Here is a 62,363-nt window from a genome sequence, read left to right on the forward strand (position 1 = left end):
ATCATAACATAATTACTTGCCTTGGTAAGCAAAACAAAACAAAAACAAGTGTATGACATCTATATATAAATATGATCGTAAAACATCTGTTGATAAATCTCTTTCTTGTTTTCATGAACAGAACGGAGCCTGCAACATTTTCTTTTATGTCTTGTTCGGTGACCTTTGATTTTCCATTTCTTCCTATTCATAGTTACTAGTTAATATTTATTCTTCAATACAAAAAATATCCATAATCTCCTAGTGATTCCATATAATTAAATCATTTCAATATGCCATGTCTAACTAGAATATCTTGCGTACTAGGATACTGAGGTTGAAACCTAGAATCACACCAAGTCATAATCGGTAATGCACGGTAACGCAAGCAAATACACCATTATGTAAAGTAAATATCAATAAGAATGTATGCTTACATGTTTGCCGGTTCTTCCATGAAAGCCAACAAAGGGACTATAGCAAAATGCATTGTTCTTGAAGCTAGTTTTTCCTGTAAATAATTTAAAATAAGACTACAAAATTTGAAACCGCAATGGTTAAACCTACAAATCATTCGGTATGTTTTCCATGAGGATAACTTCAACTCACAAGACAAAATCTGATTTCTAATACTATTCAAGAGGAGCAATCTGCATGACACTTTAGTGCCACCGATTGTAAAATTAAAAAATGTATAAAAAATGAGCGGCCTATTATCTATCTGTCTATATAATTAAATTCAATGATTATGCAGCCTATTTGCAGCTTATATCTATGTTGTTGTTTTTTCTTGTAGAAATTAAACATTAAAATAAAGAATAACTGATCCTCGGAAATTAGAACAAACATACACCAGCTACGATTATGAAAAATGGTTGTATATGTTTTGGATATTAAGTAATAATTACTGAACAAATCTGTAAATATAGAACGGAAATTGATACATTTAATTGCTCTTTAATTTATTTATTGCTAGTCTAAGTAATTTTTCGTAAATGAACATTTCTGCATTACGGAAGATTGTAATTGGTTTTATATATACATGCAGTCGTATATTTCTGGCGAACAGATCTTTTTGTGTATTATATTGTTTATATTGTTACTGTTATGCAGGTGCATGAAAAAGGTATTTATAAACGTATTTTTAGGTATTTGCGAAAAGTTCTTAAACAGTTTAAATGTAAGAAATTTTGATTTAAAAAAAAGTAAATTTGTCTGTTTTTTTCTGTACAAAAACACGTTTTTACTATTAAAATAAAGCTGATCACTGACAATTGTCAGTAACATATTCAAAAACTATAAAAAATATAAAAGGTTTTGCAACTTTTTCACGAAACCATGAAACATACGGAAAATGTAAGCAGAATAATTTAGATATTTATATTCTTGCGAATGTGCAATTATTTCACAAAACTTCGTCTTAGTATTTTTTTCTCTTGACGCATATCTGTTAGTTTTTTCTTTTCATTCCTATTCGTTCTGGTTTTTTTGTTGTTGTTGTTTTTTTTTGTTTTTCGTTATAAAAAGACGCAGTTTGATGATTGCATTAATGCTTTTCTGCTGATACTGTATGAGAGACGTGGTTGCTTACTGTCCACTATTGGCTTATTTTTTTTTTGAAAGCTCTTTGCATAGGAAGGCTTTTGCAACTTGTCTTTTATTTGGCAAGTGATTCTTAAACTCCATAACCGTCAATTAAATACATTACCAATATTATTTTCATAAAATTGTATTCGTTAATACCAAGAAATGTAAGAATTTGTTATAACTTTAATTTAACAAGTTATTAACTATAAAAAGTTGTCATTCTAATTCAAGCATAGTGTATCTTCTCTAGGAAATAACACTGAAAATGATCTAACCCTTCTCCCCTAAAAAATAAACATAGATGCTAACTTTTCAAAAGTATAAAAGCTAATTGTATTCCGTAATAACATAAAACATGATTAACTTTCATATGATTGCGAAAATCTAATCTTTATATACATGTCGTGTACTTATAGCGTAATGATGTTTATTGGTTGTTGTTGTTGTTTTTTGTTCTTTTTATTTTTTTGTTCTTTTTCGTGGCTGCCATATTTTTGTTATGAAAATAAAATATATGACTGTCGTGTTAAATAAAATTTTCGGTCATTCTTTTCTCATTTATTCATTAGGCCTTGAACAAAAATTGTTTGTTTCCGGTATCCAAACCTACCCTAAATTGTGAGCCCGACCCTAAATATTTTTATGGCTTTGGAGGTTTTTTTTTCAACTTTTGAACAAACATTTGAAAACTGCACTTTGTGTGCTATAAACATTGATGCTAGATATCAACTTACTGATGCTCCTAATGCAAAATATTATTTGTATTAATTTTATGACACAAAAATAATTTCCGAAAAGTCCCCCTTAATAAAAAAATAAATACAAAATACCGACCTACCTACCCTATATTTGTAGCATGTTACCGGAAACAAACAGTTCTTTTCTTTAGACTTTATATGTTTGAATATTTGATTAATGTCATAGAAAATATTATTGAATTCCTTGTTCCGATTACATTATATAAATAAATTCAAAGTATTATTTTTTTACTAAAATAAACTTATATAGAGTACTTACACTAGTGACTGACTTCATCTTCATTTCATCTGCTTCATTTTTTAACATCACCCTCTTAATGACAATCTTCATGTCCAGTCCTGCAATCTCTTCCTTTGCTGCAAATTGTAACTACATACAATAAGGACCTCAAGGCTTTGTATCTCTCTCCTTATATATTTTGACCGCAAACGATCATGTTTTAATCTTAACATAGATTTCAAACGCTCTTACCATTTTTTATATTTTGCATGTAGATTATGTAGAAATTGTTTGAACGTTTTCGTTAAAGTTTGACCCAATGACTTCCTTTTTGATCCAATATTTTATAGTTTCAATTTGCCTTTGATGTAATTCAGACAAACATTTCGATCACGTGTTATGTAGATCAGGTAGACAATTTCCTCTTGAGTGCAACTAATGTTTCCCTATGATGTTACATTAAGAACTAGTTTTTGACTCAAGAGTATTAAGTCTAGAACATGAAATAAAATTTATAAAGACATATATTCTGCCCTGAATTCGTGAATATGAAATGTGACAAGTAAACGATTGCCTTATAAATCAAATAGGTATTGTTGTAATTATAATTCACAGCGTCTGTTTGTAGAAGAGTCTGTACCCACGAGGTTACTTATTATGATAAAAATTTGATGACCAACATACTTATCACGTTTTCTTTTTAACATTTTGCAAGTGTACTGGGGTAGAAAAGCATTTTTTTACATGAAATAATTGACTAGTCATAACCAGCCTAAACAATACAATTTGTGTAGTATGCAATTATTATCCAATATTCCACATGCTGAATATGAATTGTGTCATATTAATTTTCTTCTACAAAATGAAACGTTTACCTTTTTGGCGCTGCATGTATAACTGAGTTTGTTTAACTAATATAATTGTCAGTGTATTCTGCCTACTTTAGTTTCGATACTTGACACATCGAGTTGCTCGATAAGTATCAAGAATAAACGAGTTACAGGCTGTTTTTAGTTATTTTGGACATTATTCTGGTAAACAATGTTTTATTGAGGTAAATATACACGTTGACTAACAAATGAGTACATATCAAATGTCTATGAATCTTTTGTGAAAGCTGAACGAGTATCAAACTTTTGTGAAAGTTGAAAGAGTATCAACAACGTATGTTTAAGAATTATGTCCATGTAGCAGAAAATGCGTACTTCGGTTAAGTTTTATAGGGAGCCATATTGTAGCTGATTGAGTACGCTTTTATCGCCTGTTGACTTTTTCTGGAACTATGGCGCAGAAACCCAAATATATATGAGTTAATTTTATTTTCACTAACAGCAACAGTAAGTTGAATAAAGTATTCTTATTTTAGCTGTTTATATATTAGTTCAACAATTGAGAACACAGAAACGAAAATAATAATATATTAATAATATGAAAATATAATCAAAATTGAATGTCCCCTTGAATAGCATGCACACTTTTCCGTGCAGAAGATTTTTTTCCTCCAGCGATCACATTTTTCGAACGACCGAAGCAACGCAGTTTTGAATAGAACACAATGCAACCGATTTGTTTGCGAATGGACATAGGCATGTATTCTTTTAGATTTTCGTGTTTGCAGATTTTAAGTTCACCTGAGCACGAAATGCTCAAGGTGAGCTATTGTGACTGGTCACTGCCCGGATGTGTGCATCGTCCATAATCCGTTGTGCGTCGTCCGTCAACATTTGCCTTGTTAACACTCTAGTGGCCCAATCGTTATGAAATATGGTCAGAATGTTTGTCTTGACCACATGAGGTAAACAACTAGGTCACTGGGCCAGATCAAAGGAAAATCTTGTTAACACTCTAGAGGCCACATTTAAAATCCTATTTTCATGAAACTTGGTCAGAATGTTTAGCTTAAAGATCCCTAGGCCAGTTTTGAAACTGGATCATGTGGGGTAAACAAATGCGTCACCCGCTAAAATCAAAGAAAAAGCTTGTTATCACATAAAGGCCACATGCATGACTCTATCTTTATGAAACTTGGTCAGAATTTTTATCCTGATAATCTCTAAGCCATCGTTGAATCTTAGTAATGTGGAATCTAGAACTAGTTCAGTTATTCAAATCAAAGGAAAAGTTTGTTAATGTTTTAGAGGCCACATTTATCACCATATCTTCATACAACTCGGTCAGTATTTTTATCTTAATGATCCCTAGCTAGTCTGAAATTGGGTCAGAAACATGTTCACCAACTCGAATCAAAGGAACGCTTGTTAACATTCTACAGGTTAAATTTATGACCCTGTCTTCTCGAAAGTTGATCAGAATGTTTATCTTGATGATCCCTAGGTCAAGTTCGAATCTGGGTCATTTGGGATCAAAAACTATGTCACGCGCTCAAAAAACATGAAAAGCTTGTTAACACTGATTAGGCAACATTTATGGCCCTATCTTCATGAAACATGGTAAGAGTGTCTATCTTGATAATTTCAATGCCTTCTCTGAATATGGGTCATGTGGACATGTGGGGTCATAAACTAGGTCACCCGATCAAATCAAAGGAAAAGCCTGTTATCACTCTAGAGGCTGTAGGCCCAATTACTCAGGTGAGCGATCCAGGGTCATCACGGCCCTCTTATTATTTTGAAAAATAATATATGCTTATATGATGCTTGAAAATCATTAGATATATAACGATAACTGTTAAGGTCTCCGTCTTGGTAACGGGAGTCCCACTTGGACCTTTCTGTTTAGGTCGGAATGGTGGCCGCCAGCTAGTTGAATAACGGTGGCCGATTACCTTCCTACCTGGTGCCTGTATTTGAAGGAAACAATTTGTTAGGTACATATTTACAACGAATATTTGTCTCCAAAGTCAAACTGACTGGCCCTGTCAAAAAACGGGTGGCACTATAATAAAAGTGTTTTTCGTTTGATTTATACTTGATGTAAAAAGTTGTCACAGCTAATAGATAAACAAATTCCAGTATGCATCAAATGTAATGCTAATAAAACACATTACTTTTGGAAAAATAAGTAATGCCAATGCCGATTCAAAGCCAATGCGACAATCACAATTTATTGTTATGTTGTCTTTCACTTCTAATTTACCACAGGACTTTTTCAGGTAGTTCTGCACGTTTGATAAACCAGAGGTAATGGCGTAACGTCATTTATCCGGAATAAAGCCTGGATTCGGCGTACGGAAATAAAAGTCATTTTACGGAGTGTGGGCAATCCGTAAGTAAATTTATTACAACGGCACTGTTACTAATTTTATAAAGTTAAAATATGATATTAAACATCTGACACTTTAAAAAATTCAAAATAGTGCCTTAAAATTAGCTTGAAACGTGCGGTTCACTTTAATCGTGGTCAAATATCTCAAAATAGACACAGGGATCTATACATTTTATTTCATCACATTAAATACCATATGTTTATTTACGACTGTGAGAAGTTTCGTCAAAATGTACATTGTAGAAAAAATTTTATCCGCGAAATGTTACGAAAATTGTAATTTCCCCACAGACACTCATTAAAAAATCGTGCGTGATGTCCTAATTTTTCTAATCAGTATAGCAAAAAAATCATGCACATGACACTACCTCTTTTATTTGCTGAATTTTCTAATATATTCTAAAGTTTTAAAAAATCAGGGTTTAATAAATCTCTATGTTGTAGAATTTTTTATCCGAACGTGCAGAACTACCTTAACTAGGAACATGCTTGTGTAAACAAGGTTTTTTTATGATCTGACCTAGCGTTTGACTCCTCTAACCATGTATAATCTGTCAAAACAAGGATTTAGGCAGATCAGGTAGAAAGTGTGGTCATTTGACTGTTTAGAGATTTATTTAGAGTTTGGAAAGTCTATTCGTGACGTTCACCCAACTCTACAAGATTTGGCTGAAATACTTCCGTCAAATCGGTAAGTGGAATGCAATAGCGGCAAAATTTGAAATGAACCATCTATGAAATATTTTTTTTTTTTATTTAGCCTAGTGAACTAGATGTTACCTCAAATGATTACATAACAATTAAAAATATATACATTTATGCATAAATAAATAAATATTTATTTGAAAGACTTGATAAATCAATAAAATGAACAGTATCTTCGTTAAAAATAATTATGTATCAATTCGATATCAAATTATTTATAGGGAGACTCTCGTCGATAAATACCACGCGCTAAAAATAGATAAGTGAAAAGTGTACGCAGTTATCTTTAGGATAGTTTAGTCCATTATTAATACTCTGTTTACAACGCAATACCGAACAGTTTATCCATTTTGCTTATTTTTGCAAAGAAATGACAAAATATTATCTGATGGTACATTATAATCGTTCAATATTGTGGAAATGAAACTATTTACTTAGTATGCTGACAGTCTAGTTTAAATATTCATCCAAGTTACTACCTTCTCCTGAAAAATAGACCACAGACACTGGGGGTCAGGACAATCCCCAGCAACCCTATTCTCTTCCGCCTCTGTCTAAGCTGAGCGAATATTCTTTAGCATTGTAACCTGTATTGAGCATAAATGACGATAATAAAACGCAATTTGCAACATTTCAGCGTGTTATAAAAATGCATTTTACCATCAATTCTTTTAAAATAACAAGATTTGCAACGGTAACACTGACAATGGGAACACTAGCTTGCCGCCTGAACCCAGCACTTTGTACTGTGCGTATCAATAACCGGGTACAAAAATTAATACGATTATATTATACCGGATCATCACTTTCTATGATAAAAATCTAAGTTTGGTTCCCGCGTACGCTATGCGCAGTGCAAAGCGGGGATCTTTTCGTATGGAAGTGTTGAAAACAAGTAAGATTGATCGATTTTTGATAATTATTGATTTCTCGCCCGAACCCGAACGTCAGTTGTCAGGACCGTTGTCATTTGACAAAATGATTACAGAATCAACAATTGATACCAAAGATTCATAGGTAGGGGCTTATGTAAAAGCTAAATCGACTATTGTTTTCTACTTTCAGTTTCACTGTTTCAAATCTTCTTATTTAAAGACAATTCATGGTAAAAATGCATTTTTTAAAATAAGGTGAAATGTTTAAAAATGTGTTTTATGATCGTCATCTGTGCTCAATACATATAAAAATGCTAAAACACATTCGCTAAACTTAAGCAGGGGCGGAGGAGAGTGGGGTGGGTTGGGGTGATCCTGGCCCCAAGTGTCTGTGAAATAGACCATTCCTTTTAAAGCGACGAGTCGTTAACTGTTTCTAAATATTGCATAACATCATCATAACTGCGACACCGGAACTATATTTTAGCATCTATGATAAATACGTAAATGATCATTTCTTAAAGAGCTTTTCGTATGAGCTTTTTTAGTACGTACTAACGAAATAGGTTCGACAACTGGCATTAAGTCAAATGACCGCTCACTCCCTTTAGCAAAACAATTCCTAACTCCATTCAAGGTATAGACAAGTAAAAAGATTTCCTGAGGCCAGAAGTTAACAGACCAGACATTGTTATGGATGTGTGTGTGACCACTCAGTCTAAAATGTAACTTATGGGTGAATAGCCTGCTTGTTTTGTTTTTTTATCATACCATTACGCTTTAATGTAGGAAATAGTACTCTGTTCTACATATTTTACAAGTAGATCTATGAAACATGTATTTCTTAATTCTGAAAGTTATCTTTTTAGCAAAAATAACAATAGCTTTCAACTTTTCTCTCAACTGGTCACATTCATTGACTATTGAAATACTTTATTAGAGCTGTCACAAATGTGATTCATACCTTTACCTGGACTTCGTTGACATATAGAGCAAAACAACACAGGACCATAATCTAGGAAATTAAAGAGCATTTAAAAGAATTCCCTTATGCACGACTAGGTATCAATATTGATCGTTGCTGAAAGTTTGAATAAATTAATAGGAATTCAGGTCACAAGCATTTCTATATTTTATATATCATATATATTGCCAGCTGTATTGCAGCATTATAAATGCGATAAACAATCGCATATCGGTAAAATCACCCATTCCTACACTACTTGTTGCATGTCAATATACCTGCGGCAATAAAAACCAGGCATATCTGACTACTACTGTTTTCTATGTTATTTAATTGAGTGTGGTTGTGTGTTTGTTTTTGGTACATGAGTCTCTGCGCTTTTGTGCTTTACGTTGTAGTGTGACTGTTATTAAGGAACGTAGCATTCCCTTTGTATATTCATCCTTGTTCTTCTTTACCCTTCAAATTAATCCCGCAACCCCAACCCCACCATTTTACCACTTCCTCCTCCTCTATCTATATTTCACATAAATTAATATGCTCTTGTTAGATTTTTGTTGTGGGCCTGTTTTGCAAATGCGTGGCTCTAAGGCTGTGTTTTAGGTGCTCTGTGCTTTCGAGAAATCTACCCTTACCAATTATATTTTGTGTATGAGAGATAAATGAAATGTAACACCACACACGCAAATAAGCGCGGTCTAAGCGGAACTTTCTTGTTAATGCAAATACACTGGATGTCATTACCTTGACATAGATTCCCGTCTTTGGATGGCAGAGGGGGCAACTATATCTTAGGCTCTAAACTGCGACATTGCAACGCACACACAAATTACCTCATTGGTACTATTATAAGGTCCAACTTTGCTGGCTTAAATTCACAGGACCCGTGGATATTTGTTTTAGATGTAGGTGGTTCAAGCTAATAGTCTTTTCCGGTCTATGTTACCATAAACATTTGCTTGAAAACAACAAAAAAGACCAAAGAGCTTTCGAGTGCAAAAAACTACTGGCAAGCTGAGAACCAGCGAAACTTTCGCAGTAAGTCCCAAGAGACTCTTAATGAACATATTACATTGTACAAGTAAACTTTTTCAGCAAATCTACCGTTATTACAAATTGCGTAAATATTTTGCTCAATTTTACTATCGTAATTCTGATTTGGTTTTAAAATTCAATAGTAATTTAAAGACACTTCTGCGAGAAGGTATTTCTAAACCCGTTTTTTATGGGGATGTGGTTTACAAACTGAGAAAGATCTTTGGTCATGATAATTTTCCAACTGTATTTAGTAAAATTATAAAACGTTTTATTAGATTAGGTAACGACCAAACTGTTGTGAGACATACCGCGGTGCCCCACTGTGTTCCTTTATTTGTTCGTTTTGTCCTCGTGTGTCCTTTTGTGCGTGTGTGTGTGTGTGTGTGTGTGTGTGTGGTGTGCACGTCTGCGAGCTGTGGATTTCGTTTCGGGCACTGCCAGACTGCGATTTTTTGGTACGGGGCATTCCCTGTTTGATTTTTGTCTTTGCTTTTTGTTCTTTCTGGATGAAAAGTGTTTGCTAGTCTGCAGCGGTATAACGTACTATATTACGTGTTTCGACATGGATTACAGTTACAAGCCATTGACAGTTAAATCTAAATTTGGCTAGATCTATGAAAAATTTCGACCCAAAGTTTATTCACTTGGGTTGCACTATGTGTCATTTTCATTGTCTTTGATTCAATGTGGACACTATACAAAATGAAATCATAGCCCTTTTTTATGTCGGACAGAGACAAGGACCGCCTTTTAAAACATGCTTACCTTGTTTATAATTAAGTTCGACAAACAGGATGAATTATTAACCTTTAAGACCCATTTTTATGGTCCATTTTGAAGTAAGAATCATTTGTTGGTGTTACCGTATAATTCTACGGATTAGAATGATACGGAAGCGCAATGCTTACAAGTTATGCTGATGTAAACTCTCATCCTTTTCTCTAATAAACTTTTCGAACGCTCTTTAAATATGGGTATTGACTTGAGTAGATATCACACAATTGACGATTCCACAAAGTGGTTTCAATAATTTATCGCTGAAAAGTAATAATTTGTACCAATAACTGAGAATCTGTTTCCATTTGTCATAGCAAAGGTGTAGAATACATAATGATATACTAGTTAGGATCTGAATATATGGCTCTAGTGTCCGAGCGACCCAAGGTAGAATAATATGTACTGTAAACAGACTTTGTCTGACTTGACTACGAGCTCCTGCAAAGGGAGGAAATCGAGCGATCGTAATTCAAGAGAATAAATATCTATTTTGAACATGGGAATAATAAATGATTTTAATTTAATTTCTTATCATTTAAACTGGAAATGTCTCCATCCCTAAATCTATGTTTTGAATGATAGTACATTTAATGTTTCAGGAGAACAACACTAGGATGACCCACAGGTATCAAGGTTCATATATAAAATTACATGTAACTAATGCAGTCCTTATATTATATTCTGGAAACAATTATCAAAGCTTTTGAGTTATTAAAGGATAAGACAAAAAATGACTTACAAATAAATATATCTCCAAAGCCGCCAGCTTTACTACATCCACAACAGTTTAACAGATCAGTAATATCCTGTTTTCGAAGCACTTTGAGTCTTCCTTTTATATCATCTTCAGAGGTAAACAGCTTGCGCAACCTCTTGTCTCTCTCCTTTATCATTTTTTTCCTTAACTTCTCTTTCTCCCTCTCTCTGTTACCATCAACAATGTCGACTTTTTCTTGATAAGCAATTATGTGTGTTGACTGCTGCTCACTTCGCACAGGGACTGTTGCTTTCTCTATATTATCTATTTTTCTTTCGATGCTTTGAAGACTTTGTATAACATCTGGTGTTGCAACTGAAGATGGCATATTATTAAACTGGTCGAAGCTTGTTGGATTAGGTATGGGAGGGAACAATTGTTTACTTGATTGTTCTTTCCTAGCATCAACTGGATCGGTAGAGAATTTGTAATGTACCGTTTTGCCATGGCTTGTTTGAGGTTGTTTTTGCCCATCTGACCCTTCTCGTATAAATTGATTTGACAAATCAGGACCATATTCATTGCTTACATCTGGAGCATTTACGCGTGTATTGCCTACTGGTGTTCGCGCAACAGAATTTATAGAAAGATCACCAGGAACAGTTCTACCATATGTATGTCCTGTGGATGTTTCTTGTATCCCATTAGAATTCTGGGACTTCTCTAAGTCATCAACAGACTGTTTTCCTCCATTTTTGTTTGTTTTGCTTTGCAGAGGAAGTTGATCCGTTTTAGGCCTGGCGCCAAGGCTTTGATGCAAATCATCAGTTTTGCTAGAAATTAAGTTTCAAATTAATTCCTTCAGCAGTTGTTTTATTCTAACATTCATTTAGAACAATAAGGTAATGGAGAACCGTCGTTATGTTGAGATAATAATAAATTCAAGTTACTATCAGGTTACAAAAGCAATACTTTAAATGTTTGCAAAGATAAGTATTCACGTATAAAGCTGTAACAGATACATTTGTTAAAAAGAAACTTTACGCATCAAAACACTGCAAAACTTCAGCTTACATGTTTTCACAAATGGCATAAATAACAGGTACCAATTAGTGTATGATGGCTCTATGGAAAATCTAAAGTTAACAATAAGACAATAAGTATTTTAAGGGGAATCCATTAATTGATTTTGGGGATAACATTTGCCCCCTTTTTTCCTTTTTAGCCACCTCATCCTTACCCGCATCATAATATTTTTGTTCTCTTTAGGCAAGTTGATAAGGACACCGTGTAATAAACTAGAGCTGTTAGGCCATAATAAATAAATTCCTAGATTATCATCCCCGCCCGCCCCCTCTTTTTTATACCGCCCCGACCTTTTTTATCCTCCCCCCCCCCACCCCCAAAAAAAAAAGAAAAAAGAAAATGGAACCAAAAATGTACGAACAGCGGAAGGGTCCCATGTATTTGTTTTAATGCTGCTGCAAAATAAACATGATTAAGCGTGTCACAAATTAAACTCACGCTCCTCCGATTGAAGAACATTGTTGTAAAATACATTGTAACAACTTTCACTATGGTTTTCATAATCGTAGCGGTTTTTCAATGTAAAATAACTCTGTGTGACGTGTGTCTTGTTGACAAGAAACCTTTGGTACCAAAACGAGGTAAATTTGTTAAAAAATAAAATGTTGATAACACGTAATATGAGAGTAAAAAAGAAAGTCTACAAGTTTGTTTTTACTTAATTCTGTTTTTGCCGTTTGTTTGACTTGTACTCATGGTTTCGATTTATATATAAATAGCTGTCATTTTAAATATAAAAGGCTTGATTTTGCCAATTTAAACTCAAAAATATCTCATTCTGATAAAAGGACCCTTCAGCTGAAATCCTAGGAGTCTGTATGTACTCTTTTGCTAATTTCAAAGTCAAAATCCCTACTACTGGGTCAAGTGGAACCCCTGCGTAGAGTTGTTTCAAAAAATTAAAAAATAAAATTCTCCCCCGTCCCATTTTTAAACAAAATTTGTATGATAATCCAGGAATTAATTTATTATGGCCTTACCGATAGTGAAAAATAAGTTACGTAAAGGGAGATAGTTATACAGTTATGGTTCTTATATATACTCTTCACTTTTTCTCATTACACTTTATCATTGCATTAAGTTATTTTATCCTCACTTTATGAGTTGCAAAGTTATTATCTTAAATAAATCGTGACAAAATGAAGGACAGAGAGATGGGAATACGTGAAATAATCGTTTTGTTGGATAAGATAGGTAATGATTCACCTGTGTTTTACAGCTATCCTTGTGCAATGATTACAAGTTTTATAGGGAAACAAGAGATGTAACTAATGCATTTGTCTGTGACATTGACCTTAAAAATACACACTGACTTGGGTGCAACATACCTTCTAAATGCTTTCATTTGAATTCCTTGAATTGCTTAAAAAAGCACTGGAAGTTCTGCAAAAAGTCTCCCTTAAGAGGAGTACGGCACATTCTTCTAAAAAGAAGCATAGTTCAGAAAACAAACTCTTAAGTAAAAACGATATAACTAACCTGTCCATCGATGTAAAGCGTCCAATGGTTTCTGAAACGAGAATGTTTCAACAATATACATATAATAACGATTCTTAAAATTTTTATTCCTGTACAATTAGTGACAATCAAATTTATTTCAAGTCAGTGTTTTTGTTTGGCCTCGATTTACCACAGTTTGAAAACATTATGTCAATCAGTATTGTTGCGGTAAGTTAACCTAAACAACCAGTGTATCTATATCTGTAAAAGTATTGACTTGCTCTTGGAATTAGAGGACCGATGACTTTCATGAAAAACGACAGAGTGCATATTGTAAAAATACAAGAGGGTCATCGTGGACTTGTATCACTCAAAAGGGCAGATGTTAAAAGATTAAACAGGTATAAAAAGGAACAGGTCTGCCAAGCAACTTTACAAAATGGTTTGCTGATACAGAGGAGACTTTCATTTTTTTCTATGGAGTCGTATAGAGAAAACTAGGTCTGCCAACAGTTTCTAACAAATTAAGATGCCTTTAAATCATTTAAGTAGAGGATAATTTCTTTGGAATACTTCTAAAGTCGGGCCAGTATTTTAGGAGTGACGGATTTTGAAGACTTATCTCTTTTAGTTCTGGTGGCCATGTTTATAAACGAATCGGACTAGTGGACATTTGCGAACTGATACGAAGTGGAGTGTGAACACCTAGGACGATCGATTCGAAGGGACTATCTCAACATAATTTGATTATATTATGTGCCGTTTGAAAACATGCTCAAAACAGTGGTAAAGTCCACCACTATGAGGTGGGGATATAAATTTGGCTTTGTCTATTCGCCTGTACGTCTGTCTGTCAGTGCGTCAGATAATATTTGTGTTGCACATATCGCTAAAAGTATTGAACATTTTGGGACAGTCATAAAATTGTATAGGGATGTTATTGAATGTTAAGAGAGTTGAACAAAGTGCTCAAAGTGAGCTATTGTGGTAGCACTGTGTAAAATTTCATTGTTAACACTCAAGAGGTTACAACCCAATATCATGTATTCGTGGTATTGGTTTTTCAATAGTTATACCACTATTATAATAATTACGGAAACATACGAAATATTCGTGAGTACCCGGTAAATATATACGGACAATAGACTTAACTGTTTGTCTGATCTGTATGAAACGTAATCATAATGTTTGCCTTAATCAAGTCTGGGTAAAGACTGAAACTTTGTCATATGGTGTTAAAGATGTAGGTTGGCAAGTTAAATTATAGAAACAAAATCTTAACACCCTAGATGCAATAGTTGCTATATGAGACTAACTGCATTTAATAATACATCACGCTATCTGGATGATATTCTTAATATGAATAATCCGTTTTTTGGTCAATAGGTGGTTACTATTTATCCTAGGGAGCTTCAGTTAATTAAAACTAACAATTCGGATACTGATGCTTCATTTTTAGATTTACATCTCTCTATTTATGACAATAATATACATACCAAAATTTATGACAAAAGGGATGATTTTAATTTTAGTATTGTAAATTGTCCCCATTTGGATGAGGATGTTCCTCAGGCTACATCTTATGGGGTATATATTTCTCAATTAATTCGGTTTGCCAGAGCGTGTAGTCATGTCAAGGATTTCAATGAACGCAGTCAATATATTACAAGTAAACTTCTTCAGCAAGGCTACCGTTATTACAAATTGCGTAAATATCTTGCTAAATTCTACTATCGTGATTCTGATTTGGTTTTAAAATTCAATAGTAATTTAAAGACACTTCTGTGAGAAGGTATTTCAAAACCCGTTTTTATTGGAATGTGGTTTACAAACTTCGTAAGATCTTGGTTTCATGGTAATTTTCCAACTGTATTTGGTAAAATTATAAAATGTTTTATTAAAAGAGGTTACGACCCAATCGTTTTGAGACATACCGCATGTTTAATGTTCAACCCGTTTACAGTTGGACACTACGCTTCCCTCTTTGACTGTGTCTGACGGAAGAGGGGGAGGACTCTATGATAAGCAGTTTTTAAATCCCACCAGGACTAAACTGTTTTGATATCCGCCTTCTGGCCTGTTTCGTCAGGCCCTTAAGGGTGTTTCTCTTGTTGCTCTGTCTTCTGAAAAGGCATTGAGTACATATTACGTTTTTGGTTCTGAAGGTTTGTTTTTTTATATATTTATACACGAGCATTTTTGTGTTTTACATGCCATGCCTTTTTGTTTCCATTACGTATGTTAGAGATTCACCTGGAGGGGGTTACTTTTATTTACACTGTCCCGTGTCTTTGAAACATGGTGGGGATAAGAGTGAGGTTGGGTGCGCACCATAAGCCGGTTTAAGCTCCCCAGTGGTGATTTTGCCACTGACCGTTTCAAGGCGGTGCCCCACTGTGTTCCTTTGTTTGTTCGTTTTGTCCTCGTGTGTTGGCTTTTTGTGCGAGTGTATGTGTGTGTGTGTTTGTGGTGTGCACGTCTGCGTGCTGTGGGTTTCGTTTTGGGGAGGCTGCGTTTTTGGTACGTGGCGTTCCCTGTTTGATATTTGTCTTTGTTTTTTTTAGTCAGAACCGTTGGTCATTCAGTCATATCATAGAAAAATATTCTTAACATTCTTAATGCCTATTTTCTACCTGATCTACAAAATAAATTGTCAGTGAGTTTGTATTTTTATAAAATACGGGTCGTTTTTATCCGTCACTAAGTTAAATCATAGAAAAACCGTCTTAGCACTACAAAGACAATTATTTCTATTTGATTTAGTGGTTTTGTTAGCACATTTTTCTTTATGAAGTCTAGACGAATTTTAATATTGCGTTTTCTTGGATTAAAATTTAGGTCATTATGACAAATAATAGAAAAGTTTTGTTAACCAGCTAGACCCAGTTTCAAACTCATCCGACATTTTGTTAAGAGAAACATTCTGACAAAGTCGCAATACGATTGAGCGGCCAGAATTGTGATTTCTACAGTGTTCAAAGTGAAATTGTTTGTAAATGACGACTTCGGCGGAGTACGGACACTAGCTCACCTTCACCACTTTTTAGTAAAGTGTCATGACGGTAGGTCAAATACCTTTGGTAATATGTGTAACACAATATTTCTCTCACGGAAAGACGGACGGACAAACAACACAGAATATATATCCCCAATAACAAAGTGGTGGCATAATAAGCCATCATTCATCACAATAAAATAAAAATGTGGAAAACCACAAGTCGACCAACACGACTGATCCTGAAGGCATGTTCTTTTCTACCATGCATAATATGATTAAATTATGTTGAAACATCGATCGTCCAAGGTGTCCACAGTCCACTTCGTCTTAATTCGCAAATGTCTAATATGGATGATATTGAAAGACACATATCAGTGAAATAATTTCAAAATTGGTCCAACGGTTAAGGAAGCGATATTGTTTGGAAGTTCTTGTGGACATGTTTTGACGAATCATAATATTTGGAAAACAACTTGGTAGAAAGGTAGTCAAGAAACACCATTTAAGACACTAATTCATACATAATGACAGTAAGAAAAGGGGACGTTTACGTCTTCTGGCAGCCGCTATACTCTATTGCATAATTTAGTAATCTACTGAGGGGGCAGTATGAGAGTTCCAGGTTACTGACGATGGCAAAGTACAGGTATGACATCGTGGTTTTACCTTTATGTAAGTTTAATGCTTTATATAATAGCTAAAGGCGATCAATGAGTCAGGGCAAACATTCCGAATTGCAGCTTCGTTTAAGAAATTAAAGATTGAGTAACCATGCAACAGGACTCGTATGTTGTTAACTAAATGACCTCGTCTGACGGGAACTTCTACAAAAAAAGACCATTTAAGTATTGTATTCCCACCCTATAGAAGTTTAAGCTGACTATCATCAGTTATATGTTTTTAGTTTAAAACATTAATTTGCCTGAAATTCCTGAAATTATTGAGCTAACAATTCCAATCATTTAAGAAATAATTTATAGAAAAAGAGTGTTTTAACACTATTTATGCACGATGAGCGGTTATACGTCGGGCGCCCTCGTGAAATTATTTGGAGTGTATATATAGTGTTAAAAAACTCTTTCGCTATAAATTATTTCGATTCTAATATGCACTTAATATAGAACAGTAGATAACATATAGTAGCGCTCTTTCTTGGTTCAACGACTGATCATCACATGCGTCTGCCTAAAGTTAAATATATAACAATCTCCAAAAACTATGTTAACACTCTTTGTCACAGGTCATTAAAATGTAAACAGTGTAAAATTTACTGGTCGGGAAAAACAAAAAAACAAAATCGAAAACTTTGTTTCTTCATTAAAAATATTCTGATAAAAGTTTGAACATCAATAATTGTGGCTTGTCCGGGAATCATATCCAAGGAAGTACAGAAACACTTTTTTTTCGTTTTACTGGTGTACCCAAGGGCTATGTGACTAAACATATCCTAAGCTACATTAATTGTGTTCCAGACATAGTTCCAGCTGTAGGGCTCAAGATGAACTACGATAAATTGGTTGAGATAAGTGAACACATAGGTTTGTTAGGTACAGAGTTGATCGAATTTGTAGGAAAGAGAAAGAGTGCACTGAACGAAAGGAGCAATTGCTGAGATGAGATGAAGAAAGACACAGATTTTATGAAAAAAGATCGGCGGTGTTAGGCTCAGGAAGCAGAGAAGAAAATATTGTTTGAGCTTTAACAGGCCGAGACGTTCCAGTATTAAAAGTTACAACAGGAAAATAATATTTGGGATTGAACGCTTGAAACAAGAACGACTTATGAACGATCCGGGCTTGAAAAACGCTAACAAGAGAGGCCCAAATGGGTCTAAGTCGCTTACCTGAGGCAGACCTTGACCTTGACCTAATTAGATCTTGCTTCGGACAAAGTCTGAATAAAATTCATATAGCAGTGCATGAAAGGCTAATAACTGGTCCATGACTGATTTTGAAGACATTTGATTGACTGTTGTTGATGGTAAGCTAAAACATAGATCCCAACAAAACAAAAGAAAAACTTAAAAGAGATGTAAATTATCCTATATAGTTCTATGTAAAATAAGTGAGCCCCAGAGCGGGGCCAATCATGAGCCCAGGGGAATGATTTTAAAACAAAAATTGGTAAAGAGCATCTACATAATGCTACATGTCAACTATCTTAGCCCTGAACGTTACAGTTGTATAGAATATGTGATTTATGCTTAATCAATGGAATAAATTCTTACTAAGTAGAAGAGTACACTGTATAGCAGGTTTCTTCCTTGTTCAAGATGTTTTTGTAGTTTTTTCTATAATTTTATACTCTAGCGGCTCCTAAAAGGGGTCAAGTGCCCCAGTTTAAACAAATTTGGGAGAGGACCATATGATTATGCTACAGACAAAGTTTAATGCAGATCCATCAAGTTCGTGAGAAGAAGATTTTTAAATGTTTTTCTATTTTTAGCCCTAGCCCTTTGAACAAAAATGGGAGAGAACTATATAATGATGCTACATACTAAGTTTGATGAAAATCAAGCGGATCATGAGAAGTTGTTTTTAATGTATTTCTATTTTTAGCTCTAGCGGCCCCTAAAAGTGGCCAAGAGCCATCATTTGAACAAACTTGGGAGAAAACTATGTAATAATGCTACAGACCAAATTTGATGAAGATCCAGCAAGCGGTTCATGAGAGGAAGTGGTTTAAAGATCATTCTATTTTCAGCTCTAGCAGCACCTAAAGGAGGCCAACTGCTCCCATGGAGCAAGCTCGATAGAGGACCTCGCCAGAATGCTACAGACTAAATTTGGTGTTATTCTGACCAGTAATTTCAGAGAAGATGTTTAAGTGTAAATGTGGACGACGGACGACTGACGCCGGACCATCCACCTATACTAATAGCTTCGGTTAAAAATAAAGGCTGCAGCCGCAGCTTTGGAAGCTGATTGATGCATACCTCGAACAATTATGTGCGGTTTGCAAAAGGCCAGGGATTGAAAGAAATGATATGGGACGTTAGTCTCAGCTTATTATTCACACGAAAAGGCTTGGATGTATATACACCAGCATGCCTCCAGACCAAGCCAATCACTATCCTGCATTAGAGAAAGCTGTTCTGAAGCTTTATCAGCAAATAAAAATGTTATAGATTGAAATTCAGGGAACGCAAACCAGAGCGTGGCGAAACTGCTCTGGATTGACAGAGAAAGTTGAGGTTTACATTACGTTTGAAATGCTGAAGTACCTTGTTATAAGAGAACAGTTTATCCAAACATGTTTCATAAATCTTGCCTTGTTTCTGAAACACGAATTTGTAAAGGCTAGAGCTGAGATCACCTATTTGGCCGAAAAATACATTGAAGCACATGGTGGGACTATAGCCTCAAACAGGGTATTTAAACATAATGCCTCATCAACTAGGCAGCCGCAACGACCAAGTATGACACTTTCATCTCAACTAAAGCAAAGATCATGGCCAGCTTTTAAAGAGCTTACAAGTTTCATATGTCATAAGAAAGGTCATACAGTAAGAGAATGCAGAGATCGATCCAGGGGGATCATAGGCGGCACTGCCTTAGCCAGGAAAAGATCATCTGAGGACAGACATAGCGGCCAGCCACAGTAAGAGGATTCGACATCAATAGATCAGAGAAAGAAATACAATGAACGAAGATATGGGTAATCTTGTAAAAGGAAGGAAAGTTTCAGTCAGCAGTAAATGACCTACATTACGAGCATTAAAGATGGTCGCATAAAGTTGGAAGATGGGAGATCAATTCCTGTTTTAACAAACATCTGTATTATAAACTTAATGTTAGGTGAAAGGAACTTTGATTTGAGAAAAGGATATAAAAGGAAAATAGAGGTACAGGTTTTAAGAGACTTATGATGTGAGTAGGCGGCAGTCAAGAAAGATCAGGCCCCAATTTACAAAAAAATAAAAATAAAAAAGATGAGTAATTAATTAGTTACGTCTCTATTTTAAAATCATACTGTTGCTTAAGTGATTGTTATTTAATGTTGCTTTTTTTTCTAAAGCAATGTATTAATAGCTAAACTATACTATGGTTAGCAGTTATTGTCAGCAGTACTTATCTCTGTCACGCAAATATAATAATTTTATTTAAGCATGATATAACGTACTTAAGTGTTTGCTAAAGTATATTTCTTATTTCTATACTTAGTTTTCAGTAAAGTTCAGAATTGTTGTGTTTTGATCTATGAAATAGTCATTTACGGTCAAGCAGGATAACATTGATGACGGGCGATTGGAAAGTGGTCAGAAGGAAGAAATACTTTAAGTTAAAAATGTCCGACTAGGAGATATGTCAATAATGGAGACACCATTTTTTCGTGTGGCTGTGGATTAAATAGGACCTATTGCTCCTGTTTCAGGAAGGAAAAAGAAATCGTGGTCGAGTATGCCACAAGAGGCTGTTGCATTACCTAGGACTAAGATAGAACTAGTTGCCTTGGCTCTGACAGATATATCTTTAGAGCTGCATTTTAGTGTTAGAGGTAGCCAGTTTACCTCACAGTTGATGGATGAAGTGTTTAGGCTTACATGTCCACAACTTTGTATAATCCGACGTGCAATGGATTTTGTGAGGGAATATTGAAGAACATCTTGAAAAAGATGTGTCAGGAGAATCCAAAATACTGGGATAATATTTTGCCGGCAGTGTAATTTGCATAGTGAGAAGTTTCACCAGCAAGTACTGGATTCTCGCCATTTGAACTATTTTATGGCAAGACAGTTAGAGGACTTATGCAAGTACTTAAAGAACTTTTGACTGAAGCTGAAACATCACAAACACGAAATATCTATAAATAGGTATAGGACTTACGTAATCGACCAGGAAAAACATGTAAGCTTGCTAGAGAAAGTTTGCATGCGTCATAGAATACATACAAGCACCATTATGACAAGCGTGCCAGAAAGAGGAATTTGAAGGTCGGTGATGAAGTATTGTTTCTTTTGACAACTTACCACAAGTAATGCTACAGTGGAAAGGACTTAACGAAGTAGTTGATGTAAATTGGCTTGACTTTATCAGAATAGGAGGATCGCAAACATATTAAGCCTTCTGAAAAGAAGAGAACTCAAACAAAGTAACTTATAAAACAGTATCAAAATATTTTCACAGAATGTCCTTGAGCGATCCATCTGGCAAAATAGGTCGAACAAACATCTAAAGAACCTTTTAGTGTCAGACAATATCCATACCATATGCAAACGTAAAGAGGTTAATCAAGAAGTGGACACATGTTAAAGGCTGATGTTAACAAACTTGCAACCTTGGCATACAACGCCCTACCGTGATGATGAAAACGAAAGATAACACAAACACATTTTCCAATGATTTCAAGCGACTAAAATGCTGTTACGAAATCTGATTCGAGATCCATTGGAAATGATGAAGGTATTCCATCAAAACTTCATGAGGATAAATTATTCACAAAATTAGAACTCTGTGTAGTATACTGGCAGATTCCTGTCGAGATGTGTTTGTTTGTTTTGGGGTTAACGCCGTTTTCAACAGTATTTCAGTTATGTAACGGCGGGCAGATAATCTAACCAGTTTTCCTGGATTCTTTACTATACCAGTGCAAACCTGTTCTCCGCAGTAATTGCGAACTTCCCCACATGTATTGAATAAGAGGTTGTGGACAAATGATTTCAGACACGATGTCTTTTATCAAATCAAAACGGATAACATACGCCTCGCCCGAGAATCGAACTCACGACCCTGCGATCCATAGATCTGCGCTCTCCCTACTGAACTACGCGGGCGGGCTGATTACAATCTAGGCACTTGACAGCATCTACAACATTTGAGGGAAGTTTTCAGTTCGGAAAATGTCATTGGTAAGATACATTAAGAGGCTACATTTAACAAAATGATGAAGAAGTTATTGACAGGGTGCCAAAATGCTGACAATTACGTGGACGATATTTGATGTCACACAAGAACATGGAACACACATATGATAATGCTACAAGATGTTTTCGGAGGGTAGGGTGATTAACGCTTACGATAAAACCTCCGAAGTGTCTCATTGGATATGATATGATATCATTTCAGTTACTGACGGAAACGGCATTTTTGAAAAGGAAAATGATAAATTAGATAGGATAAATGATGCAGAAGAACCAATGACAAAGTGTCAAGTACGGAGTTTCCTCGGTCTAACTTGGTAAAACAGAACATTCTTAGCATGGTATTCAGAAGTTGCAACCCCATAGATAGACTTAATTAAAACAGAAACACCAAATAACGTGGTATGGGAAGAACAACATGAAAAAGCTTTTAATACTTTGAAAAATCTGCTCACATAAGCGACTAATCTAAAGTTACCAGACTTTTTATGACCTTTTATATAACAATTTTTGCACTTTCTCAGAGGTATGAAGATAGCCTATGCCAAGAAGAAATTACTCCAGAGAGAAAAACTATTTGGCAATTGAAAAGGAATGTTTATTCATAGTAATTGGGATTAACAAATTTCAAAAGTATTTATACGGTGGCGAATTTATACTTCCAAACAGATCAAACCCCAGTGAGTTATATACAGAAATGTAGAAAAAGTTGAAAGCTCAAGAATTATGAAATATTTGCAGTGTTTCAGATTCAAGGTACTGTCTATTCATTTAAGTAGACAATACTTGACTCTAAGAAAAACCGTGAGGTTTAACAGATTCTTTAAAAAATCAATCAAGAAATAGTAAAAAGAAATGGAGACTTTGTACAAACATTTTTCTTGAAGTTATTGGAAAACTGAGAGTATTTTCTTGAGAATTGGTGTATTTGTGAGAATAATTTTATATAACGTAACACATAAGCACAGATAGTGCTTGACTCCCTTTTATTTCTGTCATTGCTATTATTATACTTACTAGATGAATTGTTGTTTATAAAAAGATATGGATTATTTATTGTTGAACTGGGTTATTTAATGTCATAACTGGATCCCAGAATCGCGTTTTATATAAAATACAACAGTTAAAGGGAACCAGCCAATAGCACCAATCACAGCGTAGATAGCACAGTAGTGCTAGGGTATAAATAGGTAGACAGAGGATATTGAGGTCATTCTATATTTAGCAATTTATGTAGACACATAGAGGATTCAACGAATTTGAACGTTTGACTAAAGAAGAGTTGCAGTATTGACCAGCGCATAGAAGTTACAGGTAGTCGAATGGTAAAGACGATAGCATATATAGACTGACCATGGGAAAACTGAGACAAGGAATTCTATCTTAGTAATCTGCTGAGACAGTAGGAGAGTTCCAGTTTACCGACGAAGTTTAGCGTTATTGGCGAAGATTTGCCAAGCAATCTTGGTTTTACCTATATGGTAGCTGAATTCTATATATGAAATCTTACAGGCTCTGAGCAGGAAGGAGTCAAGACAAACATACCGTGTTGCAGCTTCAGTTAAAAAGATATAGGCAGAACATTTATCCGACAGGACTCGTATGTTGTTGATTCAAAGACATCTTTTGACGTGAACTTCATTTAAAAGACCAGTCAAGTATAGTACCTCAAGCCTAAAGGAGTTTAAGCTGATTGTCATTAGTTGTATGCAATTAGTTTAAAACATTAAGTGATGTTTTATGCATGGAATTACTGAGCTTACAATTCATATGATTAACAAATCATTAGTACCCGAATCATTTAGGTGAAGTAGTCAGGGGAAAACTTTATATAGGATACATAAATATATAAGTCTCAACAGGTATATGATTTAACAAAGGATATTCAACATGATTTGTCAGCTAGTCTAAAACACAGTCATCTTAGCGACTGCACCAATTTCATTGCTCAACATACAAAATGCATAACCACTTCCCTTGTTACATCTTGACACAGCAGGCCATCCTAAAAAGATTGTTTCATCATATTCCACCTAATATATTAAAAGTAGATGTCGTTAGAAGAAAATATTGATTACGGACAAACGATGGACGAACAAACAGACAGATAAAAGTACGGAAAGAAATCACAATTGATTATATTAAGCACGTTTTATTCTGGTGAGCTATAATATAAAAAGGTAAAAGTACGCCTTAGCTATAAAGGAAGACAGAAAACCAATTCTACATGCAGTACGTTTTAGTTACCTCTTAGGGCCTCCCAGTCAATACGGACAGATGGACACCTTTCCATTGCCGAAACAAGATTTTCTACAGTAGCAGTTAAAGGATTTCTGCTTCGCCAGGCCTCGAGCATTTTGTATATTTTCACTTGTGTTGTAGAGTTATCTAACTTTATCTGGTCAATAGTAACTGTTGGTACTCCGAGAAAAGGTCCAAGCAACTCCCAATTCATTCCAATATGTGCAGAAATGGACGTTAACTCCTGCTCATCAGGAATTCTCTGATTTCCTTTAAAAAGATGAATAATGTTATTTCCTATTACAGGTATCATTTATGGTGTTGGATCTCATACTAAAACGGCTTATTTGTTTAGAAAAGGATTTTTTTTCTCCACTGAGAAATTTTAATCCAATTTGTTAAGGACTTTATGCATCAATTATATTCCCTGTAGCTTAAGACCTCAGCTTGAACTAACTTGATGTCAGAGCGCAATCAGCCAATTGAAGCTTTCAAGTTAAGATGGTGCATAATTGTATCAAAATAATGTCTTTTGTCTATTTGTTTTTAATTCATCTAAGTATTTTTTTGTGTAAATGTTAACAATTTGGTGTAGTGTTTTGTTTTAAAGGAAGTACTATTGTAGCAGAATGATAAATATGAAGACATATTTGTGGTTTCTGTATTCTAGAAACGTACGCATTTTAAGGTGTAGTCACTGAAAAAGAGGGCCGTGAAGACCCAGAATTGGTCAGCTGACCTTACACTAGAGTTTAAATTGAGCAAGCAGCTTCTGTCGAGACGATTTTATTTCCATCTCACTTATATGCATAGAAAATACCTTTAAAGACAAATTTATCTATAGAAAGTAAAGTTTCCTTCCTAAGCATGAGCCAGAACATCTGGTTGTAATTTAGTGTCCGTTATATATATTGAACAGCAAAAGTAACTATCCTGATGTATAACAGTTACTGGTGTATTTTCTAATAAAAAGCTTAAATTTATAAATTTGACTTGTTTTCTTCTTACCACATTGAACTTCACGTGTTGAATTAAAAAAAAAGACCAACCATGAAGCTAGTAGTCCCACAATATTCTGGCTATATCTTCTGCGCGTCAGTTGCATGTTAACATCCCAATAATATTTTTTTAACTTTTTGCTGATTTTCGAGTGAGTCAATCATCAATGTTTTAAATGACAATATCATTTCACAAAGAAAATTGTTAATTACATGTGCACGTGAAATTTGTGTAAAACGGCTATTGTGGGACTACTTACTTCACGTTTGGTCGATTTTTTAAATTTAACACGTGAAGTTTTTCAAGTGTAATGTAATGTGGTATAAAAAAACAAGTCAAATTTATAAAAAAAATTATTGAAAGATACCCCAGTTATACATCTGGATAGTTTCTTTTGCAGTTAAGTATACATAAGGGAAAATGTAACCAAGCTTCTTCGTGGCCATGTTTTGTAAAAACAATAGCTCCGCAAAGGGGTCAGTATACGTCCTAAATTCTAGATTAGAGGAGGAAGATGAAACATTTACAGAAAACAGATTTATTGGCTAGGTGTCGGACCAAGTGCATGCACCGTGAACATTGTCTTATCGCTACCTACCAATATGCCAAGTTTGAAATCAATTCCTTGAATGGTTATCAAGTTGTACTCTGAACACGAAATATGAATGATAAACATTTGGCCTTCAAGCTCCATTTATGACTTTGACCTTTGACTTAACGACTTGGTTCATATGCTCTGCACGTTGTCTCATTGCCACATACCTGTATGCCAAGTTTAAAGTCAAAACCTTGAATGGTTATTGAGTAATGCTCCGAACACGAAGAATGACGGACAGATAGACGGACGGACGAACGCACACACGCACGTGCCATCACATAATATGCCCATTTTTTCAATAAGACGTATACAAGTAAACACTTCGAACAATCTTAGTGTTGGTCCAAGTAATGAACATTTCCACTGCGGAAAAAGAAAAGGATCTTTTTTACAGATTTTATTAACAATACTTGGATTCATGGTTTTTTTTTATATTTTCTGATCCTTTGGGATCATGGAGTCCATTCAATTGATGTGAAATAGAGTTCCGCTTAAGCCGGTGCTAGGAGGCATAAGAGTTGATGCATATTTCATTGCCTCTTATGAACAAACTCAGTCAAACCGAGTCTGCTATTATTCTGCTTGGTTGAATTCTTTGCTTCGAAGGATCTTTTTACAGATTTTGTTCTCATGAAATCCAACCGAGATCGTAATTGGGTCCAGAGAACAAGAGTGCTATGAAATGAAACAGGAATCAAGTGGAAAAAACAATACTTTAACACTTAATATAGCAAACTTCGAGTCTTTCATAAGAAAAAAATTCATGTAAATAGGAAAAACATTTTCTGAGGGATGCAGCTTCAAAGGTGATTATTTTATATATCAAATACTGTTAGATCTAGTAACTTTATGAAAACCAGATGTTGTTTCTAATTTTCAGCGGGAAACTGTACTTTCCAGAGACATGTGTATTTTTTTAAAGTAAGGGGATGATAAAAGCTTCAGACGTATGTTCTATTATACTTCTAAATAAATATGGCACAGGTTACAAAACAATGAGATATTTCACCAGTATGCATTGATACATTTAATTTGATTTTTCACTTCTAACTTGAATGATTTCATGATCTAACCAAACTGACTTATAATTGAAACAACTGCACAGGTGTATTAGAATATTAATACTTAAGTTAACATGCATTTCATATGTCCTTAACGTCATAAAAACGCAATCATTTTTTCAATGTCCTTAAGTTTCCCTATTTTCCAAAGTTTTACAGTTATTCATATATAGGAACTTTTAAAACATAGAAAACAATTTTTCAACGAACAATCGAACCTTAATTTGCCTGAAGCGAAGAAGCGAAACTCACGTGCATGCGTGTACATGGGTATTCCCTACATGTTTTCATATGCATACAATTATTTGAAATAAAGTGTATCACTTACTTTCATAAAAATATGTCCTCTTTTTATTAAAAACCAGAAATATAATCAAAGTCTATATAATGAGATTTTCCGAACCGTCGAAATTGCCAAACACTAATTGAAACTTAAACTATTATTTTCTGACTGTAGAAATCAAAACTGAATGTACACGACTGTATAACTTTTCACTGGAATTAATGATATTTTAGGTAAAAACCACTTCATTCAATGACTCTGTGTCAAATGGTTGCGTGATGCGCCTAGTGTGATAGTGACGCCGGATGTGCTTGTCATGTCTCGCTTCCAGCTATCATCGCTGGTATGCAGGCTCCCTGTAGGGGAGAGCAGATTGTGTAAGTCTCTTCCCAGCCAGTATATAGCCTCTCCGCAACAATCACTATCGTAGTGCGTCTTCGATCGCGCCACGAATCAACTCGGCATCTCACGGCCCAAGGCTACACTACGCAGGACTTGGAGGTGATTTGCCCCTAAAGAGGCGGCATGCCAGGCCCTAACGGCGTGTGGGACATGCCCTGTTGTCCACCAACAGATTCCCAGCTAGTATACACGGTGGAGGTCCTGCCCCGTCAGCATGCGACACGACAGGCCCCAACGGCGTAGTGGGACACGCCCTAAAGTCCAAGCACAGGTCCTCCAGCTATGGGTTAAATAGTTCTACTGCCTTGAGGATGACTAGGGATAGTAAAAGGCTAAAGGAAACAACCCTGACAGAAATATCGGAGCACAGTCTCGTAGGCGATTCCTTGGACAAACTCTGTGAAGACCTCAACAACTTCTGCATCCAGTATTATCTCCAGCCGTCTTGTTACTGGAACCTGTTGATTCTGAACGAGAGAGTGTGCATGATGCTGCGCAAGTTTTCCCCCACTTTAAATTAAGTCACGCGCAAGTCATGACATCACACCAGTAGTTATAAGCTTCAACCTCAAGTCCTATGGCGATAGGATGGTGACGACGTAGCAGGTGTGGACAAACTGGCAGCTGCAGCCACAAACCTACACACAGGCGGCTCGGGGCTTTGGTCGTCTTGCACTGACCAGTGCAGCAGTGGAACCCTGAGTGACTGAGCAGCCCTTTTCAGGACCGCACTGCTCACCTCGGAAGAATGAGGAAGGGTCTAGAAAAGGTGACCTAAATACTGCCTGCTTTAACCAACCCGGGCTAGAATACCGCGTATAGCAGGGGTCCCCGACTAGCGGTATTCTAAAATAAAAACGAAAAATGGTGACATCGCTCACCATTGGAGTGTGGAATGTGCGTACCCTTAATGACACTCCCAATGCAGAGAGACCATCAAGACGCATCGCACTTGTCGCACTGGAATTAGGACTATACAACGTGGATGTTGCTGCGCTGTTTGAAACACGACTGGCTGCGGAGAGGCAACTGACTGAGCACAATGCTGGTTACACCTTCTTTTAGAGTGTCCGTAATTCCAATGAGCGACGTGAAGCAGGTGTGGGATTGGCAATAAAGACCAAGCTGGTTCGCAACCTAACCGAAAGGCATCAATGACAGGTTCATGGCACTACGTCTTCCTGTTGAGATGAATATGCACGCTACACTCATCAGCTTCTATGACCCGACGATTACCAACCCAGAAGAAATTAAAGACAAGTTCTACCAGGAGTAAAATGCCCTAATCTCAAAGGTCCCCAGAGGCGACAAGTCCTTCATACTAGGTGACTTCAATGCCATAGTTTGCACGGATTAACACACATGGGAAGGAGCAATTGGTAGATACAGTGTAGGCAAGTGCAACAGCAATGGTGTCTTTCTTCTCAAAACTTGCATCTCGCATGACCTTCTTATCACCAACACCATATTCCGAGAAACCAATTGCAACAAAACAACCTGGATGCACCCAAGGTCCAAGCGTTGGCACATGATCGACTTCATCATCACACGGAAGACAGACAGACAGGATGTGAAAATAACCAAGGCCATGTGTGGTGTTGAGTGCTGGACAGACCACAGACTTGTCATTTCAAAACTGAGCCTCCACATAGCGTCTAAGCGGCGGCCACAGGGGAAGAAAACACCAAAACGTATCGAAGTGTCCTAACTGAAGGATGAAAAAAAAGCCAGTCAGCTCGCAAGTGATCTCCACAATAAACTGCCTACACTTAAACTAGACAAAGATAGTGTTGAGGAAAACTTAGCTACTTTCAGAGATACTGTCCACTCCTCATCTCTCGAACTCCTTGGTCCAACAACGCGTAAACATCAGGATTGATTTAATGAAAATGACGCCGAAATCCACGTCATGCCGGAAAAGAAACACATGCTTCATTCTGCCTACATACAGGACCTAAATTCAGTAACAAAGAAGGCAGCTTTCTCAAGTGCCCGCCAAGAGGTCCAATCAAAACTACGTCAGATGCTCAGTGAGAAGTCAGCTGAAATACAGAAGTATGCGGATAATCACGATTCCAAGCGCTTTTAGGACTCGCTCAAAGCAGTATACGGTCCCCAATCCTCAGGTTCATCCCCTATTCTGGGTGTTGACGGGTCAAGTTTAATAACTGACCGTAAAAAGATTCTTGACAGATGAGCGAAACACTTTGACACCGTCCTGACATCTTCCATGAACGACGAGGCCATATCTCGCCTCCCACAAGTTCAGGTAGATGAGGACAAGGCCATTTCACCTTCAATCCAAGAGGTAGAGAAAGCCATCAAACAGCTCTCCTGCGGGAAATCGCCAGGTTCAGATGCCATCCCAGTAGATGTCTACAAAGCTGGAGGAGACAAACAGAAACAGAAACTCCTAGAACCGTTTGTATCATTCTGGCATGAGGGTGTCCTGCCACAAGAATTCAAAGATGCACCAATTGTGTACATATACAATAGGAAAGGGAACAGACAGATCTGTGACAATCACAGAGGCATATCTCGCCTTATTATATCTTAAAAGATTCTTGCTAGAATGTTACTCAACCGACTGATACTTCACCTATATGGTGTACTACCAGAGAGCTAGTGTGGCTTCGCGCAAACCGCGGAACTGTCGATTATGGTGTTTACAGCCCGCCAACTTAAAGAGAAATGCCGGGAACAGCACCAGGACCTATACACGACGTTCGTTGACCTGACGAAGGCATTTGATACTGTAAGCAGAGAAGGTCTTTGGAAAATCATATCAAAGTTTGGATACCCTGATCGCTTCATCGCCTTAGTTCGTCAGTTCCATGATGGTATGATGGCACGAGGGCTAGATGATGGAGAAGCATCCAATGCCTTTCCTGTGAGCAATGGAGTCAAGCAAGACTGTGTGTTGGCCCCTACTCTATCCAGCATGATGTTCTCCGCTAAGCTGACCGACGCCTTTAGTCACGAAGACACAGGGGTAGGCATCAGAGACCGGACGGATGGCAAACTTTTCAATCTGCAGCGACTGAAAGCTGTCAAGAAAGTGAAGGAAATCATTATCCGTGATCTGCTGTTTGCCTACGGCTGTGCCATCAATACAACAACAGAGCATGATATGCAGCACAATGTCAGCCAATTCTCTAGGGCATGTGACAACTTTGGGCTTACCATAAGCACAAAGAATACAGAAGTGCTTCACCAACATGCACCAAGCAAGCCATATGTCGAACCTAGCATACAAATGAATGATGCAATGTTGCAAGCCGTCGACAAGTTTACTTACCTTGGTAGCACCCAGTCGAGAGCAGTGTACATAGATGATGAAATCGACTGCCGTAAAGAAAAAGCCAGTGCTGCATTTGGGAGATTACGACCCACAGTGTGGAAACGTCGCAGCATACGTCTCGAAACAAAGATAAGTGTCTACAGGGCTGTCGGCATCACCACACTGTTATATGCTTGCGAAACATGGTCAGTGTATGCCAGACACGCTAAGCGAATGAACCACTTTCACATGACTTGTCTTCGCAAGCTGATGAACATTAAGTGGCAGGACAAAATCCCATATACCGATGTATTCACTTGAGCTAAACTCCCATCGATATATGTCATCCTTCGAATTCAGCGGTCACAAGTACGTTGTACTGGTCACATCTGCCGCATGCCAGAAACAATGATCCCCAAACAACTTCTGTTTGGGGAGCTGACTGTTGGGACAAGGTCCTTAGGTGGTCAGCGATAACGCTTCAAGGACAGTCTGAAAGCAACCCTGAAGACACTTGTCATTGACACAGACACATGGGAGGGATTAGCGAAGGACCGCACAGCATGGAGAACTGCAATATCGACAGGGGTAAGAAACGCAGAGACAGCACGGTTGGAGGAGCCCAAGAGGAGACGTACGCTTCGCAAGATGAGGTCAACGAACACCTCAACTACAGACACCGAACACAAGTGCCCGACCTGTGGGAGGTACTTTCGTGCCCGAATTGGCCTGACGAGTCACCTTCGGACACACCGAACCCTGTCAACTACATAGAGTCTTATGCCATGGTCATCTTCGCTGAACGATGGACGAACATCAGGTAAAAACCAGGAACTGTAATTTTATCGGAAGGCAAATTACAATTGAAAGTGGTCGGGTAGTTTTTTTCTGTTCTATTTAGATGTTGAAAAGATCGATATCCTGAACATTGTTTTTAATATATGATACCCGTGGAAAGCAAAGGAGCAAAGGAACTTGCCAGAAAAATAAGAGTTATGCTTTCCATGGATATAATAAATCAAAAATAAATAGCATTTTATTCTAAAATATAGGAAACGTTTGCTATTGATTTCCGATTCATGAGTCCTCCTTGATCATTTCATGTCATCGTCATCCACACGTGGCAACGAAACGGTAGAATCAAAACATCAGAGGACAACATTTACCATCTACGACACCATTTTAATCAAAGTCGATGCTAACGTAAGTTAAGCTACAGGTACGTTCCATGCCTTCTGGGAGAGGTGCTGTTATATTTTCTGTATATTCTAACATTATTTCCAACATGGAATGTAATACTACTAGTATCTAACACGTATTAATTTACAGAAAATAATGAAAGTACTATTTGTCAATACCACAACAGCAAATCAAACTTGCGTTTTTAATAGCGTTAAGTATATGCATGTATATGCAACTATAGGGAAAATAAATCACGTCGTTTTTTTTTCATTAATAAACAGGTTTTGATCATTTTTGTAGGAACGTAGGAAACATATTGGTCGAATGACGGACTGTGGGTGATCGCAACAGCTTAACCTTAAACTAAGCGACCCTAACAGCAGAGATCGAGTGATGACAATACCAAATCGTTTTTTTCTAAAGAGAAGTAGACAAGTTTAAAATGGAAAGAGAAGGCAAGCATTATTAAGAAACTTTCAATGACTGGCTTATATATTCCCTAGTACTGAAGTAAAAACCTGTTGAAAAAAAAAATTTAAAGCCAAGACTCACAAGCGGAATCCAAGATAGCAAAGCAATCATTTTGTACTTTAGTAGAACCCTAATGTGCAGAGCTTAGAATTTGACTTACCTTGCTGTACAGGTGCAACAGTTTCATGTGTCAGGGCTTGTTTGTCTTTCTCTTCTTTTTTCTCTGCCATTTTGATTTCTTTCACTAATGTCTTCTCCTGTGTATCCAAGAATTCAGCAAGATGTCCTTGATGTGATTCTTTTAACAGTGCTTTAAACGTTTTATACCCTTTGACTCCTTTAGCACTTACTTTCTTAATTATCTCCCTAGTCTTGTCAGAGGTTAATCTCTGTTCCTTAAATCAAAATTCGTGTGCGTGCATAATAATCAGTAAAATACGAAAGACCCGTGGTGACATTTCAACTTCATTATTTCACGATTTCTGCTTCCTGATTTCACGATTTCCACTTCATGAATTCACGAATTCACGATTTCTGCTTCCTGAATTCACCATTTCCACTTCATGAATTCACGATTTCACGATTTCCACTTCATGAATTCACGATTTCACGATTTCCACTTCATGAATTCACGATTTCACGAAAAAACTTCACGATTTCACGAAAAAACTTCACGATTTCTTGATTTCACGATTTCTTGATTTCACGATTTCCACTTCATGAATTCACGATTTCACGATTTCTGCTTCCTGAATTCACGATTTCCACTTCATGAATTCACGATTTCACGATTTCCACTTCATGAATTCACGATTTCCACTTCACGAATTCTCGATTTCACAATTTCCACTTCATGAATTCACGATTTCACGATTTCCACTTCACGAATTCACGATTTCACAATGGTGAAATCGTGAATTCATGAAGTTGAAATCGTGAAATCGTGAATTCGTGAAGTGGAAATCGTGAATTCATGAAGTTGAAATCGTGAATTCGTGAAGTGGAAATAGTGAATTCGTGAAGTGGAAATCGTGAAATCGTGAATTCATGAAGTTGAAATCGTGAAATCGTGAATTCGTGAAGTGGAAATCGTGAATTCATGAAGTTGAAATCGTGAATTCGTGAAGTGGAAATCGTGAATTCGTGAAGTGGAAATCGTGAAATCGTGAATTCGTGAAGTGGAAATCGTGAAATCGTGAATTCATGAAGTTGAAATCGTGAAATCGTGAATTCGTGAAGTGGAAATCGTGAATTCATGAAGTTGAAATCGTGAATTCGTGAAGTGGAAATCGTGAATTCGTGAAGTGGAAATCGTGAAATCGTGAATTCGTGAAGTGGAAATCGTCAAATAGTGAATTCATGAAGTTGAAATCGTGAATTCGTGAAGTAGAAATAGTGAATTCGTGAAGTGGAAATCGTGAAATCGTGAATTCGTGAAGTGGAAATTGTGAAATCGTGAATTCGAGAAGTGGAAATCGTGAATTCGTGAAGTGGAAATCGTGAATTCGTGAAGTGGAAATCGTGAATTCGTGAATTCGAGAAGTGGAAATCGTGAATTCGTAAAGTGGAAATCGTGAAATCGTGAATTCATGAAGTTGAAATCGTGAAATCGTGAAGTAGATCGTGAATTCATGAAGTTGAAATCGTGAATTCGTGAAGTGGAAATCGTGAATTCGTGAAGTTGAAATCGTGAAATAGTGAATTCATGAAGTTGAAATCGTGAAATCGTGAATTCGTGAAGTGGAAATCGTGAATTCGTGAAGTGGAAATCGTGAAATCGTGAATTCGTGAAGTGGAAATTGTGAAATCGTGAATTCGAGAAGTGGAAATCGTGAAGTGGAAATCGTGAGATCGTGAATTCGTGAAGTGGAAATCGTGAATTCTTGAAGTGGAAATCGTGAATTCGTGAAGTGGAAATCGTGAATTCGTGAAGTGGAAATCGTGAATTCAGGAAGCAGAAATCGTGAAATCGTGAATTCATGAAGTGGAGATCGTGAAATCAAGAAATCGTGAAGTTTTTTTCGTGAAATCGTGAATTCGTGAAATCGTGAATTTATGAAGTGGAAATCGTGAAATCGTGAATTCAAGAAGTGGAAATCGTGAATTCAGGAAGCAGAAATCGTGAAATCGTGAATTCATGAAGTGGAAATCGTGAAATCAAGAAATCGTGAAATCATGTAATCGTGAAATCAAGAAATCGTGAAGTTTTTTCGTGAAATCGTGAATTCGTGAAATCGTGAATTCATGAAGTGGAAATCGTGAAATCGTGAATTCATGAAGTTGAAATCGTGAAATCAGGAAGCAGAAATCGTGAAATAATGAAGACGAAATGTCACCACGGGTCTTTCGTAGTAAAACAATATAATGTTAATATGTTTTAGGGAGGTATGCTAGTAACCATACCCGAAGACAACAATTATAGATGAAAAATAAACTGAAATATGAAACTTTCTTAATAACAATTTGATTGATTTTCTTTTATTTGTATCGAAACTTGTTATTGTGAGGAGACTTTTTGTTGAAGAAAAATATTTTAACAAATGTCAAAAATACAACAAAAGCCAATGTCACAATCTTTGTTTAAACAATCTATTACTTTTTTGTATTGCTCTTTGGTTTGGGTTTTGTGCAAGTCACACCTGCAGTTTCAGATCATATGGCGACTTACCAGGACTTTATTTCAGGCGCATACGGGCAGCTAGGTAGAACCACAAACCTTTCGTAAGCCAGTTGGATGGCTTCCTTACATCAAAGAAATCTGCAGCCCAGGCGAGATTTTGAACCCACAGACGTTTGGGGCAAGTAATTCAAAGTCAGCGACCCCAACTAACCGTTCATGGAGGCCCCTTTTACTTTCTTGTAGTGGTGTTGATAAGCATACAATTTAAACTCAGTCAGAGGTTACATACAATGTAACATACATGCAATATTTCATTTGAAGCTTTTCTCTGAAACTGGAGTTTGTTACTTCAGTAGTATTTTAGTAAGCCTAAACTTTATATACCTGAATATCGCGTACTTGAGGGTATGTTAGATAATCCCTTTCCAAAAATAAGTCTAAAACAGAAACAGGATCAAGATCTTCCAAAAACCTTTGTTGGCTTCTCAGTAACACACGTTTGTAAAACTTAATATCTGAAGAATAAACAAAATTACAATCACATATATACTCAATCAAATTTCAGTTTTTAAACTTCCTTTCTACGAAAGAAATAACCCTATCTGTTAAGATAAAGTAATGTAGTGCACAATAATTTACGATACAAGTAATCCTATCTGTATAGATAAAGAATTTAAGTGCACAATACATGCTCAAACTGATATATAAATTTTTAAAATCATATGACTGAGTATTTTTGCTGAACAATAAAGTCAGGACAAAATCTAGTTTTAAAGTTTCATTATTCACTTGCCGGTATAATTTACCATTACTTATTACTGTAACATGATATCTACACTATGAATCTCATTCCTTGAATAGGTATAACGGAAACACAAATAGACAGACGATTATATAGTCAGGACCCTAGGCTATAAAAAAGCGAAATTATTGCCCAGCAGGAAATACAAAAGATATTGACTGTTCTGTTTTTAATAGCTAAGCCCCTATCTTTTGAGAAACTGCTAATAGTTTTACTTTATCGAATTGCAAAATCGTATTTTCACAAGATGACGTCCAGTATGGCGGCGATCCTTTTTTACGGCGGTTGATGTCTTTGCATTAGTACTGCAGGTTGTTAAAGTATGATTTCCAGAATATTTTTCAGAAATGAATTGTCAAATGACTAAATATGTACATAGAATAAGATTTGAATGGATATATTATAAACCTATTACATTCAATTGTTGGATAACTTGTAAAATGCATTTTTAAAAAAGGTTTGCACGATAATTTTATTATTTAATCGGTTTAACATAAGCATGAATCATATATATGATATAAATATAATTGATTTATAAAGTATATGCAACAACATGAACGTGAAAAGAAATATTTTTACAATTTCATAGGCGCTAAATCATTCGCTTTTCAGTGCCGTATTTGACTCGTGCAGATGATATCTATGCTTACGTCTATCCGCAATACGTATTTCAGCGTAGATTAATTCCTTCATTTGCTTTTGTTCAAATCAGAAATAGTTTCTGATTTTCTTGATTTTCATAACAAATTACATCAGACAACAAATTAATTGACTCATTTTCGGATTTTGCTATCAGAATTGTTTATACAATCATTATCGCATTACAAAGAAGTGTGAATAGAAGTTAATATATTTTACAAAGCTCTTCAAATATCAAAGTTTCTAACACAAAACAATACATCTTATTGAAATAAAATGTAAATTGTTGGTTTAAATGGCATGTGCCCCTTATATGGATCCAGTTAGCTATTAAATAGGTCAGTCATCGTGAAAACAATGTTAAAGGCCCGATAGGAATAGCTACATTAAAGACAAACGGCCTCACAAAACCAAACCCTACAACAACCGCCTTGGACTTGTCAGTGGCAAAACACCAATGGGGACCTTGAACCAGTTAATTGCACGTTAAGTTTTAACGTCTGTCCCGACAATGCGTTAGAGCAGGCTTGAAGGATGTCACACTTGCAATTATTCCGGCCCGTCTCGATATGTCGGCATTACAACAGAAGTTTTGTTTAGACCAAAGCTTTCGAATCCTATAGAGGCTATTTCTACCTTGCGTTCTGTATGAGAAAAAGCAACTGAGAACCAGCTAATACATTATACATGGCTTTATATACCCAAGTAGACTCTTAAAATGAACGTCATAAATCGGTGGTGGTATACCAGTATATTTACTTCTCAAATCTTCGTGTCTCATTTATGTTGAACATTAGCATAATAAACGGACAGGTGACTGACTTTTACAAAAAACTAACATTGTTTTGCTTAGGGTTACAGGTAATCATGATGGCATATCAACATTCTGAATGGTGCTGAAGACTAATGTTAAGATGAAAAATGAAAAAAATAGCCGTACAGGTGTATATCGATGTCGACATAATCGGGGATTGGCAGTCTCGACGCTGACTAGGGCTCTCTCAAACACTTAAAACAGATTTATTTTTCAGTGGTTCTTTCTTTTAAATTTCGTGGGATGAATGCGAAAGAGGTCTAAGTGCATATAAATAAAGAAGCACTCAGACTTCTTTCGCATTCACCCCTTGACTTTTTCACGAGTTATGCAAATATATACCTTGCGAACAAATATGAAACGTTTAGTATAGATCCAAACAAATAATCATATTACCACTACACTAGATCACACTTAATAGAAGTCATAAATGAAAAGCTGGAAATATGACTAAGTTTGTGTATACTTATCTTACTTCTTGTATGTTTACTACTGATCTATTAAGCAAAATAAATACTGTTTAAAGTGATAATTGCATGGCCAGTGCATACCTAGATTATAAATAACCATTTCCTTTTAAAGCAGAATAAGTATAAAAAACAAAGAAAATGCGTCAACGTTTATGCGCAGAACCCCCAAACAAATGCCCACAGCAGTGATCTTAATGATGTGCACATTTTTCACATAATCACAAAAATGAAAAGACTACGTAAAACTTACAGACAACTAAGACCTAAGCTAAAAGAAGCAAATGAAGGAATACAACGGGGCATCCCATAGAACAGTCAATTGCCAAAACACCACTGGGGAACTATAAAACTGTTTATGTTGCACTAAATCTCATTCTTTAACACCAGCATGTTCCAAAGTAACAGGACGGTGTAAATAGAAGTATCCAAACCAGGTGCATCTCTACAGCACAGACTTTTTAAAACAAAGAAGTTCGATTCTATTCAAAAGGAAAGCGTAGTTTCCAGTGTAAAGAGGTTAAACACGAAAACATGTGGTATGTCTCAAACAGGCATGGTCGTAAGCTCGTTAACAGAGCTATAAAACACTATCCAAAATACTTTTTTGGGTTTAGCGTCAAACCGACACAACTGTTGGTCATATGTCGAGTCTAGCTTTTCATGGTGGAAGAAGACTGTAGCTGCCCCTATGATCATTACTTCAGACACGGACGGGTACCTAGTTAGAACAACCAATCTTTCATAAGTCAGCTAAATGGCTTCTTTACATGAAAGAATTGTACACTTCCAGCGTGGTTTCGAATCCACAGTGGCGGGAACTGATATGTAATTCAAAGTCAACGACCATAATCACTCAGCCACGGAGGCCTCTTATCTAAAATACAGCAAAAATGTTCATGATCAAGAAGCTTAGGAAGTTTGTAATTAACATCCTCATAGTCAGATAGTAAAGCAAAGTATTTACGCTGTGTGAAAATGGTACCTCAATTCCTCAATTATATTGGTTTTTTTATGAAAATATTTAGTCATTCAACTATCAGTTTGTGAAAACGTATTCTCAAAATCTTGATTTAAGAATATGCAATCTGATCATCCAGCGTAGAAATGTATCGCTGCCATATCGGACGCCATCTTGAAAAAATGCGATTTAACAATCCGGTTCAGTATAATAATCAATAGTTTCTCAAAATACAGGGCTTTAGCTACTTAGAACAGTCTTTTGTATTACCTGCTGGGCACTAAATTCCGTTAACGGAGCGACATTTTGCTACTCAGGGTCTTGACTAATAAATGAACCAATTGATAATGGGAGGGCGTATTAGGAGTCCGTTGTACTTTAAGGGGACGCATATTGCTACTTTCACACTTCATGCAGAAATGAAGGAGTGGATTTTTAAGAAACTGATGGTCGGAAGATAAAAAACATATTCCTATTTTGATATAATACTCATAGACACCTATAATATTCAGTACTTGTGGATAAGGATGTGGTACTATGAATGTAATAAGAAGACAGAGGTATTTGTGAAATTACATCCAACACAAAATATTAAGCTTTTGTATAAGGGAAAAAAGGGGTTTTGTACACTACCAGTGTGACAAATAATGTTGTACTTCTGAGTTTTTCTTTCTAACCTACCAGGTTTGCTTAAACAGGTAAAATTTTAACGCCCTGTCATCTCAACTCGGGATCGACGTCATCTTTCTCAATGATAAAAATGTAAACTAAAAAGTCAGAGTGGGATTAGCATTGTAAGGGCATAACATGACATTCTACAAAATGAATACTTTAGTACAGGTACCCAAGATGCTACGCTGGTCTGGTGGGTTAAATACATAACGTCGATCACTTGAAATTGATCTTGAAAATGCGATTAATTTTAACTTATTTACATGGTTTTTGATTTTCCCACGACTTCTCGGCGATTAACTGCAAAAAGTATTACCGCGCTGGACGAACGGTAACTCTAATCATACCTCCGGGAGACAACATAGGTGTCAGCACGTGTATATTTTTAAAACAAAACTATCGATGTTTATAATTTCTTATCAAATAATGAATCCTATCCAGAAAATGCGTCGTCAATATCTGAAAATTATTAATTTCTGTGGATCTTTATCAAAACATATTACATACAGCGGACTATTTTCAGAATCGAAGTCAATTCCACTTTCAGTTGTGAGGCACTTCCGTTATACTTTTTGACAACAGTAACAAATACAAAATGAATTAATAAAGTCACATATAAACTGACTGCTACTCAGATCAGTGTAAGTGTAGTTGTTAATAATACATTATACTTGTTCATTACGTTATGAGATAAAGTTTTTCTTGAACTGCATTATCAGTTAATTACGTTTAGATGGTATTGCATTTACAACTTGTCTGACCCCGATTTTGTACGTGAACGACATCAGTCGCGTGCAGCACGTGGAAACAGAGTAATGAAAAGTATGGTGGAGAATTTAAGGACACATTTTAAACGGCATAAAAGTGAGGATAATTGTACTTATGTCGAGTTTTGATCATTGACGTTCCTGCCGTGTATTAGTAAATTTCGTGAATGAGATTTGAAAGTTGTTTTGCACATATTCACACTCGGACGACCTCTCAACCAAATTCCATACCATATTTTAAAGATTTTTAAGAAAATACATTTTGTTGAATGTGTTTCGATATTTAAGTGCATTGCATTTCGTGAATACCAAGTTGAAAATTAATAATGGAATCATTCTTGGCCCTTATTGCAAGCAACTCGACTTCTCTTCTGTAACAATAATCGTTTAATTAAGGGGAATATATACTCTTTTAGTTTTGGAATGTGGCCTTCCCTGACCATTATATCTTTTCATATGCACTACTTTGTAAACAAACTAAATACTGTATTTTAGCTTACGGTATGCAAAATGAAAATAAAGATAGTGAACTTATTTCACTTTTTTTCTCTTTAAATTAGAATCTGTAGGATATTGATAAATGTTTGGACAAGGTAAAGTGCTATTATTTTCACACACATAAAAATATTAATTGTTGACTTTGAGTGTTCGCAGTGAGTCGTATGTAATTCAACAATAACTTTCTTATTTGAGATTTTTTCCGTCTTTATTTTAGTGAGCATTCCTTTGTGTACTAATAACAGCTGAAACAGTATCCATTTCATGTACCGAAACTTTGTACATTTTTGCAGGTATATTTTATTATACCCCACCCATTTTTTCTAATTTCAAAGTCTGTGTCCCGTTATCGAGGTTTTCGGTGTCTGATGTTAAAAATGGCGGAAAAAAATGTTAAGTTTTTCAGTCGATTTACATTTTTCTACCCGGTAACCACGTTTACTTTAATACTTCTGCAAAGTGATTACGCCGTTTCGGCTTTACAGTTTTTAAGTTTCAATTTGTTTTTATTTCAAGTTCGTAGGTAAAGAAATAAAAACGTTATTGAAGGAAAACATGTTTACATCGTCGCCAAGCCGATTCTCTTGCTTTATATGTGATTTTTCCTACTATAAAGGGTATCTACGTACCTAGCCAACTAGTAGTGTGAGCGAAACACCGGTTCTTCATTTTGTGACGTTTCCCCTTCTGCAATACATACTTAATGTTGAACAATATAGGCTTAATCCCCGTTCCAGCATCTGACTGTTACTTTATGTACATCAAGAGTCCTGATGTGCATGCCACATTCGTGTATAGTGCTCTAAGATAGCTTCAAACACCTTTTCATTCAGTCTTAAAGTGTAATACATTCAGAATTCCGTCACTCTAAGTCCTTGTACCTGAATATTATGTTACTTATATGCAAACCCAATTCATAATGTACAAGCTGTAATGGTTTTGCTCGGCAATATATGACCTTTTTGTGTCGATTCGCCGTAAAACCCAACTCATTCATTTATTGTAATGGCTTTGCGAACATGTGTACCAAAAGACCCACTTTCATATTTACGTTAGTTGAAATTGTTTTGTGTAACTGTGTTAAGTTCATTCACTGTGGATCGGATTTAGATATCATTCTTGTAGTGAATTTTTGACTACGTGCATCCGCACGGTTTTCCTACGAAGGAGGGAAAAGAACAGTATAGAATAGAACAGAACAGTTATGTACATGGCACACAAAGATCAGCCGATATATCCGATTCGTCCGATCATTATCTGCATTGTTCGATTCAGTCGGTAGATATTTTCATGTTCTGCGTTCTTGAAACAATATAATTTATGTACTAGTTGGAGACCCAGATTCGGACAATTTTACAGCCTTTTCAGCTGAAATATTTTCATGTTTAATGCAAGATCCATGAGATGTTACCTGAATCAAGTTCAGTTCTTCGGTGTCAAAAAGGCGAATCTGTGTGTATTTAAAAATAAACTGAACACGTCACTGAGGCCCAAAAGAGGGTACGTAAATTTAACGTTTTTAGCGTGTTGCAGGACCCAGAAATCGGACAGTAAGAAAACGCTAATTATTGTCATTTCTGTCTCACAGAGTCACTTTTAGGTCGATGTTTATGATAAAAAGACATGTTTACCTTGTTTACATTCAACCATTAATGTTTGATGTAAGGCTGTCGAGAGTTAAAAAATTCATCTTTTCCTTTTTAAATAACTTAAGAAATAAATAATAGCCATAATCTGCTGGGAAATTTTATTCAAGCCTGGTATTATCTACCCATTTTGATCATTTTAAAACACGCAGTTTTCTCGTCTGCAGTTAGCAGATTGTAAATGAGTTCCCCTTGAATAAAGTTGGGGCCTCAAAACAAGTATGCGCATGCGCACTGAAAACACACATGCAACTTCCCCCAGCGAGAGCTGTCACAACAATTTTGTAAGTTTTACTTGCCAATTTGTAATTGTTGCAGTGGATGTTGCGTTTATGCGACTGTCCGAATTTCTGGGTCGTCCAAAATTCTGGGTCGCCAACCAGTATTATATCGATGTATGTTTCTACTTTCAGAGATCTCACATGACAGAGAATGCCATGATTCAAAATGAAATCCTTGTTAAGTGTGTACCGCTAGAGGAAAATAAAAATCCTATAGAGCCCAAATAAAAGAAGTAAGAGACTATGTACATCAGTTACGCGAAACAAGAACAAATGTTGGACAGTGCATACGATCAATCGATTTCCACACCAGTAAGAAAATTCGTAAAATTTGGGGCAAGTGTTTCCACATCTGTAAGAAAGGGTCAAACGAAACTGATATTTGATGACTGTCCAAAGAAGTGTTCCAAACAAACGGTGTCAGAAGATGTTAAAGAGGTTATATATTTACTTAACTCACTACTCGCAGAAGGAAGGTTTTCACAGTCAAACATAAGCTTTAAATTGTTCCTCGATACTCTCCGTTGGCATGCTTATAATAACAATCAGAAATGTGCTACTCAAACGAAACGAACGATTTCATTTGAACTGGTAAACGTCGTTTCGGTGGACAATTCTTCGATTTTATGAGAGGATTTCCCCATCATGGGCTCGTTTCGTAAGGTAAATAAACAAAAGGAAAGTTTGATACAACAGATACACAAATAAAACTTGCCATGCCATTAGATAAAGTTCTAGTGAATTCACACTGAATAGCGTTGCTGTTGATGAGACATTGAAACCGGGTATTCTAAAGAGCAATATAGAGAAGTCAGCAAGTGCAATGCCAAACACTTCTCATTTTGTCATGTTCATTCCGAATTCGGCTGATATATTTTTGCCTGATAAAGAAGAGCCCAATCATGCAGAAATAACAAAAGCACAGAGAAAACGCCTTGAAGTAATTCTAAGTGAAATTGATATCAGGATTCAGCATGTCCAGATGTTTCAAATAAGCATTGAACGTACCATAATATATAAAACCATACAAAATGATCCAGAGTGCTGAATTCTAAATGTTTAAGACTGAATGAAAATGTGTTTTACGGTATTTTAGGGCAATATACACGAATGTGACGTGAACATCATGACTCTGGATGTGCATAAAGTTACAGTCATACTCTAGAACGGGAAATAAACCTATATTTTTCAACAATAAATATGTATTGCAGAAGAGAAAACGTCGCAAAATGAAGGACCCGTGTTTCGCTCACACTACCAGTTGGCTAGGTACGTAGATACCATTTATAGTAGAAAGATATCACATAAAAAGCAAGAGAATCTGCCTAGCAACGTATGTAAACAATAGATTTTTCAGAGGTTTTCCTTCAATAACTTTTTTATTCCATTACCTACGAACTTGAAATATAAAGCGAATTGAAACTTAGAAACTGTAGAGTATTACAGTAAAAGTGCTTAACGGGTAAAAATTGTAATTGTCTGAGAAAATTTACATCTTTTCCGCCATTTTTAACATAAGACTCCGAAAACCTCGCTTAAAGTACACCATACTCCTAATACGTTCGTCCCCCTGGATAATTAGCTTAGTAATAGCAGACTCTTGGTGGTCAGCAACCCTCCCTCTCCGCCCCTGCTTAATTTCATCAAATGCATTTTAGCCTTTTAAAACAAACTGAGCAAAAGTCTCGATCATACAACAAGTTTTTTTTTTACAATTTCAACGTTTTAAATACTCCCATATTCTATCAAACACGTTTATGTACTTTTGAACTTCACCAAAAATTCATAAAACAAGAACTAGGAAACAATAAAAAAATGAACTGCAAATCTTCACACGTTACGTCTTTGGGATTTCTAAAACATCATAAATGCTATATCGTGAATTCATGTTTTCATACAACACGATTTCATGTTTTAGGGAAAACATCGTGAAATTCCCAAGGTGTGAAATCACAAAATTTATGATCTCGTACTTCATGATCACAATTTCAAGTTTTAAGCTGTGAAGTGTGAAATCATGAAGACACAACAGGTCTTTCGTAGAAATGATTTTCTTTACATTTAATCATCACTCAGATTTTGAAATGTGTCGATTACAATATGACAAGTATTGATATTATGAACATGAGTATCTAAGCAGATAATGAACAATATGAATGCAAATCTACTTCCTGTTTGCTTGAATACGATATGCCCGGTCTCGTTAAAGTTTTTACAGGTATAACGGATCTATGCAATGAAATTGCAATAAAATAAACCACGATACTAAAGTTTATATTTCAAACATCTCAAGTATAATCACCTTATGCGTACACTATATCTAAATTATTCAGATAAATGCCTTATGACAAGATTATCCTTCAATCTTAACCAACGTTGTTTGATACGTGATTAGCATTTATGTTGAGTAAGGTAAATTTATGTGAATAGTTATTATTTCTTTCTGTAGGAACCACATTACGTAACAGTATGGTAACTATATGTGGGAACAATTTATTTTAAGAGGCATGTTACTTTATGTGAGTAACACATATAACAACATCACGTTACCATAACGTTATTAAAACAGGTGTACCGATATCATAAAGTACACATGTACGTCAGAGTTTCATTTAATTTTACTACGGACTTTTAAGGAAATATAACGGAACCTTGCAAACCTTATAAAACTTCTAAAACTTGGTCTTACATCAAAAGTTGATGTCTTATTTGTTTGTGCGATGACTACAAACGTGTAAGAATCCGTGATGAACACGGACGGAGGGAGATAGTGGACATTCGTCTTGCAGCTTGCTTTGTCGTGTCCACTGTTGTAATTATACCTTAGATTGACCTTATTTGTACGTTTTACTTCATATAATCTGGTATTTGTCACTTCTGCTAGTTTTCTTTCTCAGCGTGAAGTTATCCTATTTACACTAGCTTGTCTAACTTTTTGAAAATAGGGTAAGTGCGAGGTTTTAATGCAATAAAGACGTTTAAACCATCCTTTATATTGGTTACTGTCTGTTCCAAGCCGGTGTTTCTATTTTCGACCTGTCTTTTGTCTGTTTCATAATTTATGTTACGTATATTGTCTTGTTTGTTGTTGGTGTTTCTTTCCTCTCCCTCCCATCTCCCCTACGCATTTACGAGAAACGTATTTCTAAAGTATTGTACAGAATGTTAACCCATGCGATAACCACATATGTTTATAGTATGGTTACTTTACGCGAGTGAAAATTAATCTTTACAGAATGGTTAATTTGAGAGTAGCATATATTTTTACAATAGGGTATATTTATGAGCGAGCAACTTTCTTTTATACATATGGTACCATAATATGAATAGCATCTATTTCTACAATATCTAACTTTATTTGAGAACCACTTATTTCTGCAGTATGGTAACTATCGGAGAGAAATTTATTTCTACAATGTGGTAACTTTATGACAGTAGCATTTACTTTAACAGTATGCTAACTTAACATGAGAAAAATTTAATCTACTGTCTGTTGATTTTATGGGAGAATTTATACAGTATGTTTTCTTTCATAGGTTTACTTAACATCAGAACTACTTACTTTCACAGCACGGTAACTCAAATTTGAATGCCTTATATTTATATACTATTGTAACTTTGGTAGAGAATTACATTTAAATTATGTTAATTTTGTGCGATAACACACTATTTATACAGTATGGTAACTTTATTAGAGTAGCACTTATTTCTACATTATAGCAACTGCATTTATGAGCTGCTTGTGTTTACAATTTTGTAACTTGGGTGCGTAGCACATAGTCTGCATTACAGAAAATTCCTGTGTGAATCACTTATTTTTAGGATTGTTACTTTATGTGAAGAAAACCTATTTATACACTATGATAACTTTCTTATCTGAAACAACATTTTTACACTGGTTAATTTATGTAAGGGTCTCTTATTTCTGCACTTCGGTATTCAGACAATTATGCAAAGCATTTATTTCTACAGTATGGTAACGTTATATAGGAGAAAAACTAATCTTTACAGGTTTGTGACGTTATGTGACAAAAACATATCCATACTGTCCTGTAACACAATACTGTGATAAATGATATAATCTTTACGATACAAAGAACGCATTCAGGCAAAATAATGGAGTATATTCATAAAATATTCGACACCCTTCACATTCCCTAATACTGGTTTAAGCTGGGCCGTTTCATATAAACACATAAAATGGACTTGTCTGGACTTGGTAATTAATCTGCCCTGCTTATATAGAAATCTGTCATATTAATTTCCAGGTCTTGTTTAATAGTTACAAAATGAAAGCTAGAAAAAAATCACATGTCTTGTGATATCATTTCTTACTGCTAACATATGTAATTATGTTTGTGGAGGCTGTTTGAAAGAGTTTGATGCTGAAGTTTCTATGAAACTTATTTACATGAAATGGACTCTGGCGGCGTCAAAAAACCTGGAAGAAGGTTGCACAGGAAAACTTCATCTTTAAAAGTTTCCATTAGTAGAGCTAAAATAAGAACAATTAAAGTTAAGTTTATACTAATTCGTTTCAGCTTGATTGCGATGAAAGCTTCAAGCTTATTGCACCACTCTCGAGCCTGTTTCCTGGAAAAAAAATCAACTTTTGCCATACGAGAAGTTGTGGTCATGATCGCGCCCACGATCCTCAGGATGAACGACAGTCACTTTAGCCACCGTTCCCCTTTGCTCTTTCAATATGAACCATATGGGTAAAATTTACTATTTTATTGTTCTACATGGTGGCATGGTATATAATGTTTTATCTTCCATAAACACAAAAACTCCAAAAAATCCAATATAAAAATTAAATTTACCTCAAAAATTGATATGTTTACAATATTTGCATATAACTTCTCCATTTTGTTCAGCTCATATTTATTCAATATAACACAAGCTATCATTTGCATAAATCAGCGTAGTGTAACAGAACTAACTACATGTAGCGAATGTCAAAATAAGTCATTCTATAACTTTATTATCGTCTTTCATTACAAAACTACGTATTGAGTTTCCAAAACCTTCAAAATTGAATACAGATTTGCTTTGATACAGTACAAAGAAGTTATTTGTTTAAGTTCAATTGTCATTACGTGAGAGGAATTTAAAACGTATTTAAAAGAATGGAAACATGTCAGGACCTGTACGAATATCATGGTGTTGGTGCAATCAGAAGTTTTCTTGCGCAATAATTAATCGGGGTCTTTGACCGAAATTAACATATTCACATGAAGACAACTGATTGTACCAACGCCATGATAATCGGTCCTTTAAGCTTTTTACCGCGTGGAAACCATATTTCTTTCTATCTAAAATGATATAGATTTTTCATACCAAGACTTCCCCGCTGGTAGCCCGCAATGTCATATGACCTTTGTTTGAGTCGAAAACATTATGCCGTACTTTTTCCTAAATTTGTACACTAATATTATATCAACACAGTTTTTTTCTGTTATCGACACAGTTCGTGGCGGCGAAGAATGTTGCCATGTATATCGAAATGAAAATAGTCACACCATGCGGTAAATTTACGATATCTGACCGACAAAAGATACAGTGTCGCCCCTTTTTAACCTTATTGAGACAGTTCATAATAAGCAGATACACAATCTAGGTTTAAGAGTAAAAAAAATCACTTATTCTTTGATAATAATAGATACTCGGCTTCTATAATAAATAGTATGTTATTCAAAAGACAAACAGAGCGGATAATTGAAATAACAAGCACATCATGTCATTATTTCAACCACAGCCATATATATGAATGCCATCAAGCGTAAACACCCACGGATTGCGCAAAGTTTCCGATAAAGAATAAGTCACTCAGTTTTGTACACAAATAAATTGTCTGCAACATTTTTCATGATAACATAATCAATACACCTGATTTACCTTTGAAAATAAGTCATACCTGATGGGGACTTATATAAGTTATCATAAAAGCACAGCTCAGCACATTTGTAACTGTTCTACGATTATGTATTGACGCATTTATTAGCTTTCAAAATAAAGACCATCGGATGCTGCAAGCGTTATTTTTCTGAAATATTGTTTTCTTTCCTTTTTTAACTAAATTTCTAGTATATTATGCATTTCCATGTGAGACATTGTAAATTGGTAGTTTGAAATGTAATATACAGAGGCACAATGTTTTTGCACATAAAATTGTATTTTGGCACAATGACTTTATTACTGTAATTTTTATACTCAAGCATATGTGAAGCTTTTAGCCCTATAGGCTCTTTCAAATATGTCCCTGTATGTGTTCACGTTGTATTTAAATAAAGGACTAAAATATACTTCTTAATACGGATCAAAATTTGTTTCCCTCCTGAAATAGCTAACACTGCTCAAAAACCACATAAGGAGAACTGTCATGCTTAGGCGAGAAGTAAAACAAGCACTCCGTGTACTATCAATTTAAGCTTCATATGAGAAAAACGTACACACCATGTATAAATTGCATTGGTAATGATATAATAAAAGCAGTAAAACATCCTTTCGGAGCAAAGAATGCAACGAAGCAGAATGATACCAGAATCGGTTTGATTCAGTCTGTTAATGAGAGGCAATTGTGACCTATCCAACTGTCAAAGTATTAAAAAAGAATGAAAATGTTTATGGTTGTCACCATAATTACTCTTATTACTACTTCACCTCCGGCAATAAAGAGAAGTGCGTTCTACTGTAGAAGAAACTGAAGTATGTTGATCACGTGCTTGTTCAGAAACACTTCCTTCTTAACTATGCTATACATTAGTAGGTGATCATCACGTTATTCGCCACCTTTACAATAAGCAGATACTATACTGAATATTATCAACGGCAACACACACGTAATAGTTGGGAAAAAAACGTTTCTAACATTAAAATACTTGTTATGTTATCAAAATGGGATTTACCTTTGGTTAAAGATCTATTCACTGCCATGACCTCAGAAAAAATATATGAACTATGTGTTTTCATATAACTCTTCCATTTTTCAAAATCCTAATGTATGTTTTATTTCTATAGCATAATTCTATAACATGTTCTTAACACGATCACTTTTTGACAAAACTTAAACTCGTCAATAACTATCTGCCGATAGTTATAAAACGATAAACAATATGGCTGCACTACCTTATTTAACGTGTGTAAACAAAATGTGACGTACTATGCCCCAACGATAACTTGATATTTACAAACATGACTATAAATAGATTAAAATGGAACATAGGGAATTCAACATTTTTCTAACATGTTACAATCTAAATATTTCAAGATTTTGTACCAATTGCAAATTAGCGCAGTGGTAAAGCATACAGTCCATGTTAAACAGAACTTTTGCCGTGTGGATTCTGACCTCAGCATCAACATTAAATTTTTATTTCACTTTCGCATAAACATTTACATTCCTTCATGAACTATGTGACAACACAACAGAGAAGTATCTTAAGCCGATATATGTTTTTTTTGACAAATAAAAAAATGAACAATCTTGGTAGAGGGTCACACAAGGACCATTTGTGTAGAATTATTCTAGAGTCGGACCAGCGGCTTCGTGTACGAAAAAAGTACCATGAAACCAGTGAATAGAACGCCAGTGTGATAATGGACTATGACTGGGAATGAGTTTTTGGATAAACGAATTGAAGGATTTGTGTTCTCTTGTAAAACTCGAAGTACTCATGAAAATCACGCCATTGTGATCACGCTGTGTCCGTCGTCCGTCGTGCGTCCGTGCGTCTGTCAAGTCGTCCGACCGTCGTCCACATTTATGAGTAAACGGCATCTTTTCTATAACTAATGAATGCATTTTGTTGTAACTTGGCCTTGATGTCCCTTGGGTAGTCCTCTAACAAAGTTTTTCAAACGGTTCCGCTTTATTGCACATAGGGGCTGCCACAGCTAAAATAGAAAAAAAACTTCAAACGACATATTCTCCTAAAGCAATGATTTTGATTTTATGATTTAAAAAAAAATTCACACAAATGGTCCTTATATCATCCACTACCGAGATCATTCAAATTATACCATTTCGTCAAAAACATGGCCGCTAGAAGGCGTGGTTGCTTTTCCCTACTTGTATGCAGTGAAAACATTCAAAGTCTTGTATGAAAATGCTTGCCAGATTTAAGTATAATTCTAAAGAAATGGTCCATGTGTGACCCTCTACCATGATTGTTCAAATTATGGCGTTGTCACTTTTCCCTACATGTATATAGTGAAAAATCATCTTGTGTGAAGCGGACTGTGCGCGATACGCGGGGTGATTAACATGTGACTTATTATCAGTTGCCAAATGTTTGTTCTCTCTCTCTCTCTCTATTCAATATTTAATAATTCGACATTAGGTTTTCATTTTTTAATATTAATTATTAACTTTAAAGCTTTAAATTTTGAGTATTGAGCTTCATAGTGTTCGTGACTTTTTGTAGCCATATTGATTACCTGTCGTGCAGCGTCCGACGTGCGTTGTGAGTCGTGTGTCAACAATTTGTAAAAAAAATCTTCTTCTTCAGAACCACTGGGCAGATTTACACCACTCTTTACAGGGCTGATCCTTGGGTGGTCCTATTTCTAAATTGCCCGGAGAATTTAATTCCATTTAGAAAAAACTTTGAAAATCTTCTTATCAGAAACTGTAAGCCAGATTTCAAAAATATTTTAGAAATGATCTCTGACCCTCTACCAAAATTGCCTAAGCTATTCTCATTTGGTTTCTTGTCCAAAAACACAGTAGCTAGGGCTTTGATATGTTGTATGTGGCGTCATCTTATGGTCCACTACCAAGTTAGCTCAAATATGGCCTGCCCAGGCCGGCGTCACATAGTTTAAATAAACTTGTATAGAACAAAATTTTAAAAATCTTCTCGTCTGAAACCACGAGACCTAGGCCTTTGATGATTTTTATGCAGCGTTGTCTTATGGTCCTCTACCAAGATTGTTCAAATTATTAACCGTGGGTGAAAAGAGGCTCTTCCCTAGGGGTTGATAGTTTTACATATACTTACATAGGAAAAACTTTAAAAATATTCTTGCCTGAAACTGGAAGGCTCATGTCTTTGATATTTAGTATGTATCATTGTTTAGTTGTTTACTAACAAAATTATTTTAATTATGCGCCTTGAGTCAAAAGAAGCCCCGCTCCGACCTACTTTCTTGTCATTTTAAGATACAGCCACGAAATTTCGATGACAAAAACAGTGTTGCACACTGTTCTTAAAACTGACTTTCAGTGACCATAAATGTGACCTACTGACCTACTTTCTTAATATTTTAGCATCGGTTTGACATTTGATACATGTAGCTCATATTACGCAGGTGAGCGATCCAGGGTCATTATGACCCTCTTGTTTACTAATGACGTAGAGTTTCAAAAATCATCAGTTGCCAAAAAGAGATTAGCCCTTAGACCTTAGAAATTTCATAACAGTTGGTAGTCCATGTCTTCTTAATTTGCACACATTACACTATTCAGGCATCGCAGTCACTGACTGCTTCTTCCTTAGAATAAACACGGGGTCTATAGATATGGTCTAAATGTACAGAGTATTGTTGTACTGCTCCAATGTGTTTGTAGACCACTTGCTTTCAGTTCATAAGGTACGTATTTCTATCATCTTTTTTCGGTTGTTGGAAGCAGTTCAAATAGCACGGTATACTGTAAAATCATTAGTTTTTTTTATGTGGATAGATTTTGTTGGTTGCGTCAGTGCACAGAATCAAATCTCAAGTCCCCATTTCATTTTCTTTGCGCAAAAATACATGATATCATATCTGAATGAAAAAGCATTTATTGACAAAACCATAAAATTGTATAAATGCAAATTTGAACAATTATTATCTTATTACTCAAAATAAGACCAAACTATCTCGTACAGCACTCTTTTTATTAACATCAATATGTACTGATACTTATAATAAAAGCTTAACATCTATATATAATAATGTAGTCAACTTAGATTAAAGTCTGTTAATAATAATGGAAGTTGATCGGCCGCTCGTGACTCAACAAGGGTCTCACCGTGTAAAGTCTAAGTGTGATAAAATTTCCATCGACCGCGAGGAGAACAGACGCACAAACCCAAGGCTTGCAAACATCACTAACCGTAACAACGCAACCACACAATCCATCGAACTTCAAATTGTTAATCCAACCCAGCCCGGGTCTCAACGAAATTGCAACACGAGTTAATATAAGGCAAGGCAAGGCAAGGCAAATTGACACCGCTGAAAGCCAGGCAAAGCAATGCAACACCCGCAAGGCTAGGTAGGAATTGCCAAGTTCTATGGCAAAACCTTTTACTATCTAGTTAACACAAACTGGTAAACATATGACACCCAAAGGTACACAACTTGAACGTAAACACACAGACACCGTATCTGTTCACCCCACGGCCGACAGAATTTTACCGCCACAATAAATTTATAATTTATCCGCCAAAATTCTACCGATTTTCCGAGATAGTCTTTCCGAGATTGAATCCCTAATATAATCTAAAAGATGATAGGTAAGGGTAGATTTCTCGGAAGCACAGAGCACCAAAAACACAGCCCCAGAGTCATGCATTTACATAGTAGGCCCACAACAAAAAGAAGCTGTAATGGAATATAGTTCAGACGGGTTGCTTCAAACATCCAATAAGTACATATTAATTTATGCTAAATATTGATGGAGGAGAAGGACATGGCAAGGGGCGAAATGGGGGAGGGGCGGGGAGAGGAGGAATCCGAAGGACGAACACACAAGGGAACGCCATGCTCTTTAAAAACAGTCGCACCACAACGCGAACCACAACAGCGCAGACACCCATGCACCAAAGACAAAAGCGCAACAATGATCAACTGAATAACATAGAAAAACGAACAAGCAACACATAAGAAAACAGTAGGGCACCGTTATAGACTCACAAGCATACAAACGCACCCACACAAAAAGGAAAAAACAATCAAGTACCGTCTTGGGATTCGGCTGCCAAAACAAAGGGGAGCCACGAAAACTTATTGAAAGTAAAGAGGGGGGTGATGCAAAAAGTAGCTTAAATGCAAGGGAAGGGAGAGGGCATTAGGGGGAGTGGGGCGGAGGAAAAACGCTTACAACAAACAAGAAAACATACGCAACAGACTATACAAGACAGACAAAACAACCAGTTGAAAATAGGGGCACCGCCTTGGAACAGTCAGTAACCTAATTAAAGGAAATTGGGGGTTTAAACGCGTTTAGGACATGTCAACCTCGCACAACATAAAATTAAGGTACATTTATGGTACAATTACACCAATATGCTCAACAACTTAAGTAAGTAAAACTCTAGCCCTACATCATTTCGATGAACCCCATCTGACAAAAAAATAGAGTTTCGGCATCAATAACTGGCTGAATAACATCATATCTACCACCGGATCGAACCAACTTTCGACCTGCCCTGTTTATACGGAGGCGCTTTTGTTCAATTACATCATACCCCTTTAAGGCCCTCCCCAGACTTGCCTCTGTAAAATGTCTATCCAGAACTAGAATATTAGACTTGGGAAAAGCGTCACGCAAATATTCTATCTCAGTTTCCATTGTCCTTTTAATTTGAACAACTGTGGAGTCCGTTAAATTATTTCCACCTAGATGCAAAAATGTAATTGACGGAGGTGAAGAAAAAAGCACCATAGCTTCAATTTACCGCCAGTGGAAGCCTCGCACCCCGAGCCAGTCAATGGTCAAATCCGGCAAGCGTAGGTTCAGTTTGTTCATTTCCTTTGCCCACACTCCAGTCCAATATGGGATCGAGTCTCCAAGGTCCAAAATGTCTAAATAAAAATTATAAGAGAATGAAAGTAATTACATCTTAATTTACATGTTGAATATTGACATACGACTTGGATCTCACAAAGCGTATAAGTCTAATGCCACAATACTATGAGTTACGGATATATAATATGAAACAACCAGACGACCATCTACCCAGTTTCATTATTGTTTCTGACAATAGGTCTCGCATTGCTAAATCTGTGGCTCTACCAATTCGAAAGCTATAGGTTTTATAACTGGCGTTATTGAATATTCGAGCGTTATTCAAACATTTGCCCAAAACCGCAGAAAACTGAGATCTTGTCACAGGTGTCCCGTTATGATGAATAAATAAAGGACCCTGACATTTTGGTCTTTTTGCTATATAATGAGATAATTCGCGGACTGGACAAATCATATCCTCGTCTCTATGAATTTTTAACGTGACCTGATTTCCCGCCAGATTAGTTTTGAAATAATGTAGTTTGATAACTACATATTTGTTATCTATAATGGACATGTCTGAGACTTGAAAAACTCCCTGAATTTGTGAAGTCGATGGGGCCACTAATTTGCTTACCCGAAAGAAACCGAAGTATGCTACATTAAACAAACTACAAAATAGTTTTGCCTCATAATCGTTGTAGCATGTACGAGGCAAGCAATCGCATACGATCTTTAATAATGACTTGGTCAATGGGGCCCGATTGTCTCGTGTAACACGATTTCTTCGACAACCTTCTAACAGTTTATTTATGATACAAACTTTGTGTAAGTCAAAAACCCGTGTAATTTTTAAAACTACTTTTAGCCTGCAATGTAAATTGAAATCGTCTTGGAAGATTGACCCTTCTCAAAACAACATGCAATAAAAAAAATGATGTGTTGGATTGGTATCGGCCATAGTGAAGGTAAACGGTAAGTGAATCGGAATATTTCAAATACTTTAATAGCAGTATTATACGTAGCCGACGTATTAGGTGCTATTCCGGACTGTAACAAAGCTCGAGCTCTAGATCGAAGACGCTCCACAGACATTCCGGGACCTGTTGAGGTTGTGGATCTGCATCTGGAGATAATTCTCTGAATCTGGCTGACTGAAATCGAGATCATGCGTTACAATTGTCATTGTGGCGACCTGGAACATGTTCAGCCTTAAGGTATAAGGTCACTAATAGTAATGTTTACAAAATGACCTTCGCTTGGTATATTCTGAAAGGTAACTGTGTTTTGCACTATTTTGCAAATTTTAAACAACTTTTACCGTGCCGTTTTTTTTTTTAAAAAGAATAACTTATGGTATCTCCTCAAGCTCAAGTAGAGACAAATTTCAAAGTGATAGCCACTATCCAAAACGTTTGCAGAGAACTCATTATACCATTAATTTCAATAGAAGAAACATCAAACTATTGGTAAACAATTATAAAACACAATATAAAAATGTCAATATCAGTTTTTCTATGGCGCCTCAAGTAAACGGATTTAATGAAACAGAATTCATACTTCAACATTGAAAAAATAAGGTCGAATGCTGTGTTTCTGTTTTGAATTTTGCTTACTCCATTCAAAAATAATCTTAGGGAAGACGTAAAACCTACCTAAATTTCTTCCACAATATATAATCTAAGAGTGAAAGCAAAATACAGAACTTTCACCGTGCGTAACTCAATATTTTTAAAGGTTTGTAACTCTACCCCTTCTGTTTAAGTAGTAAATTCTCTTTGAACACCAAGAAATTGCTTATAAGATTCATCTTTTTTCCATTTTGTACAAAACATCAATAGTAAGCCTTGAAAGAAGTAAAAACTTACTAGTAAAAATGGAAAATAAGGAAAAAAAAATTTGGTCCCAGTAGGGCTTGAACCTACGCCCCCATAAGAATTGCAGTAAAAGTAGGTTTATGGTAGGAATTGAATACTCTTCAAAAAGGAGGTTCTCTATTAGTGATCTAATACCTTAATAAGGATATTCAGCTTCATACAGTGAAGAGTTCGGAGCCTAACGAGACGCGTGACTGATTCAGATTTCGATGATAGCTTATTCAAAATACTTACAACTGCCATATTGTCGCAGTTGAACCTTATTTTTGGCAGTTGTGAGTATTTTGAATAAGCTAACTCTGATCCCCAAACGAATACCGCTACTAAAATTGGAAACAATTCCTGCAGTGTAATATCTGCCGTAAAACCACGTCTATGCCATGAATAAAGCCATTTTGCTTGGCACCAATGACGCTGAAAATAAATACCAAAACCTAAATTTTTGCCCCCGGCGCTATCAGAAAATAATTGTTCATCTTCATTTGTAACCACAAATCTGTCGTGGATTATGATTCTGTAAGAATAATAACCACATTGCTAAGTCGAGACGAATCTCTTTCTTAATTCTCACATGATAATATGATTTCGTCAGACCACAAATTTAGTTGATCAGACGGCGAATGAATGGCCGACCGGCTACAATGACTCGACAGCAGAAATTCAAAGAATAAATCAAAGATTGTACTTTCTTTAAAGTTCATTTAGGCTGTGCTAAAATTTCTTTGATTTTCTGAATTACTTCCTGTATTTTTGTAATAGGAATTCTTACAACCATCTGGTTCGAATCTAACTCTAGGCCTAAAAATACCAAAACTTCCTTAGGACCTTCAGTATTTTCAGTTGCCAAGGGAACACCCAACGTATCTTGAACTATCTTTAAAGCATGGGTGCAAGACTCGGTCGTTTTGTCCCCTCCTGAATAATCATCAAGGTAGTGTATTAATTTAGCAGTGTTCAATTTTGACTTTATGCAAAACTCCAAAAACCTGGCAAACCTTTATAACGTTATGCAACTGTGTGACAGGATGGACGTACCGGGGACAATAACCATCAGAACAAATCAACACCCTTTACAATATTTACAAATTTATTTACATAAAATGATTATATACAATGAATAAATGATAAATGAAAAAAAATCTGATTATAAGAAAGAAAGAAAGAAAATCTGAGCTCAGTATCTCTAGATGTAAAGTTCTAACACTGAGAGTTCCGTTTTAACGTGACGTGGCACAGTTGTTTCCGTTAATTTCGAACTTTAAGTAGCACAAAAATACAACATATCTTCAAGTAAAGTCCCTTTAAACCGTGAATAAGTTGACTCCGTTTTGGCTCCGTATGATGGTAGGTGATTGCATCACTGAGCTGACTTCAGAGGATAACAAAAATCATCGTTTTCGCGGTTTACGGCACAACCATGGGACGAAAGCTCTGCGCTGGGAAAATCACATCCAGGCGAGTGAAGACAAGTGAACCTCGGGTATTGTACTTCCGGGTTGTGACATCATCACCAGGTAAAAGTCGTCTGGCGGAAGAAGCTGAAATATATAACATATGGTAAGCACCATAGCAAAACAAACAAATCAGGGCATAAAACTGCTCCTTTGGGTACACCATACCTCCGTAGGCTCCCGTAAATAATACGTGCTACTTATACAAAAGATATGTGCTACACAGTCCATACGTCACGTGATTAAAAAATGTCACTTATTACTTCCATTATTTCTAAAATTACTTACAAGTCTAAAGTTAAAGTATGGAAAAGATATGAAAAGTTTATGATGAAAAATTATAGATACGAAAATGATAAACTGCAGCTATTATTTACAACTACAATTTAACAAAATTCAATGTAAATCAAGCGTTATACCATAGCTGGTATCAATATAATATCTAATGCCATACATCAAAACAGACATTGTATGTATATGCTATAGACTGGCACACAATTATTTCAAATTACAATAACATATTACATACATGGTACTAGACTTGCCACATAGATTTAACATTACAATGCAATGCAGTATCGGCGTTCCATAACAACGAAATGTTTGATATATTTTTTTGAAAAAGAGTACTTTACAATTATCATGTTACACAAATTTCAGTACAAATCTTACAGCTTATAGAAACGAAACATTTTAGACTCCTCTTTCGAAATAATTTACAAAAGTCTGAAAAAATTAATAAATTATCCTGACATACCGAAACTAGCCAAAATCACATGCCGAAAAGTAAATGCTACAGAATTCTGTAGAATGACCAAAAATTTACTAAATAAAAATCGTAATTCAAAAATCATACACAAATCTAACAAATAAACTTCTTACCCCGACCGAGCAAGAAAAATCAATTTGACATAGATTCGTCTAATGTCGAAATGTGGTGTGCGCTAGGCATATCTAGACCAGTCTATTTGTAGGGTAATGTCCCGCCAAATACTTAATTTCATGGGACCCACGACTAATGCGTGTACTCTGACTATTTGTATTTCCACGGGAATCATGATATAGCCGGGAAATCTGACTACTTTGGCGCGGATTGAAATTGACAATTTAAGGCCCGTTATAGTGGTTTCGGGGATAAAAACATGAATTACTGAAGTTTATAAAATACCAACTTTCTTATTACTGAACCGAATTTAATAAAATTTACATGGAAATTTAAGTTATGAAATACAGAAAAACATTAGAGGCATTTTATGCGTAAAATCAGACATTTACCTCAATAACTCAAAAATTTACAAAAAAGATGATGCAATACCTGCATTTAAACTACAGATACAATGAGGCCCGTATGTCAGTTTGTGACACACTGATTGAAGCGCCAAATGGAAGCGCCTTGTCAAAATATAAGTTTTCCTTAAAGCAAAAACCTAGTAATTCGAAATCTGAAGGTCTGATCGGAATTAAACGATAAGCACTTGATATCTGTTTTAAATATCTTGCAACTGTGCCCTAATTGTTGAATCAGTTTAACAGCTTCATCGAAACTTGTGTACTTAACTGTACAAATGGCTGGATCAATAAAATCATTCACCGAATACCTGGGGGGTAAGATAAATGATTAATCATTCTATATTCACCTGAAGTCTCTTTGGGTACTAAACCTATTGGTGAAACCATTAAATTTGGTAGTGATTGTTCTTTGAAAGGACCGGCAACACGACCAGCATCAATTTCTTTTTTAATTTGTGTACTAATTAACTCTGTGGAACGTAAATTTTTTGAGTAACGTGGTTCACGTGGTCCCGAATATTAAATGGGAAATCTATAAGTAAACCCGTCTAATAGAAATTCTGCTCCTTTTTATCGTACAAATCTAAAATAATTTCCTTTATTTTACAGTGGTTAGGCGTAAAAAATGTTTGTTTCCTGTATCCCGACTAACAAACACTTCTGAGACAGCATTTTATCTAATCTACATTGAACTTTGTCAGTTTATTTGCCTGATAAATCCTTCTACAAGACCATTACTTAGTCATCTTTAGTCAAAATCTATGTCACTTGTGATATAAAACTTCTATCTCAGGATTCTAACGTGTGTAACCAAATACTTAGCCCGTCTGCTTAAAAGATAATGTATGTGTTAACGTATACCCTAACATAAATTCAAACCTACTTCCGGATATAAAGGTTAACACAGCTCGAAGATCATCTACCAAGTTTCATTATAACTTCCGAAGGGTAACTCTCGGAGGCCAGATCTGTAGCTCTGCCTATAATGAAGCTGTGTGTTGTATAATTTGCACTTGCCAGGCTAGACTTACAGATTGCTTGCGACAACACGGCTACAAACTGAGCCCTAGTCACAACTGAGCCATCACAATGACAAAATAAAGGAGACTGCATTTTCGGTCTTATTTTAATAAAAATTTTAACCGCTGATACTGGACATGTGTTATCTCCCTGTCGAGGTATTTTTTTTTTTTTTAAATGCATAGTCGGATAACTACGTAACTTTCGTCACTGGCGGCATTCAGATCAGTCAGGCGTAATACTTTTTCTGATACATGCTTGTTGGCAGAAACTAGCTCGCTAACCCAAAATAAACCGTAATAAGCCAAAGTAAAAAGCGTTTTAAATAATTTTACTTCATACTTGTTGTAGCAAACTTAGCACAGAGAATTACAAACAGCTAACAATACGGGCTTAGTAAGTGGAGCCCGATTATCACATGCCTTCAAGTATTTTTTAAATTATAAATATACGACCTAAGTCATAGAATCCGTTAAGTTTGTGATAAAATAGGGTTATTATAACAGTAGCTTGATCTGGGATGCAGTACTCGGCTCGAATGGATTTTGCCAGATCGGATCTCACGAGGCGCGCAAGCGCCGAGTGTGATCCGACGTTGCAAAATCCACGAGAGCCGAATACAAAGTCACAGATCTAGCTTCTGTTATAATGACCCTTTTATTATAAAACTTTACCATTTTGATTCTTGCTTTGTTCTTGAACGAAATCTTCAATGTTTATCGATATTAAATGGAATTTAGTGAAGTTTTTATGTGCACTATTTATAGAAATGTGTCGGGTCATGCATATTAATGAAAATAGTCCGGCCGCATACAATACGGAAGGTTCAATACGGAATTTAAAAGGTACAATACGGAATTTTTGTCTTTCCGTTCATATTTAATTGTGAAATACAAGCCGATGTTTTACAGAATTTATATATGTATATAATAAACATTAATACCCGCAACATAGGTTGAAATTTATTTAGGAGATAGGCCTTTCTCGGAGCAATAAGATACAAATAAAACAAGGTGTTGAACCGGAATTGGGACTTGTTTTAACAACCCATAAGAGGAACAAAAGTTTTCGAATGCATTAACAGCAGTGTTGTAGCTTGTGTACATAACACGGTTGTTTTGTCTCCACCCAAAAAAATCATCTAAATAATGTATTAGATTCCCATACTTCAGTTTTGATTCAACACAGAATTACAAAAATCTTGAAAATCGTTCAAAAGTTATACGGCTGATAGACGCACCGAATGGTAGAGCTTTATCAAAATAAAAATAATTGTCAAAGCAGAAGCCTAAAAGTTCGAAGTCAGAGGGTTTGTTTGGTATTAGCCTATATGCATTTTTAATGTCAGCCTTAAACAATTTGCAATTTTGCCCTAATTGTTGAACCAGTCTGACGGCCTCATCAAAGCTTGTGTATTGAACCGAGCAGACGACAGGATCAATGAAATCGTTTACTGAAGCACCGGTGAATCATTCTATATAAGCCCGGTGTTTTCTTTGATACTAATCCGATGGGAGAGAAATAAAATCTGGTAGCGGCCTTGTATTGAATGGGCTGGCTACCCGGCCTGTCAGAATTTCTTTTTAATTTGCCCTCTTATTTGCAACTTTGATGAATATAGGACACTCCGCCATTAAAACACATGCATTACTTTGGAAGATTTTTCAGGCCATTGGGTTTATCTCAGAAATTTTTGAAAAACATTACTGACAGAATAAGTTTGGGGAACCAATATCATTAATTGTTTAGCTGTTCCTCTACATAAACAAGTACTGTCGAGAAGTCACGAAATCGCAACATTTATAAAAACTACCGACAACTGAAACTGAAAGTACTTTTTGCCTGACTGCCTAGCTGTGTTCCTCTTTGTGAACTTGTAACACTTCGCATTTCAGTTTGTTTGTTTTGAGTTTAATGGCGTTTTTTCAACAGTATTTCAGTCATGTAACGGCGAGCAGTTAACCTAACCAGTGTCCCTGGATTCTGTACCAGTACAAAACTGTTCTCCGCAAGTGACTGTCAACCTCTCAACATGAATTATCAGAGTTGGAGGACGAATGATTTGAGACACACTGTCTTTAATCGAACCGTAACAAAGAACGTACGCCTCGCGATC

General features: G+C 35.9%; 1 protein-coding gene across 1 annotated transcript; it reads right to left on the reverse strand.

Moving 5' to 3' along the window:
• Nucleotides 1-416: 416 nt before the first annotated feature.
• LOC128552722 (uncharacterized) lies at nt 417-50,009 on the reverse strand (the record flags this gene model as incomplete). Its single annotated transcript, XM_053533770.1, has 8 exons — nt 49,802-50,009; nt 35,731-35,861; nt 32,887-33,121; nt 24,457-24,720; nt 13,391-13,421; nt 10,868-11,658; nt 2,584-2,681; nt 417-490 (listed from the first exon to the last, which is right to left on the reverse strand). Coding segments are annotated over exons 1-8 (1,688 nt in total), but the record flags the coding sequence as incomplete, so codon positions are not given.
• Between the last annotated feature and the right edge of the window lie 12,354 nt (nt 50,010-62,363).

This window comes from Mercenaria mercenaria, unplaced genomic scaffold (assembly GCF_021730395.1).
Source record: "Mercenaria mercenaria strain notata unplaced genomic scaffold, MADL_Memer_1 contig_3086, whole genome shotgun sequence".
In the NCBI taxonomy this organism is placed as follows: domain Eukaryota; kingdom Metazoa; phylum Mollusca; class Bivalvia; order Venerida; family Veneridae; genus Mercenaria; species Mercenaria mercenaria.